We start from the raw sequence: 72,089 nt of genomic DNA, 5'->3' as shown, positions 1-72,089 counted from the left end.
TGTGGATGGGCTTCGTGAATTAATTCTTGAAGAGGCACATAGTTTCAGGTATTTTATTCATCCAGGTACCGCTAAAATGAATCAAGATTTGCGGCAACATTATTGGTGGAGGAGAATGAAAAAGGATATGGTTGCACATGTAGCTCGATGTCTGAATTGTCAGCAAGTTAAGTACGAGCATCAGAGACCTGGTGGTTTGTTTCAGAAGTTAGAAATTCCTGAGTGGAAGTTGTTGGGCTCCCACGGACTCAGAGAAAATTTGACGTAATTTGGGTCATTGTGGATAGGTTGACCAAGTCAGCCCATTTCATTCCAGTGGCAATTACCTATTCTTCAGAGAGGTTACCTGAAATTTACATTCGTGAGATTGTCCGCCTTCACGGTGTGCCCGTGTCTATTATTTCAGATCGAGGTACGCAGTTTACCTCACATTTCTGGAGGGCTGTACAGTGTGAGTTAGGCACGCGGGTAGAGTTGAGTACAACATTTCATCCACAGACAGACGGACAGTCAGAGCGCACTACTCTGATATTGGAAGATATGCTTCGCGCTTGTGTTATAGACTTTGGAGGTTCTTGGGATCATTTCTTACCACTTACAGAGTTTGTTTATAATAATAACTACCAGTCGAGCATTCACATGGCTCCATATGAGGCATTATATGGAAGGCGATGCCGATCGCCACTAGGTTAGTTTGAACCGGGAGAGGCTCGGTTGTTGGGTACCGATTTAGTACAGGATGCCTTGGATAAGGTCAAGATTATTCAGGATACTTTTTCTAACTCCGTTCGAGGACGAACGTTTGTTTTAGAGGTGGACAATGTGATGACCCAAAATGTAATCTTTAAATTTAATAAGTAATTATGTATTCTAAGACCTCAAAAAAATATCATTTATCATTCCTCCACTTGCGTGCGCAGTCCGTATATTTTTTCGAAAAGTTTTCATGTGAAAAATTAATTAAAATGTGAAATAGAGCTTTAAAATTCAAGTGAGTTGACTTTGGTCAATATTTTTAGCAAACGGACCCGGATCAGTTTTTTGACACTCCGATAGCTCCGTATCGTGATTTGGAACTTGGGGGTATGCCCGGAACTTAATTTGGAGGTCCCTAGCTCAAGTTATGACCATTTAACGAAACTAGCAATTTAAAGGCTAAATATTCCAAGTTTGACCGCGGGGCTGACTTTTTGATATCGGAGCTGGAATACGATTCTGGAAATTTGAACAGCTCCGTTATGTCACATATAACTTGTGTGCCAACTTTGAAGTCATTCCGGATTCATTTAATATGTTTTGGCACGAGATTTGCAAATTGAAAAGTTTAAAACTCAAAGTTTGAATTGGGGAGTGAATTGTAATTTCAGCATTATTTAACGTGATGCGAGACCCCGAGTAAGTCCGTATTATATTATTGGACTTGTTGAAATATTCGTACGGGGTCTCGAGTACCCCGAGAGTGAAACTGATCGAAATTGGAACAAGAATTGGACTTAAGCAAAATCTAAAATTTTGAGTTCTGGTGTAATCGCACCTGCGGAATTTTGACCGCAGGTGCGAGCTCGCAGAAGCGAGACTTCCATCGCAGATGCGGTCTTCGCAGGTGCGGCCCTTTTGCGCAGAAGCGGACGTCGCAGATGCGACATTTTTATCCGCAGATGCGGAACCTCGCCTGGCAGCCCCACTTCGCAAATGCGAGACCGCAGGTGCAAAAATATAGCCCGCAAATGCGAAAATACTGGGCAGAATACATAAAATCGAGTCTTAGCCATTTTTACTCATTTTTGAGTTTTAAGTCTCGAATTTGGGCGATTTCAAAGGAAATTTTCACGAATTTGAATTGGGTAAGTGTTCTTTAACCAAAAGTGATTATATTTCACAAATCCATGTCTATATTCATCATTTATCTCGGATTTAGATGGAAGAAATTGGAATTTTTGTAAAACTTTCCAAAAATGAAAAATTAAGATTTGAAGGTCCATTTGATATCAGAATTGGACAAATTTTATATGATTGAACTCGTATCGGAAAGGGTGTTCGGATTTCGTGAGTTTTTTCAGAATTTGAGACATGGGTCCCACTGCGAATATTTTAATGAATTTTAAATTTTTATTTAAAAAATTTATAAATTCATATGAAATTAATTCCTATGATTAGTATTGAATATATTGAATTGTTTGTGAATAGATTTGAAGCTTTCGGAGGCAAATTTAAAAGAAAAAGCTGTGGTTGAATAATTGATTAGAATTTGCAAAGCGAGGTACGTGTCGGGGTTAACCTTGACTTGAGGGAATAGAACCCTTAATTTGTTTGTTATGTGAATTGCATGTAAACGACGTATGCGCGAGGTAACGAGTGTCTGTACGTCATCAAATTAATTATTTGCCTGCTTACTTGAAAAATCATAAATTATTTTTAATCATAAATTAATTATTATATTAATTATTTCTCTCTTATTCTTTGCAAATATAAATTCTTGAATTCCTGCATTAATGGTTACATGCTATTTGATTTATGTGCATTAATTGTTATTTGACATTTAGCATAATAAATATTAAACTGCCTATTTGCTCCCTGATTTTCATAATAATTTACTATTTTTCATTGTTTGCTTCATAATTAAACCATAATTATTGTATGCTTGTTGTCTCGTAATTTTATATTAATTGTTACATTTATTGGGAGAATTTCTTCTATAAAAATTGGTAAATAAAAATGTTGGAGGAGCGGATTGCACGCCGCAAAATGATTGATTATAATGAATATATTGGAAGATCGGGTTGCACGCCGCAACAGACTTATTAAAAGTCAATATTGGAGGATCGGGTTGCACGCCGCAACAGACTTGATTAAAATAAATATGTTGGAGGAGCGGGTTGCACGCCGCAACAGAACTGAATGTGGATATATTGTAAGAGCGGGTTGCGCGCTGTAACTGAATTGATGGAAATGATAATTGGTTGTGACTGCTGAGTTGGCTTCAATTATTATAAATGAGTTACTTGATTTATTTCTATTATTGTTGTTGTATCTAATATTGCGTACAGGTAATGTAAGTGACCCGCCTTAGCCTCGTCACTACTTCGTCGAGGTTAGGCTCAGCACTTACCAGTACATGGGGTCGGTTGTACTGATACTACACTCTGCACTTCTTATGCAGAATTTGGAGTTGGTCCCAGCGGCGTGCCATAGTTTTGCTCGGATTTTAGCTACTCGGAGGAGACTTGAGGTATAACTGCATGGCGTCTGCAGTTCTGAAGTCCCCGTCTATTTCACTTTAGATGTGTGTTTATTTCCAGACAGCTTTACTTTATTCAGACCTTTATTTGTATTTATTCTAGAAGCTCGTACTCTTGTGACACCAATTCTGGGATGGTATTTAGACACCGTTGTTTGATGGATTATTTCACTATATTTCAAACTTTGCTTCCGCATTTGTTTCTTTGTTATTAATACATTTAAAAATTATTTTAAAATAAATAATATTATTCTAACGTTGGCTTGCCTAGCAAGTAAAATGTTAGGCGCCATCACAATCTGAAGGTGAGAATTTCGGATCGTGACAGTATATTTACCAAAAATAATAATTACACGGAGGAGGACATAGATATTAGACTCGTAAGTATTGTGAAGGTTGGATATATCCACCTTAGTAGTCATTTGTACATAATGTATCACTGTTGTCGATGGAATGAAACTCATCAAGGCAGCAATATACTATATACATATTAGGAACCAACAAAACAAGATCAAAGCAATCAGCTAACATCAGAAATGAACTTGTTCTTCATCTTCATGTGTCTGAAATTTGGAAGCCCATCAAATTCAAGCTTCATTGATCAGACATGAATATATCAATTACTTAATTATTGTTGAACCATAATTCAGAATAAAACGGATCAAAGCACATCCAAATATATTAAAACAGTTTTCAGCATATTAAAACAAACTAAATCAGTGAGCATGTCCTATAAGAACCTCCTCAATTAAATCATGCGAAAGAAAAAGAAACGAAAAAAAAAAAATCAATATGATTGAGGCAAGTGTTTGAATAAATAAAACAAGAATGAAAGGCACAAGGCATAAATAAATTATGTATTTATATCTGGGCCAAAACTATACGGAAAACTATTTTTTTATTAATAATTTTAAATAAACCAACGAAACCTTTTGTATATATACGGGTGAAACCGAGCTCATGATGCATCCTAACCTCCGACAAGATAAGCCAAGCTCGAGACATGGCAATAAGGGACCAGAATCGAGCCAAAGTCTGTTTATCTCGTCAGATCAGTTGACAGAGTCAGGAGAGATATTGATTATGAACCATGGTCAAACAGGGATCGATATCAGCCATACAATGAAGACCGAAGAGGTGGTGGATATGGGAGAAACCCCGTGAAAAGTGAAAGAAGAAGTGACCGAGATCAAAACAACTGGGGACTCATGAGAAAAAACAATTTCGATAGGTCCATCGGGCCGAAAGAAGCGCGAAGACTATCGGAGTACAGCTTTAACGTCGCCGTCACCGCTAACGTATCCGCCATTGGATGTATCAGAGACACCAAATGGCCTTGACCTTTATAGTCCGATCCAGGCCAAAGGAATCCTAACCTAACATGCAAATATCATGGCACTCACTATCACAGGACAGAAGATGGCCGATAATTGAGAGAGAAAGTAGCCCGGCTATTTAATAACGGGAATCTCCGAGAGATCCTGAGTGACTGAGCCAAGAAGCACTTTAGGAACAGAGATTCTGGTAAACAGACCGAACAGGAGGAACCTCAGCACGTCATCAACATGATCATCGGTGGGGTCGATATTCCCAGGGGGCCGATGCTGAAGCGCACTAAAGTATCTATCACAAGGGAAAAACGAACTCGGGATTATGGGCCTGAGGAAACCTTGTCCTTCAACGGCGAAGACGCTAATGGGATCGTTCAGCCACACAACGATGCACTGGTAATATTAGTACTTATAATTAAATCTCGAGTTAAACGTGTATTATTTGATCCAGGTAGCTCGGGCAACATTATCAGATCAAGGGTCGTGGAATAACTCGGCCTGCAAGATCAGATTGTGCCCCCGGTCCGAATCCTAAACGGATTCAAAATGGCATGTGAGACCACTAAAGGAGAGATAACATTAACAGTGAACACCCCCGGGACCGTTCAGGAAACAAAGTTCTATGTGATCGAAGGGACATGAGGTACCATGCTTTGTTCGGGAGACTATGGATTCACAACATGAGGGCGGTACCCTCGACTCTGCACTAGGTGTTGAAGTTCCTGACGACCGGGAGGAAAAAAAATTGTTTACGGAAAATAACGGGCCGCAAAAGAGATGTTCGCAGTTGACGAGGTGGTCCCGATATCCACACTTTCGACACCGAAGGAGCTGGGTCCAGTCATCAAGGGAGAAACCAAATAGCAACTACTGGCACCAACTATGTCCCTATCGAAGAAGCAGAAGATAGGTGAGGATGACGACTACGGGATTCCCAGGTCTTTCATAGCTCATGATGATTCCGACACTACCAAATCGACGATCGAGGAACTGGAGCAAGTCGTATTGATCACTTGCCTGATCGAAAGGTATACCTGGGCACGAGGTTGAATCCTGAGCTCAGGAAAAATCTCATTCAATTTCTTATAGCTAACGAAGATTGTTTCACTTGGTCCCACCTTTATATGACAGGGATCCCGCCGGAAATAACCACTCACAGGCTAAGTTTGGACCCAAAGTTTTACCCGGTCAAGCAGAAGAGGAGATCCCAGTCCGAGGTCAAACATGCTTTCATCAAGGACGAGGTATCTAAACTCCTCAAAATAGGATCCATCCAGGAGGTAAAATACCCGGACTGGCTACCAAACGTAGTAGTAGTCCCCCAAAAGAGGAACAAATTAAGAATGTGTATGGATTATAAAGATCTGAATAAAGCGTGTCCCAAGGACTCTTTCCCTTTGCCTAACGTCGATCGCATGATCAATGCGACGACCGTCCACGAGATCCTCAATTTTCTCGATGCCTATTCCGGGTACAATAAAATTCGGATGGACTCGGGTGATCAGGAAAAAACTTCCTTCATCACTAAGTACGACACCTACTGCTATAACGTGATGCCGTTTGGACTAAAAAACGCCGACGTCACTTACCAATGCCTAGTAAATCGGATGTTCGAAGAACAAATAGAAAAATCAATGGAGGTTTATATTGACGATATATTGGTTAAGTCCCTGCGAGCAGAGGACCATTTGAAATATTTGGAGGAAACCTTTAGCATATTGAAGAAATACAATATGAAGCTGAGTCTGGAGAAATTTGCATTTGGAGTCGGGTCTGGTAAATTCCTCGGATTTATGGTATCCAATAGGGGGATCAAGATCAACCCCGATAAGATCAAGTCCATCGAAGATATCACTATTGTGGACAATGTGAAGGTCGTGCAAAGGTTAACCGGATGTATAGCCGCCTTGGGACGATTTATCTCGAGGTCGTCCGACAAGAGCCACCATTTCTTCTCACTATTAAAGAAAAAGAATAACTTCTCATGGACCCTTGAGTGCCAACGGGCCTTGGAGGAGCTTAAGTGATATCTATCGAGCCTGCCGATGCTTCACACACTGAAGAAAGACGAATATCTATACCTATACTTGGCAGTATTAGAGATGGCAGTAAGTGGAGTCCTGGTCCGGGAGGAGAAAGGTACGCAATTTCCAATTTACTATGTTAGTAGGACTCTCGGCGAGGCCGAAACTAGGTACCCTCACCTAGAAAAGTTGGTTCTTGCTTTGCTAATTGCCTCTAGGAAGCTAAAACCGTACTTCCAATGTCACCCCATATGTGTCGTAATGATTTATCCACTGAGGAATGTAATGCATAAACCCGAGCTCTCAGGACGGTTGGCAAGATGGGCCGTGGAGATCAGTGGGTACCACATCGAATATCGGCCTCGGACTGCTATTAAGTCTCAAATTTTGGCAAACTTTGTGGTCGACTTTACACCGGCCCTAATACCCGAGGTTAAAAGAGAGTTGTTGTTGAACTCGGGGACGTCTTCGGGAATCTGGACCCTCTTTATGGACGACGCCTCAAACACAAAGAGGTCCGGACTTGGAATTATATTGAAACTGCCCGCAGGTAATATAGTTAGACAATCTATCAGAACTGTAAAATTAACTAATAATGAAGACGAGTATGAGGCCATGATTGCAGGTCTTGAACTGGCCAAAAGCTTGGGGGCAGAGGTGATCGAAGCTAAGTGTGATTCCCTCATCGTGGTGAACCAAGTTAATGGGACCTTCGAAGTCACAGCGAAACGAATGCAAAGGTACCTGGATAAACTACAGTTAACGTTACATCAGTTCAAATAATGGACTCTACAACACATTCCTTGGGATCAAAACATCGAGGCCGATGCCCTTTCTAACTTAGGGTCGACGATCGATGATGACGAGTTCAACTCGAGGGCGGTTGTGCAACTCATGAGATCGGTAGTGGAAGAAGGTCACGCCAAGATAAACTTAACAAGCCTGACTTGGGACTAGAGAAACAAATATATGGAATATTTAAAGATCGAAAAACTGCTGTCATGACATGAAATTTTCCACCGACGGGACCGTGATGGCGTCTAACATTTCACTTGCTAGGCAAGCCAATGTTAGAGAATCATTAAATCAATTTCTTATTCACATTCAGTAATTAACAATAATTAACTAAGATAAAATATAATAAGTGCAGAATATCATAAAACTGCATTAATCACTGTCACCCGGATCTGGAATCATAATTCACAAGCATTCTAGAATTTACTACAAGTAATAGTCTAAAAAAAAATACAACTGTCTGAATGAAAGAAAACAGTAGGGCATAAAAGATAGACAGGGACTTCAAGGTCTATGAACGCCGACAGATCTATCTTGAGTCTCTGGATAGTAGACCAATAAAAAAATCTCGATCAACCTGAGCCGGTATCAAAATCTGCACAGAAAGTACAGAGTGCAGCATCAGTACAACCGACCCCATGTACTAGTAAGTGTCGAGCCTAACCTCGACGAAGTAGCGACGAGGCTAAGGCAAGGCACCTACAAATCAACCTGTACAATTTAACAGTGTATATACAAATAATAGAAATGAAGAACTAAACAGGAATTGTCGGGAGGGGACCATACTGAGGGGAATACAAGATAAAGAACTACAACAAAATGATCACCGGGGCAGTCAATAAACCATGAATCAACAGGAATAGGGAATACAATAAGAAAAAATGTACGGCATCACCCTTCGTGCTTTTACTCTCAATCTCACCATAAAATTAATAGAAACGACACGGTATCACCCTTCGTGCATTAACTCTCATATCATGGCACGTCATCACCCTTCGTGCATTAATACTCACAATATGGCACGGCATCACCCTTCGTGCATTAACACTCGTAATATGACACGGCATCACCCTTCGTGCATTAACACTTACAATATGGCACAGCATCACCCTTCGTGCATTAACACTTACAATATGGCACAACATCACCCTTCATGCATTAACACTCTCCTTTACCATAATGCAATGCATAAATAACAACAAGGAGATAGAATAACAAGTGCAAACCTTACTTCAACATTTGGTTCCATAATATCAATCTTAACTTTGAAATAAAAACTCAATTATCACCAGAAAATCCGTAAACATGATAAGAACGATAAATTAAAAAATACTAGTATAACACGTAGCAACTAGGCATAGAAATGAGACAATATAAGAAAAAATAGAGAAACATGGAAAATAGGTAAATTGGCGGTGCATAAGCACTCGCCACCTCACATATACGCCACTCACATGAATTTCACATAGCAAGTAATCTAAGGTTTCTAATTCCGTCAAGTCAGGGTTAGACACGACACTTACCTCGCTCCAAAGGCCACTTAATTCTCAATCACAGCTTTTCCTTTGGGATTCACCTCCAAACCACTAGTGTCTATTAAAAATGACTCAATAATATCGACTACTGCAAAAGGAATCAATTATATTACATAAATTAAATTTTCCAAATTTTCCTCCAAAAACAAAAAGTCAAAAAATCGACCCCGAGCTCGCTTGGTCAAAACCCGAGGTTCGGACCAAAATCCATTTACCCATTCACCCTCGAGCCTGAATATGTAATTGGTTTTGGAATCCGACCTCAAATCGAGGTATAAATCCCCAAATTCTCGAAATCCCTAGTTTCTACCCTAACTCCTAATTCTACCATGAAAACTCTAGATTTTAGGTTGATAATTCAAGAAATGTAATGGGTAATTGAAAGAAAATGGTTTAGAATCACTTACTAACACTTTGGGGAAGAAATGACTCTTGAAAAATCGCCTCATACCATTTGGTTTTTGAGAAAAATGAACTTTTGGCTAAATCTCGTGTTTGGATTCTGTTAAGTGTTAAGTGATAAATCTCGTGTTTGGATTCACGAGAGCACTATCACGTTCGCGGAGAGTGTAGGCTGCCAAGACTTCGCATTCGCAAGAAAGTGCTCACGTTCGCGTAGGCTACCCTTTCCTGGTCTTCTCGTTGGCGAGACAGTGTTCACGTTCGCGATGAAGAAAAGGCTGACTCCCCCTCCCCAGTGCCTAACACTACGCGTTCGCGATGGGCTTGTCGCATTCGCGAAGGGTAACGCCCCCATCGCTTTGCGTTCGTGACCAAGCCTTCGCGTTCGCGATCAAGCCTTTGTATTCACGAAGAAGAAATCCCGGCCTCATCAGTTTACTCTTCGTGAACGCGAAGAAGGACATGCCAGAACCTAGACTCTGCAGAAAAAACCAGATTTTTCCAAAGTCCAAAACATCAAATGGTCTATCCGAAACTCACCCGAGCCCTCGGAGCTCCAAACCAAACATGCACACAAGTCTAAAAATATCATACGGACCTACTCGTGCGATCAAATCGCCAAAATAACACCTAGAACTCTAAATTTAGCACCAAATCAAATAAAATTCTCAAGAACACTTTAAAGTTCACATCTTCTCAAGTGGACGTCCGAATCACGTCAAATCAACTCCGTTTCTCACCAAATTTCACAGACAAGTCTTAAATATCATAATGAACCTGTACCAGGCTCTAAAACCAGAATACGGACCCGGCACTAACAATGCCAAACATCAATCAATTCTTAAAAATAATTAATTTTCATCAAAAATTCATAACTAGAGCTAGGGACCTCCAAATTCGATTCCGGGCATACGCCCAAGTCCCATAATTCGATACGGACCCACCAGGACCGTCAAAATATGAATCCATGCCCGTTTACCAATAATGTTGACCGAAATCAACAAAAATCAACTTTTAAGGCATAAATTCTCATTTTCATCAATTTTCAACATAAACACTTTCCGAAAACATGTACGGACTGCGCACTCAAATCGAGGAGGGTAAAAATGAGATTTTTAAGGCTTAAGAGTGCAGATTCAAGTTCTAAAACATAAGATGACCTTTTGGGTCATCACAACTGCCTTCAGACCCAAAAGAATCGAGGACTCTACGTATGAAGGCGACCCGGTTCAGCCTGTCGAAAGACGGTACATTGTTCCGGAGAACGTTCGATGGTCCACTCGTAATATGTCTAGGACCCGGAGACACCGACTATGTTCTGAGGGAAATCCACGAATGCACCTGTGAAAATCATTCGAGCGCTGAATCATTAGTTCAGAAAATAATCAGAGCCATCTACTATTGGATCAACATGGAAAAGGACGTGAAGGAGTTCGTACGAAAATGTGATGGGTGTCAAAGGCATGCTCTGATGATTCATCGGCCCGGGGAGCTACTACATTCGGTCTTCTCCCCCTGGCCGTTCATGAAATGGGGAATGGACATCGTCGACCCCCTTCCATGGGCACCCGATAAGGCTCAATTTATTTTGTTTATGACTGACTATTTTTTTAAATGGGTGGAAGCCCGGGCGTTTGAGAAATTCAGGGAGAAGGAAGTCATTAATTTCATCTAGGACCATATAATATGTCGGTATGGAATACTGGCCGAAATCGCGTGTGACAATGGAAAGCAGTTCATCGGTAGCAAAGTAAGCGAGTTTCTCGAAGATAATAAGATTAAAAGAATCCCGTCAACACCATATCTCCCTAGTGGGAATGGGCAAGCAGAGTCCACGAACAAAACCATGCTCCAAAACCTTAGAAAGAGATTGACCGAAGCCAAAGGAAAATGGAAAGAAATCTTGCCCGAAGTCCTTCGACAGTTCAATATTGGGGACTTAATATTGAGGAAGGTCACATTGAACACCCGAAACCCGAACGAAGGAAAGCTGGGACCAAACTGGGAAAGTCCGTATCAAATTATCGATATCACCGAAAAAGGGTCGTACAAACTCGGAGCAATGAACGGTGAACGACTACCGAACAACTAGAACGTAACTCACTTGAAACAATATTACTGTTAAGGTATGATCCCGTTTACTTCTTTTATTTATCTACATTTTGAACTAACGCTTGCATGTTGCCATCAAAGAACGATACAATCTTTTAGGCCTAAAAGCACGTGTTGCACTCTTTTTTTCTTGAACCGGGTTTGTCCCAAATGGGTTTTCTGACAAGGTTTTTAACGAGGCAACAGTAAATCATGCTAACTTAGAATCGAAGACTGGTTGTCAATAGTATTCGAGGCTTCTCTATGATCGACCTCGAACAACAGGGGCATCACCCGAGGATAAATGATTTTGGCAAGTAAAGAAACTTTATGCTGTAATAGTCTATGCTCGATTGATAGGATTCACTGTAAGGACCAAACGGTCGAATGAATTGTTCCCACATAGACCACCCGAGTCCGGACACAAAGCTTGAACACATATGTAACTTTGTATGTTACGCACAAAATTAAAAGGATGTTTCTACCTTGCGAATAAATATTTTACCCCTTGAAAATTTTTCTTTCTTACATTCAATCCCCCAAAGACATCGAGCCCAAGTTCCACCTAACTCGGGGAGACTATCGCTCAAGGAAGGTTCGCACAACCCGGGATAATAAAGTCCGAGACCCGTAACAAAAAATAAGGCCTTTAAAATTTCTAAACTGGTTCAAAAGGCTACCCTCGACAAATTATAATTTAAAAAGTTCTAAGTCTTTTGGAAAAATTTCCCGTCCTACCGAGCCCCCACGAATCGTAAACAAAATAATATCGAAAGAAAGGCATGTTTGAACCTTATGACAAGACCTAAATATTATATGCTAAGGTATTTCGATATCTTTGCAATCATAAAAAATAAAGCTAAAGGAAACAAGCTTAAAAACTGTCGAAGGGAAAAACGAGCCTATATATATATATATATATATATATATATATATATATATATATCTTTACAAAGGCCAAACGGCCTTGACAAAAAAAAGTACAAAAGTACAAAAATACAAAACAAATAAAAATATACAAGGCACTTAAACGGCCTGGTCTCCACCGGAACCTGCCTCGTCACTGGCACCATCATAGTCTTCTCTGCCCTCGAATCCATTTGAACCCTCAGAGTCTTCTTCATCCTCGGGATACACTAGTTTATTGGCCTCGGCTTTGAAATCCTTAGCACTTTCGACCTCGGCCGATAAATCAAAACCCCGAACATGAATTTCTTTGAAAGCCTCCCTTAAGGATTGCCACTTCACGTATTGGATGGTATCTTTCAGCCAGTCCTGGGATGCCTCTGCATCGGCCTTATACTGGGCTACCATCTTGTTGGAATCAGCTTTGTTCACTTCAATCACCTACTTGGCCGCATTAAGCTCCTTGGCAAGAGTCTCTCGATAGAAATGGCCAAGCTTAGCTGATATTGAAGCTTCTCAACTTTTTGGGACCGAGACTTATCCTTATCCTTCGTCGCTTGAAGCTGCACCTCCGCCAAGGCCAACTGCACCTGGGCAATCTCCTTTTTCGAGGCCAGTCGGTCCATCCTGCCTCTTCACTCTTTAGCCTCAACCTTGACTGCATCTATCTCGGCTCGGAGTTAGTCGATCCAATCAATATTTTGTTGGACTTGCGGGTTACGACCATTAGTCATCGTGTCTAGCTCATCGTTACTAACTTCAAAGATTTTTACCTATTCAACCAAGTCGGCGTGTTCTTTCTGAGCCACTTCAAATTCAGCTCGAAGGCTTTTAGCCTCTCCTTCACACTGCTCGCTGAGAAGTTTGTACGTATCTCTCTTTTCAGTAAGCCCTCTGACTTCGACTTCGAGCTGGTTCAACTCCTCCCGATACCGGATAAAAGTTTCATGGTAAAGCAGTGAGGACTACAAAAATGAAGAAGAATATTAGTATTATCAATGAATTAGTTCAAGTATAAGAGGAGGAATTGAAATCATCGAGAGTTGTTTACAGTTACCCGGTTTAGCGCATGTTGTGCTTCGTTGAACAGGCAGGACACGTCTACCTCGTTCATTTTGGCTTGGTCTTCCTAGATCACCAGGCACCGAAGGTAATTGGCCACCCCTACAGGGGCGGAAAGAACCCGGGCATCCTCTGGAATGAAGATGATGATGGATCACTTCCTGTCAGGATCCGCGCTCGGGGCAGGGAATCAGTTGATCAGTTTCGGACTCGAGGTAGTCCCTCTTGCTCCCAAAGACGGACTCTTTTTTTGGTACCTCTAAGTCACCCAATCCGGTGACGTCCTCCGTTGCAGTAGAATCCATGCCATCAAAAAAGCCACGAAAAGGGTCGTCTGCCCTATGGGCCATCTCGTTGATGAGTTCTTTCACTGTTTGGTCCTCATTGTACATAGACTCAGTAAACGAGGGTGACTCAGTGATGTCGATCACACCGAGTGCCTCCTTTGGGGAACTGCCCGCATCCAGGGAAGCCTCGGCCCCGGCCTCCTCGTCGACCTCTTTAGCTTGAGGGAGATCGGCCTTGCGGTTCTCTGGTTCTGAGGCCCCTGCCCTTCAAGCTGCGACGGCACACGGGCCACTAGAACATATGGTTCTTCTTCTTCTTCTTCTTCTTTTTTTTCTTCTTCTTCTTCTTCTTCTTCGAATTCTTCTTCTTCAGATTCGTCTCTTAGATGATAGAGCAAATCCAATGACGGTGCTCGAGCATTGGTGCGTTCTTTTGACTTGCACACCAACCTTCTTATTATTTTCTTTTTCTCTGAGCTCGGGGAACTCGGAGCCCTTTTTCTTTTTTTTTTCTTCTCTTCGGCCTGTTTTGGAGCAGGGGATTGGTAGGTAAGTCCTTACCACCGACCGGAGGCCTCAGTTCGACGTCCTTAGATAAGCCTGCAAAAAGAAGTAAAGAGAGTAATGGCTTAATATTAAAAGAGGAATCCTAATACTACCTACTCGGGAAAGAAGTCTCACCATGGGAACGAGCCTCCCAACGACCCTTCTAAAGATTACTCTACGAGCGCTCGGAATATGGAATCTGTGATACGATACCCTCGACCCACTCGTTGAGTCGAGGGACAACGTTCGGGACCCGAGCAACGGCTGGACTACCACAAAGCATCGGTAAGAAAAAGAGAAGTAAGTGTAAAATCGACATTCAAAAGTAAATCATACTTACGTGACGTATTCCACTTCTCGAGGAATGGCCTACACTCGGCTGGGATTAAGTCCGAAGTCCTCACTCGGACAAAACAGCCTTGCCAGCTCTGATCCCGGCCCTCATCAATAATTGAGAATGGGGCTTTATTGGCTCGACGCACTAACTTTATCAGTCCCCGCCGGAAGATTCAGGGACTGTATAAGTGAAGAAGATGGTCGATGGTGAACGAGCACCCATCGATTTTGTTCACGAAGAACTGGAGGAGGATTATGATCCTCTAGAGCAAAGGATGAATCTGATCGAGGCATACCTCATACCTCTTACAGAAATCTATGATGACCAGGTCCATCGGAACCAATATAAAGGGATAAGTGTAAATACTTAGGTATCCCTCGACATGGGTGGTAATGGCTTCATCGGTGTCAGGGATCACTATGTCCTTATCGGCCCAGTTGCAGTCTTTTCGGACCGTAGGGAGGACTTCTTCAGTGATCGAGTAGATGTATCTCGAGACCTCTTCACATCGGCCTTGTACGGAGGAAGGTTTTTCAACCTTGAAATCGACATTGACCGAGCATCCCCCAGGATGAATATTTTCAAAGGGGATTCAGGTATCGGTTCGTCGATGGCGGCTCGCGAAACGGTCTCCTCGACCTCAGTAGCCATCCGCGAAGTAGAAGGGGTTTCTTTCTGGGGAACGATTTTTGAAGTCTTTGCCATTTCTTTAAAAAAATTGAGTAAAATCTGAGAAAGGTGTAGAAAGAAAGGAAGTTACGTAAGGATTACGATATCGATATTCTATATCATTTGCTACTCATAGAGTTTGCTTATAACAAAAACTTTCATGCTAGTATTCAAATGGCACCATTTGAGGCATTATATGGTATGGGATGTAGATCTCCCATTGTGTGGTTTGAGATAGGGGGAAATGGATTTGATTGGACCAAACCTCGTGCATCAGGCTATGAAAAAAGTTAAGATCATTAAGGAGCGGTTGAAGACTGCTTCAGAGTCATCAGAAGTCCTATTCGGATGTTCGTCGTAGGGATTTGGAGTTCAAAGAAAATGATTGGGTATTCTTGATAATTTCCCCCATGAAAGGCGTGATGCGATTTGGTAAGAAAGGGAAATTGAGTCCAAGGTATGTCGGGCCGTACAAAATCATCCAAAGGATCGGTCAGGTGGCGTACAAGCTTGAGCTACCACCCGAGATGTCATTAGTGCACCCGGTATTCCATGTGTCTATGTTGAAGAAGGTAGTTGGAGATCCGTCAGCTATTGTGTCGGTTGAGACCATTGAGGTTAATGAAGAATTGTCATATGAAGAAATTTCAGTTGCCATTCTTGATAGACAAGTCTGAAGGTTGAGAAGTAAAGAAATTGCCTCCGTGAAAGTGTTATGGTGAAACCAACAGGTTGAAGAGGCCACTTGGGAGGCCGAGGAAGAGATGAAGAAGAAGTATCCTTACTTGTTCGAATAGCTGTGTAATTCTTTTTATGAACATGTCACCTATGAATTTTGTATCACTTGTTCAGTTAATGTAAAGGTGTTCCTTTTGATTATATGTTGTTTACATGAGGCCACATTTGGTATTGTTAAGAGTTATGTTAGATTGTTGGATTGTGTACATGTTTTTAGGATGTGATTATGGGGCTCTCTAACAGGTGGATATGCCTAGTTACAAGGGAAACTCTAGCGAAATTTTTGGGAATTTAGGGAGTTAGTCAAATTTCGGGCTGATGGTGTGTAGTATGAAAACTGAGTTGTATAAGATGCTAATAGTAAATCTTGACCCTCATTCGAGGACGAGTGATCTTAAGTGGGGGGAGGATGTAAGGCCCCGTGAAAATATTTCCTAAAAATTGGGATTTTGTGATGTCGGGGCTAGCGTAGAGGTTAATAATAGTAGAAATTATTTGCGTCGAGCTTGCGAGTTGCGGTTCAGACTTTTTGATTTGAACAGTGCCTGGGGAGTTGAAGGAAAATGTTGGGCAGAAGTGGGCATTTCTGCGGCCCGTTATGCGATCGCAGAACCACTCTGCGGACCGCAGAATGGCCGCAGAGTGGAGCAGTCTTTTGGGCCATTTTTAATCTCATTTTTGCGGCCCATTATGTGACCGCATAACCATTTCGCGGGCCGTACTCTTTTCGCATATCCCGCTTTGGGATTTTTCGAAGGGAGGTTTTGCGGTGTACTATGCGACCGCAGAACCTTTCTGCGGTGTATTATGCGACCGCAGAATAGGTCTGCGGGCCGCATAGTGACCGCAAACCTGGTCAGTCCCTTTTCAGTTTTGGCACCCAAATTTCGCGATCATTTCGCGGACCGCATAATCATTATGCGGTTGCATATGCGACCGTAGAACCTGTTCCGTAGCTTTATTTTTTGGGGTTTTTAAACCCGACTCTATTCCGTTAAAACACATCCCATAGACCATTTTGAGCATATTTTTGATATCTTTAGAGTGAGAGAGAGAGTCCTATAGGGAGAAAGTGATCTTCATCAAAAAAATTCTCTTCAATTCTTGCTTAAACCTTTGAAGATTAGCAAGAGAAGTACCTTAGGTCTTCATCCCAAGAGGTAAGAATCTATGCCCTAACTCTTAATTTCAAAAATTTACAAAAAATAGGGTATTTAGGGAGACAATTATTGGGTATGAGGGTTGTTGTCTTGCATGCTTGTATTCTTAAGGTATGTGGGAATGTTGTGAGCTAAAAATGATAGAGAATGGGTTGGGGAATGATGGAATCTTCCGCAAAGGGCCTTAAAACATTGATGCTCACGTAGTATTTGATAATATGCTCAAATGAGCTAGAATCATGACCATCTCCCTAATTTTAGTTCAACTTGTTGTATTTTTAAAATAGATTGAAGTTGCTAAAAATTCCGAAATATTTTTAAAGTTTAAGGAAGCTCAATTGAGGTATGTTGGTTAAACCCCTTTTTTCTTAGAATCGAACCCCACGGTGTTCATGTAATTAGTGTAAGTTCTTGATCATTATTGAATTGGCTATTCCTAATGTGGTTGTGTTGAATGATGTATGTTCAATATTTATTCTAAATGTTCCATCATGTCATCTTGCCATTCGAGGATGTGTTCAAAATGTGGAATATGTGTTAAAAATGTTAAGACTTCATATCAAGATCGAAAATAAAGGTTGTTATGCCAAATTGTATGAAAAGCCTCTATGTACCTAAGATTCCCAAATTGCTCATATGTGAATTTAATATCTTGAATGAGAAGCCTTATTATTGTTGACAATGATAATGATATTTGAATATGGAAAAGGGAACTGGAACTATGAAATACGGCCAAGTGCCAAGAATGACTTTGTAATCGTAATCACTAGTGCCAATGAATTGAAAAGACATGAAAGAAGTGTGATGTGAAATGATTGACTGAAAAAGGTAACGTCTTGGGTGAGACGGCCTAGCCGATCGGACCGTGATCGGACGCCATGCCGCACACATGGTGGTGACTGTGCTGAAAAATGATAATTGAAATTGTTGTTATGGTTGATGTCTCAAGTAAGACAACCTAGTCGATCAGGTCGTGATCAGACTCCGTGTAAGAATACAGTGATATTTTGAATTGTGGAATATCGGCACAAAAGATCACCCAACCTAATAACATGGAAATTGACTTGAAAACTTATGTGATCCTTAACTTGATGTTTTGATGTTATTTGAAGCTCGTATTGAATTCTTGATTGTATCCTTTGTATTATTATTCATTCTATTGAGATAGTGTTTAGTTTTACATACTAGCACTATTCGACGGTACTAACGTCCCTTTTGCTGGGGGCGCTGCATCTTTAAATAGATATATGTGGTTCTATAGCAGGCAGTGTTGATCAGCGATAACAGTACACCTTCCTCCTAGTAGACTTGGTGAGCCCCACCTCATTCCGGGGTCATGTGTCTTTTGTACATTTTGTTATTACTTTTTGAGGTATAGCCGGGGCTTTGTTGCCGGCACTATCATAACTCTCTTTTATATCTCTTAGAGGCTCCGTAGATACTATGTGGGTTGTACATGGGTGCTAAAAAAGTCAAACAGATTATGTTGTGCTTTGATTTCTTGTTCCACTTTAGACTATAAAAAGGTATGTATTTTGAGATATTAAAGATGAAGAAACTAATAGAAAGGTTGTGGTATTATATGCATATGATCTTCCTACTGACTAATTAATGAAATCATGCCTTCTCTTGACCACGAGTGAGTTGGGTAGAAAGTGTCTAACAGGCTTTCTCGACCGGGTTCACTCGGTTGAGCGCCGGTCGCGCTCCCCGAGGTTGGGCGTGACATATTTATAGTATTTCAGCGGCGTTTAGCATCCAAGGGACGGCCGACCGGCGGCTGACATGCATTTAATGCCATTAAGACTTGACTGACGAGATCTTTCAGTTGTTTTGTCGTTTCTGTCACGATGCATCGAAGCAAGAATTGGATGCTCATGTTGTTTCTCGTCGTTTACTCTCTGAAAAACGAGGGGACTATCTGTATACGGGTGAAACCGAGCTCATGATACATCCTAGCCTCCGACAAGATAAGCCAAACTCGAGACATGACAAAAAGGGACCGGAATCGAGCCAAAGTCCCACCGGGCTAGAGCCCGGGGCATACCGCCTGCCTTCGAGAATATCGAGGCCATGATCCCGGAATTAGTTCTAGTCTCGAGTGACTTCGAAGAGCATTGTCAGGCAATCTAGCATAGCCAACAAAAGGCTGAAATATCCGGGACCGACCGAATATTACTGCGGGGATCTCGGCGCGTATCGATAAGGAGCCGGCATTCAGCGGATCAGAAGATTTTTTACCTTTTATAGAGTTGTACCTAAAATAGGACTCCCCTACTATACAAATGGGGTTTAATACTTTGTTTGACACATTGTAACACGTACTCAAAAGCAATATATTATTATTTTTTCTGTCTTTAAGCTCTTGTTCTTCTGTTTATCGACACCGGTCGTGGTGAGCCCGGCTCGAGGGCAATTATTCCATCAAGGCTGAATTATCCAACTCGTGTGGTTTGAATTTATCTTATCTTTATTTACCAAATAACAACTTAATTTATCGCTTTGTGTCAAGTTAATCCGCGTATCCTTAAAATTACTTACAAATTTAATTGTTATCTGATTTTGAGGGTAAACACTTTTTATAGCATCGATTTACACCACTCACCAGTTAGCACAACGTAAACATTGTAAATATATTCTTACTTCTTAACATAAAACAAAAATAAAATTATAATAAGAACTTGGTGGTACCAAGCAATATGATCTGCTGTGCAAAATTATACCAATTGCCCAGAATAAAAGAAAATTAACCGAAATATAACTTTCGGAAAAAAAGAAGTTAAATTTCAGTTATGGCAGAGGCTGGTTGTGGTTAAAGTTGCGCTAAAGACCCGTTCTAACAAATGACACCCGAAACCGCCACATGCTCTCCCTCCTTAACTCTCCCGCCCTCTTTGCTTTACTTCCATTAATTTCATTCTCATTCTCAGATCTCTCATTCTTATTTTCTGACAATTTAATTTGATTCATATATAGCTTGTAATAATCAAAGATCATAATTAGGTATTAACGATCAAAAAAGCATATCAATTATGGATGAAGAATACGACGTGATTGTTCTTGGCACTGGCCTCAAAGAATGCATCCTCAGCGGCCTTCTCTCCGTTGACGGCCTCAAAGTACGTACATTACTTTACTACTATATTCTTTCCCATCTTCTTTAATTTCAATCATTTCATTTCCTTCTTAATTTGTACAACTACTTTCTAAAATCATCTTATTACATGTATAAGACTTTTTGAAATTAAAGAATTTTCTTAATGTCTTATACAGAGTAGTAGTAATATAGTAAAAAGTGCTCCTACTGTCTTTATTAATATTGATTCCTTATGAATACTTAGGCATTGTTAATTACAAAAAAAAGAAAAAGGAAAAAAGAAGAGATCATCAGATTACATCCACATGGAAACACAGAGGTGGCTAGCTTTTCTTGATAACGGAACTGTTTATGATAAAGATTGAATCTTTTTCCTTAGAGGATTTCTTTTTTTTCTCTTTCCCTCCTTTATACATTAAAATTCTTAACATTGGCAACTCTGTTTACTGGATTTGGTAGAAAATTTATGATGTCTACTAATCTTTAGATCATCAATCTCATGATTATGTATTCTAGTTCAGATATTTATCCATGCATCTTCGTTTGCTTTCTAAAATTGAACAATAACTTTAAGTCTAACCTCTGACTGTCTCCAGGTTCTACACATGGATAAAAATGACTATTATGGAGGAGAGTCAAGCTCACTTAATCTAATCCAGGTAACATCTTTACTAATAATGCGGAACCTAAATACGCACAAACAATTTTGGATAGCTCATCACTACTCTTCTGACTCCTGAGAGGTCTAACGGCATGTTTGGCCAAACTTCTCCAAGGCCAAAATCAAGCACTTTTTTTAATAAAACAAAAAAAGAGTTTTTTTAAAAAGTTAAATTGTTTGGCCAAACATTTAGTGAAAAAAAAGTGATTTTGCGTAGAAGCAGAAGCAGTTCTGGAAAAGCAGAAAAAAGTAGCTTCTCTCCATAATCATTTTATTGAAAAGTACTTTTGAGAAAAATACACTTAGGCCATCTCCTCCAAAATGGAGTAAAGTTACTCCAACAATTACTCCATTTTTAAGAATATTTCATTTTATAGTCTTCTCTCTCTTCAATATTATATTATTATCTTTTATTTTCTTATTTCTATTAAAGAAATTCCATCTTTTTTTTTTTTTTACATATTCATCACATATAATTTAATATAAAATTATTTTATACCATAAAATTTTAAATAATATAATTTGTAAGCAAATATTATAGATTATATATATTAACGGATAATTCAAATAATAGTGAAATCATTGAGATACAAGATAATTAAATACATATTACATTATGGTAAAAAATCAGATTAAATATTACATAAATATTCAACTTCCACCTCTAGTATTCTCCCATAAATGATCTATTAATGCATTACGAAGTATAAAATGAGCATATTTGTCCTTAATTCTTTTGTGTCGAGCTAAAAATTGCTCAAATCGGCGATTTTCATCTACTAGAATTTCTACTATTGGAGGTGGACATTACCAATCATCTTGAATTGGTGCATTAAGATCACGCTCATCCTCGATTTTATTTAATATATTTTTAATTTTCACTTTTCAATTTAGCAACATCTAATATTTTATATTCGTACCTTTCAATTTTAGCAACATCTAATATTTTATATTTGCACCATTTATTTTTTGAGATGATTATATATTGTTTGTACAATTATAACTTATAATAAAATTAACTTACAATTTTACATAAAAATAATAAATGCACGAAAATTAATTTATCTAAATTATACGCCAAAGTTAAGATGTAAAATTAATATTATAAAGATATTACATAAACATAATTAGGTATATATAAAGAGATAAATTAAAAGAGTTAAATAATAATAATAAAAATAAAGTAAGGATGAATAGTAACGAAGGAGATGAATAGTGTCACTCCATCCCCGTTTTGGGGGGGCAAAAATGGGGAGCATTTGAGCCATATTTTGGCAAAAAAAGACGGGTTGGAGATGCCCTTAGAAGCACTTTTTTATAGCCTGGTCAAACACTAATTGCTGCTCAGAAGTATTTTTCAAATTAATTAGCCAAACACAAACTGCTCCCATTTGACTAAAGTACATTTGAGAAATAAAAAACATTTATCAGTATAAGCTTATTTTAGAACGTTCGCCAAAGAGGTATAACACTTACCCGAAAACGAGGCGTAAATGGAAGTCTGGCATGAGTTAGTGCTAATTTCATCTTTACACTTGCAGCTAATCTCAGCATAACATATCATGTTATTTTGTGTAGCTTTGGAAACGATTTAGGGGAAATGATAAGCCACCAGAAGAGTTAGGTACGAGTAAGGAATACAATGTTGACATGATTCCCAAGGTAAGATAGTTCACAAGTTCTTATATTAATTTTGATTTTTTATCTTTCGTTATCTATATTGTCCATTTTGCCACTCACTCAATTTCTTGACTTCTGATTCTTGTTTCTTCCCTTTTATGGATAAGTTAAAAGGATTGAGGCATCTTTATGTTGGTATCGAAACAAATAATATTCACATAATTGTAGGTTCTGTTTGATAATCATTGTTTACACAACCAGCTTAAGCTAATATGCCTGCAAGTAATAGAAGTCTCACATCTGTCAATAGAAGATCATGGGCTTTAAAATTACAGCCAGTTCAAAGAAAATTTTGGCTTTAAGATGAGGAAAATGCAATTAATGAAACAAATACTCAAAACCTGAGACAGCAACTATTTCATTTTATATATAGACTCATGCCAACTGATCATACAAGTTGGCAAGAGCATTCAGATGTTTATGTGATCTAATTTACCACATTATGAAAATTGCTAATATTGCAGTAGTTATGATATGTAAGAAATTATCTACAGATAATTAAAGGTATAACTCAACACTTTTCTAGAATATTTTTGATTAATAATGACATGAAACAGACAAGTAGATTCAACAGCATGCTCCTTATTTTAAAGGAAATTGAAACCAGATACACTGGTGCAATTAAAGAGTAGGCTCTTCTTTAGGTAAGTTCATAAAACATCTTAACTTCCTATTGATGACAGATTATGTTCATGAAAGGGCCAGGAAATTATAGAAATAAAGATGTTGGGCTTGAAAGAGTTCTTTTATTATCATGACAACTGTTGCGACCAAACACACTCACGCAAGTATACGCGGTCGTCAAGTAATAAAGTGACTAAAAGTCGGATGTCGAACCCACGAGGACTTATGATTAACTATTAACTAAATTAGCCTATCTTAATTATCTAAACAAGAATTAAATCTAAAAATATTTTATTCAAACTAATTAAATAAGAAAAATATAAATAATAAACTTTGAACAGAGAAAGAGCAGATTTTTATGATATCAATGTAATGAAAACGATCTAGGGTTATGGGCTATCTAACAATCCTATTGTATTCTTCAATTGAATTGACCGACTAATTTATCTAGCTTATTGGTTGACAGGGTTAATATTGCTCATAAGAATCTGTCGAGTTCTTACTCGCCTATTCAAGCTAACCTAACGCCTATATGTCTATGGAGTTAGAATCAACAAGAACGCATTTATAATTCCTGTAAATCAACCAAGCAAGGCAATTAGGTATATGTCTATCCTAACCACGAATCCGTTCCCCGATGCCCGAGTTCAAGAACTTGCCCTACTCAATCCTATATGCAATATAGAATTCCCACTTTCGAGTTCAATTCTAGATTCGTAGATAATATTCAATTGGTGATCAAGCAATTAAATAATTAAGTGCAAGATTGAATAAATAAACTAATATGATAAATCAAGAAGTCAAAATCAATATCCGAATAACAATAGTCATGAAAGAACCACAACCCTAGAACGTGAAGTTTAGCTCCACATAGACATGGTAGCCAAACAACAAATCATATAAAGAAACATAAAAATTACTAAGTTTGGTAGGAGAAAGATGAAACTTGATGAATTCCGGCCTCCACAGCTTTTTCGTGGCTTTTTCCCTCTTCCCAATATGTTCGATAACCTAAAGGAGGCGTTTTTGGCTTATATATTGCGTACAAAAGTCGTGGGCCAAAGCTCTCCTATTCCTAGTCCAAATCGGCTTCAGGGATTGATGCTAAGGTGGATGCGACGCATCCACCTCGTCCTCCATTTCAATTTTGCCTGCGAAGGTGGATGCGACGCATCCACCTTGTCCTCTATTTCTCAGCTTTGCATGCGAGGGTGAATGCGACGCATCCACCCCTAGTTCCTCCATCTCAGCTTTGCCCAGGTGCGGATGCTATGGCGGATGCTATGGGCTGACTTCACTGCTAAGGGTGCGCGAACTGATCTTTTTCTAGATGGATGCGACGCATCCAATCTCTCTTCCTCTACCTAGAGCACCTTTTCTTCATATTTTTGCACTCCAAACACCCTAATTCACCACACACAACTCAATTAGTCATAAAACCAATAATTAAACCATGTTGGGCATTTTAAAGATCAAATAACATCAAGAAGCGGTTAAAACATGGGTAAAGTAACATCAACACATATCGAAATATGCCAAACATCACTACCCCACACTTAAACCTTTGTTCGTCCTCGAACAAACCATCCTATAGTAGACAAAACAAAATTAAGCTCTTATCATTCAAAGCACACTGCACCTATGACCGTGGTTATTTGCAACAATTAGGCTCTAGGCTATGCATCACATACTTCCCTTTTCTTATGCCCTTCTTTAAAAATATTCGAACAAAGACAACATGCTCACAACAATCCTAACCTCAAAAACCGACTCAATGTCACTATGTACTCATGGCTTGAACACCCAACATCATAGAGAAGTCTAATAACGTTACCTATCCCTCGTGAAACCATGTGCCCTCACAACAAGAACAATAGAGCGAGTTCAATCCACACATTCGAATCTCATGATCAAATATATTTTAATGACTCACATATATCAAAGAAAATCGCTCACTCTCACAAAGAAGTCACATGCATGAAATTAGTACCATAGGCTTGCCCTTAATGTAAATCTCTACTAATGTAAGCTCGCTCGATCTAAAATCAATTAGGACTTTTTCATGGTTGTAATGTGGGCTAAGGGACGGGTAGGATATATTTAAGGAATAGTGACTCACCCTCCTAAGCACTTTAATACATCACAAAATTACTTTAAGCGCAAATTCTTCAACACCACTTCAATTTCACAAACAATATCACCCCCAAAACAGTCCCTTTTTCTTTAAGCACTACTTTAATTCATACCCACTAGCAAGAACAAGATAACAATTTATTCATTTTTTTTTTTTTTCTCTTTCAATTTCCGCTAGTGGTGTATTATTTTACAAAATAAGTGCACTCTTCTTTCTTTCATTGGTTCCACTCAAAAGTCACCCCACACTTAGTCCCTTCTTGCTTCTTTTAGCGCTCATCTAACAATTAAAGTGCTTTAAGAGGTAAAAGGATCAAAACAATGTCAATTAAGAATAAAAAGGGTATAGGCTTGTAATGTGGGTACCAAATAAAAAGTCTACGGGCTCAAAAGGGTTAACTAGGGATAGATTTTATTTGTGATAAGCGATAAGCTCAAAAAGATCAAAGAAAGCCTAAAATCATTTTTCAAACCGAGCATCACCTAAAATTTCGCTTCAACTCACATACCGGGCAAGTTCTAGACACAAGTACAATACATGGACTACACAAAAACCTCACCACACATGGCACATGACTCATTAAGGACGGTTACATTCCGACTCTCAAGTAATGCAAGTATTCACGGAGCCACGAGATATTAAGCATTAAGCGCAAAGTGAACACAAGTCAAGAAAATGAGAAATAAGCGCCACAAAACATGCTATCCATTTTAACAAGGCATCATCAATAATTTCAAATCATACAGAAGATACTACACATGCGAAAGTATAAATATGTTACTATCAAACAAGTCAAGGGCGCCTAGGTTCATCATTCTTGCTCCTTTTATTCCCTAAATTCCTAATCTACTCGGAAAGAAAAAAACTACCCGGTTCAAACTACATCCCATGGAAAAGAACCGAGGCACAAAGAAAAACCACAGGGGATTATTACTACCTAAAGAAAGCTAAAAGATATATTTTGGATTTTTGTTTAGACTTTAATCCCTCAAGAAAACTGTCTAGGAGATCAATCGTCGGGAAAAGTCCAATTTTTCTAATTTTTCATTTTTTTTTTTCCTTCACAAAAGCTACTACACTTAAGAATGAGTACTACAACTAAGCTAAAATAGCACAGAAACTTATCCAAACGATCTCCTCACCCCACACTTAAAATTTTGCAATGTCCTCAATGCACATTATAAATAATAAGAGGGTAAACGAGACTCCCTGGTAGGCCAAAGGCCGAAGCAATAGCGGCTCACGAGGTACTCAGACTTCCCCCAGGCATCGTCCTTTGTGTGGGCACCCCACACTTAGTCCTCACCATCAAGCTCGCTTTTGCACTCTTCTAATGGCTTTGCTTCCTATGCTCATAATCCTACAAAACAAAAATAAATACTACAAAATAATAAAAATAAAATAAAATAAAAAGTAAACAAAAATAAAAGAAAGCAGTAACGCTGGGTTGCCTCCCAACAAGCGCCTGATTTAACGTAGCGGCACGACGTGAACCACTTTTTGCCTCCACCTCGAACTTATGAATTGAGCCCCTAACATGGCATCCAGTTTGCGGCTATGCTCCAGTGGTGGGGCTACAAAGATAACCAGGCCAAGTAATAAATTTTTCACTCTACACTTCTCGGCCTTTAGATGAGGAATGTATTTTTTGCTTTTTGGCATGACAAATTCAAAAATATAGGCATCATGTTCCTCTTCCATTGACTCCTCCAAAGGCTTAGATGACTCGATTTCCATGTCATCATCCAAATACAATGTCGAAAAATGTTTAGAATGAGGACCAACACGCCCCAACTTTAGAATTGTATTACTATTTATATCCTCATATGTGCACACATTAGAGTCTTCAAATATAACATTATCTGCTACCTCGCATGGCTCTAGTGTACTTTTCTCAACATGGGCATCATCAACAGAAATATGCTCGAATGATTGGCTCTCCACTTTTAGCTCCTCAATTTGGCGTATAAGCTCCTTTTCAGCTTCTGACAACTCATTACTATTTTGTTGGGCGATAGACGCAACAACCTTTGCATTTAATTTATCTTGCAAGTCGTGAATAGTAGTGACAAATTTATAGATCCCTTGTCCCAGTTTAGATCTTCCCTCTATAAAGTGTCTCATCCCATCAGTAAGTTCCTCATGTTGAGCTTCATATATTTCTAACTTTTCAGCCTGTTCTGCCAGCCAAGTTTGGCTCAAAATCTCCTCTTTTTCAAAAATTTTCTCTTGCTGGTACTCGCTCTCTTCATTCAATTCTTCCATATTGGCCTTCATTCTTGTGATTGCTGCCCTCATTCTTTTCATATCTTTTTTGAGTTCATCCTGTTGCTCTGCTACTTGCCTCAGAATATCCCTAATATATGCATCAGGCTCCATATCCTGCACTTCATTGCCCCTATCAAACTCAGAAATATCATTAGAAAGATCATAATAAGGGCTCAGAGAAGGATGAACAAAATTAGGACAACCATCCCAATGGCCATCTTGACCACCACACATATTACAAATATTCCACTCAAAGGATTGAGATTGTGCGCACAACTCGCTCCTGGGAACATTCTGACAATTTTTCCACCAGTGGGGTCCTCCACAATATGGACAAGGATCATCAAAATAAGAATAACCATCATTCGAACAATTTTTATTCCAAGATGCCATGCTAAAATAAATAAAAAATACTAACTAAAATAAAATAATAAAAAAAACATGAATAGATAAAAAAATTGTCTAATCTAGAAAAATAGCAAATTTCTAAGTCCCCGGCAACGGCGCCAAAAACTTGTTGCGACCAAACACACTCACGCAAGTATACGCGGTCGTCAAGTAATAAAGTGACTAAAAGTCGGATGTCGAACCCACGAGGACTTATGATTAACTATTAACTAAATTAGCCTATCTTAATTATCTAAACAAGAATTAAATCTAAAAATATTTTATTCTAACTAATTAAATAAGAAAAATATAAATAATAAACTTTGAACAGAGAAAGAGCAGATTTTTATGATATCAATGTAATGAAAACGATCTAGGGTTATGGGCTATCTAACAATCCTATTGTATTCTTCAATTGAATTGACCGACTAATTTATCTAGCTTATTGGTTGACAGGGTTAATATTGCTCATAAGAATCTGTCGAGTTCTTACTCGCCTATTCAAGCTAACCTAACGCCTATATGTCTATGGAGTTAGAATCAACAAGAACGCATTTATAATTCCTGTAAATCAACCAAGCAAGGCAATTAGGTATATGTCTATCCTAACCACGAATCCGTTCCCCGATGCCCGAGTTCAAGAACTTGCCCTACTCAATCCTATATGCAATATAGAATTCCCACTTTCGAGTTCAATTCTAGATTCGTAGATAATATTCAATTGGTGATCAAGCAATTAAATAATTAAGTGCAAGATTGAATAAATAAACTAATATGATAAATCAAGAAGTCAAAATCAATATCCGAATAACAATAGTCATGAAAGAACCACAACCCTAGAACGTGAAGTTTAGCTCCACATAGACATAGTAGCCAAACAACAAATCATATAAAGAAACATAAAAATTACTAAGTTTGGTAGGAGAAAGATGAAACTTGATGAATTCCGGCCTCCACAGCTTTTTCGTGGCTTTTTCCTCTTCCCAATATGTTCGATAACCTAAAGGAGGCGTTTTTGGCTTATATATTGCGTACAAAAGTCGTGGGCCAAAGCTCTCCTATTCCTAGTCCAAATCGGCTTCAGGGATTGATGCTAAGGTGGATGCGACGCATCCACCTCGTCCTCCATTTCAATTTTGCCTGCGAAGGTGGATGCGACGCATCCACCTTGTCCTCTATTTCTCAGCTTTGCATGCGAGGGTGAATGCGACGCATCCACCCCTAGTTCCTCCATCTCAGCTTTGCCCAGGTGCGGATGCTATGGCGGATGCTATGGGCTGACTTCACTGCTAAGGGTGCGCGAACTGATCTTTTTCTAGATGGATGCGACGCATCCAATCTCTCTTCCTCTACCTAGAGCACCTTTTCTTCATATTTTTGCACTCCAAACACCCTAATTCACCACACACAACTCAATTAGTCATAAAACCAATAATTAAACCATGTTGGGCATTTTAAAGATCAAATAACATCAAGAAGCGGTTAAAACATGGGTAAAGTAACATCAACACATATCGAAATATGCCAAACATCAACAACTTCCAAACTGTATTTGGTTGAGTTTGATTATTGGCCTCTATTATTTGATTTATATCAAATACTTTACAAATATGGATTTAGAGCTTTTCCTGATGTATTGTAGTTTGCAATGGCAAATGGAACTTTGGTTCGTGTGCTCATCCACACCGATGTTACCAAGTATTTGAACTTCAAGGCTGTAGATGGTAGTTTTGTGTACAACAAAGGGAAGGTATGTTTGTTAAAGCACTATGAGGTGTAACTTCCGTTCCGGTTTTTGTTGGTAGAAAACTTCTTATTCTTACTTAACTTTCTTGTGAAACTGCTATCTTTAGATCTACAAAGTTCCAGCAACTGATGTTGAAGCCCTGAAATCCCCATTGATGGGGCTCTTCGAAAAGCGCCGAGCTCGGAAGTTTTTTCTTTATGTGCAAGATTTTGAAGAGACCGATCCTAAAACTCATGAAGGGATGGATTTGAACAAAATCACTGCAAAAGAATTCATTGCGTAAATTTTCTTTCCTCATGTTTTTTTGATTGCCTTGCTTAAACATATTGGTGAAGGCTGCATCCCCAGTAATAAACAGTTTCTTCCACTCTTTGGTAAGTTGTTCTTGGCAAATATTGTTTATGCAGGAAATATGAACTTGAAGCTGATACCATTGACTTTATTGGACATGCCTTGGCACTCTATACAGATGATAACTATTTGAACCAGCCAGCTATGGATTTCGTAAAGAGAGTAAAGGTGTCAAATTAAGTTTGACTTGATCAGCTTAGTATTTCAGAAAGTATATAAAATTGTTTTGATGAAGATATTATCACTAGCTTATTTTGCTTCTGACGCCATTTAAAACTTCACATTTTACATGACAGTGTAAATGTCTGGTTTGTGATTGCTGATGAGCTAGGTGTGACTTATTCTAGTTATTAAATCTGATTGAAAGCACGGTATAGGTATGCTTTATTCCATGACCATGAGAGAAAAAAGAAGAAATTAAGGAAGTTACAACTTTACCATGTTTTATACATATGGAGTGTAGAGCCTCATACAAATTTTATTCATGTGATGAGAGAAAACCCACATACTTAAATTGTTTATATATTACTGTCTTCTTATGTCCACCACCAAGTCTCTTCGGTTCAAGACTCTAGGTTAGGTATTAATTGTAACCCTCCTCTGGTTGTAAATATCATATCCTTTTTACTAGACTAGATGAGGTAAATCTTTTACTCTTTCAGATAACTGCAAGGACCTAATCAATATCGTCTTGCCTACTGAAAATGCATTTTAAATGATTAGAGATTTGATTTCGGCATCAAGACATCAGGCTTTTTTCTGTTTCTCTTTTGTGTTTCTTCTCTCTTGCCATGGATTGAAGACCTTTGCAAAGTAAAATAGAGTGTTGATATAATCCTATCATCTAAGATGTGTCCTAAACTATTATTACTTTATGAGTTGTTGACTGATAGTCATATGGTAGATCTTCCGTAAAATGTTCTAATGAATGCATTATCACAATCAAGATATAAATGAAATGCCAAATGCTAGAAATATGCTGTGATGATAATTCCACTTCCTTTCATATGAATAGAACTATTTTTGCAACTCATACGAAAACCAAATTGTTTAATTACATAAGGTAAGATATGCCTTCTTCTTTTTGAGATAAAATAAGCTTGACACTTAGATGAACAGTGCTTGAACAAGGATTACTTTTTCCTTGTTCCTCTTTCTTTTTGATTATGAGAGGATTATTTGTTACTATCGAAATTCTTTGTTTAAAGAATTACTTAATGACTACTTCGTCTCTTGGTTTTTAAAGCTATATGCAGAGTCTTTAGCACGCTTTCAAGCAGGATCCCCCTATATTTATCCAATGTATGGACTGGGAGAATTACCGCAGGTTTGTCTCCTTGGATATCTCTTGTCAGTCATATTTGAGCAAATCTAAGTTTTTTTCTGTATCTGATTGGTGCACATGTTTTCAGGCGTTTGCACGTCTGAGTGCAGTTTATGGTGGAACTTACATGCTTAACAAGCCACAGTGTAAGGTAATCATCAAAACCATCTGTAGCTCATCTGGATGCTTAACTATCACCATATAAGGTAAGTTTCACAAATGTTTTAGCACCAGAATGTGACCTAACATCTACACCTCTTCTCTCCTGATTGGAAAAAACAATTCTGAAACGAGATTCAGGATCACAAATCTTAAGTATGGCATATTATTTTATAAGGAAAGCTGAGACGATCATGCACTCAGCTGGCTGCTCTATGTCAAATGCTGAGGAATTCTACATGGCTTACATACTCATTGAATTAAATTTGAAGTTTATGTGAACACTCGGGTTCTGGGATTGCAGGTAGAGTTTGATGAAAATGGAAAAGTAGTCGGTGTGACTTCTGAAGGAGAAACTGCTAAATGCAAGAAAGTTGTTTGTGATCCCTCCTATTTACCTGATAAGGTACAATTAACAAATTCGGAAAAACTAATATGTCCAGGCTTTCTGCACTGTCGATTCATGTCTTGAAAATTTGCTTAATCATCTGCTGAGCAGAAAAAGGATCAGATTGGTTATTTCGATTGACAATTTATTTATACCAATACATAATGCAGGTTCAGAAGGTTGGAAAAGTTGCTCGTGCAATTTGTATAATGAGCCATCCAATCCCTGACACTAATGATTCTCATTCAGCCCAGGTCATTTTACCACAGAAGCAACTTGGTCGCAAATCAGACATGTATGTTTTCTAGGCTTCCAGATAGTCTACTGAATTATCATTTCCTATTTTGTGGTGTACTATAGCGGGATGTCTCTGATAATGCAAGCTTCCTGATTCTAAAGATAAAGAGTACAGAGCATCCTAACTTTGACCTTGCTTATATATGCCACTGACTAGTAATTAAGTCCTCTTTTTTATAAACAATTGTTGAGAAGTGACTGCCACTGTTTATTAAGTCCTAGACTTCGTTACATGTTCACTATACCTTTTCTTCTGTTTGGAGAACTTGAAAAGTAATTCACAGCTACTTATTCAACATGCCGGTTACAGGTACCTGTTCTGTTGTTCCTACTCCCACAATGTCGCTCCAAAAGGGAAATATATTGCCTTTGTTTCGACAGAAGCTGAAACTGATGACCCCCAGACAGAACTGAAGCCTGGGGTAGACATACTTGGGCCTGTAGATGAGATATTTTATGAAACTTATGACCAATTCGTACCTTCACACGACTCTGCTGCTGATAATTGTTTCATATCTAAAGTAAGTTCCAATATTAGTTGCTAGTTTCTATTCTATTTCATACAACTATTTCTTCTGAAATATAGAAAGACATATGACTGTGTTATTACTTATTAGTACAACAAGCTTTTGTTTCTCTCGAGGAATTAGATGATATTTTATGTATATGTTTTCGAATGGTATAGAAGCATCACTGAAAGCGAAGGGGCACTTTGATTTTCTTTCTCTGACTTACTGGACCTTGCCCCACATTATGTGAAATTACTGCCACTCAAGGGAACCGTTCATAATCTAGTAATACCACTTAGGCGGAAAATTAATTGTAATAGTAATGTCTTAGAAGCTTAGGCACGCCTTCTCTTGCATAGAGAGTTAAAGTCCAAAAACTCTATGATAGACTTCTTTCCTGCCACTCCAATGTCTCTATATACTTTAGTCTGCAGTTCATAGTGGAAATTTGTTTTCTGATCTGATTACTATGTATTATCCTTTCTTGCAGAGCTATGATTCAACGACACACTTTGAGTCTACGGTAATGGATGTGCTAGACATGTACAGCAAGATAACGGGAAAGGTAAGACTCTAGTTTGAATTTGGTTATCTGGTGACTTTTCAGTTGACAAATGCAGCAGTTACATAGCACATATATCAAGACTCAAGTGTTTTCACGCATACTTGAGTCTGACATAAGGTTGACAATGTTGCCTTCAACTAAATAAATGTTGGAGGCAGTACTTAACGCACACACATTGTATATCCATGCATCATCAAAAGATACTGTTAAACTCAAGTCTTCGTCTATCAACAACCAAGCACACTTTTGTTCGAATATGGAAGCAACCTATCAAAAGTTTCTGGTGAAAAAAGGGGTTCTAATTAAACTTATTATCTTCTACTGTTTGACAAATATATCTTCTTTCTTTTGACATTGCGTGAATGGTTGTATGTGTAATGAACTTATTGACATTTCTACGCCATATTAGTTGTTTATTCATGCATTTTTCTTTTGTTTAGGTTGTTGACTTGTCAGTGGACCTGAGTGCTGCAAGTGCTACTGCTGAAGAATAAGCTTATTGTATCCACATCATTATGCTGCAAGTATAAGTCAGTAGAAGTCAATTCTGTCTTACATTCAGTAAAACTACCTAGTTGATTCCTAAAATGGGCTGTTGGAGGGAAGCACTTACTCAACTTTTGGAAAGGTTTAGAATAGTTTCTACAAATCCTTTCCATTATTAGTTTATGCTTACTGTTGTACTGATTCATTTTTAACGTTGTAAGGATTTAATAATTTTCCTATGGTCAAGGATGATGGCGGAACTTGGAATTTCTATTTTGACTCTCGAAATTCAATCACCGCCACATAAATTGGAACGGGGAGTATAAAATTGAAGGTAATAAAGGATGTCCACGGCCAACACCTTCAAAGGTGTTTTGTGGAATTATGTACTTTAAGAACCACAATCCACTTTAAAATATGTGTAGTTCTTTCTACCCCTATTCTATGTTACTCTTAATATGTAGTATTTTTTTTAATGACATCCGAGCCAGTTTGCACCCAACTCCTAACATCTTTGTGTAATTCATAGTAACACCCACCACCAAATGTTGCCCCTGATTTGCCTACCAAATGACCACTCTAATCATTGGCTTACATGTAAGCCCCTCCACCTCCAACTTAAATAGAATTTTGAGTCATTCAAGGAATTTTGAAGAACCATTCTTGATCTCGGTGATAGAAAGTACGAAAAATAAAAATGTGTTTCGTTTCACTGTATGCAACTGTATTTAATTAGAATCGAGTTACAAAATTGGAATCTTTTGCAACTTTTTCAAATGTAAACTTATAAGTATCATTTAAATTGGGACAAAAGAAAAGCAAAATCTTTGGCGTGGAAAGTGGGCAAAGGTACCGTTGAGGCTGCGCAAAAGTTACGATCGTCCACAATGACCAAGAGGAATAGCCGAAAGAAGAAGACGAGTAGCAGTAACAGCCAAAGCACTAGCAATCACAAATTCTCCATTTTCGAGTTTAACCCTGAGGATGAGCGCGTTGAGAAACACTCCAAAAAGTTATTGCAAGCATTTAAACTTCAAAAACCTAAGAAAATCCATTCCCCGATTGATAAGTACACCTTTCTCGGTTTCTGTACGTTTCTGCAAAACCCTAATTTTTGTTTCCAGCGTACAATCTTTGATTGAACATAATGTAGTTATTTTACTTTGCTGCTCTTTTATTATACTAGTGCAAAACATTGTTTTATTTCAAATTGATCTTGACACTCGAAACATGAAGTATTGGAATAGGAAGAAAAAAGACGTAATGGAACCATAATACATCTGATGCTTTTGGTTTATCATTCTACCGCAGGAAGTAAAATTGCAACTTCTGAGTTTTGTCTAATTTAAGAAGAGGGGGAAAATATAAAAGTTGAAAGATAACAATACGATTGTAAAAAAAAGGAATAAAAGTGATGAACATAGGGATGAAGGTAATGGACGAAGACTGAGAATGTACTCCGGTTGAGCATGTACCTTGCACTACTACATGGGGGGTGACGGACACATTGACCGGAAGTATCAACAACGAGAATAAGTTGATGCATATATCTAGGAATTGAGAAACAGAAGTTTTGTCGTATAACTTATTCTTGCAGTTTCTTCTTATCAGATTTTGCTCAAAGTATACAATAATAGTGTTTATGGATTCAATTAAGTTGATACATCTCCATGAAACATATATAATGCTTTTGCATTCATCCTACTTGGTTTAACTAAAGGAAGCCATCTTCTTAAAATTGTACATGCTTTTGGTTTTGAATTTATTGAAGATGAATGACATTTCTATAAGATATGTGAAAATATTTGGCTTAACTAGGTGACATCTATTTCTGTTTGCAGATTCCTTTCGGTATTTTTTTTCATTGCTAACTTTTGCCCTGTTTTTGTCCAGCAGGCTTTTAGTTTTACTTTTTTTTCTTTTAAACTATAGAAGTGCTGATATTCTATTTAACAAATTTTCCTTAGTTGAAGGAAGAACAAGGAGTTCAGAAAATGATTCAGTGAATGAAATCCTACACATTGATGATAGTGATGATATTGCAGAAAAGAAGACATTGGAGTCAGGTGCCACTGTGGCATCTAGCTTTTCAAGTTTGAAGCCTTCAACGGATTATTCTCTTGGTCATCTTGAGTCAAAATGTGACACTTCTGGGGCCAAATCCCATTTAACAAGAGCGAAAATACCTGGATGCTCTGTCACTGATGGCAAAAGTTTTAGGGGAAGACTTTTTGCTGATGTACCCATCTTTCTCAATTTCTCATGTTTCAAACTTTACATACTTCTAACGAATGCTTTATGACTATACCATCCTAAACTTCTGCAGAATGAGCCAGTTATTCTAGATTCAGATGATGCTACTGAAATCGAATCATCCAAGCCAGCCTGTTATCTGCCAGAAAATAAGGGTTTGTTTAAATTATATCATTTCATATTTTCAACGGTTGCTCATATAAAGCCACTTATTTGCTTATGAAGATGTTCTATTTTAATCATTTTAGGTTCAGGAAACCAGCAAGAGTTGATGCAAAGTCCTAATCTATGTGATAAAGTGAGCATGCCTCTTGTAGTCTTTGCTGTAATTAAATAACTTTGTTCTTCAGAAGTAAAATGATATTACTTCTTGTATCAGATAGAGCAAACCTCTGTGCTTTGTTTGCTCCATCATAACTTTGAGCATCTAAAAGTAATTTTTCTAAATGATGGTTCATTGACTATAAATCCTTTTTCCAGCTGATGTGTTGTTCACAATTTCTTTGGTGTAGCTGCTAACCTTTAGGCTTACTGTACTTTAATAATAATAATAATAATAATATAATGATAATAATAGTAATAATAATAATAATAATAATAATAATAATAATAATAATAATAATAATAATAATAATAATAATAATAATAATAATAACTGCCCTTGGAAATGCAAAATCGAGCAATTAAAGCAACAACTTTTTCCAATACAAAGATAACTTTTCTCTCCAGACCAGCTTTGCTTAGTTAGTGGTGTAGAGGCAGAAAACCTAACCTTTCTAAGTTCTGTTTTGTCCTTCCTGTTTAGTTTTAGGTTCCAAAATTAAGCCACCTTATAGTGATTGCTCCCACATAAGCTGTACAGTTGAGATAAAATGCTAGCTTCTTCTGTAACTCCTACACAAGTCGGTTTCATGAACTATTAGTGGTGATATCATAGCTGGCAGCGTACTCAACTTGCTAGTCCAAGATGCAGCTTCTCTGCGTTTCTTCTTTCATTCAGCAATATTTCATGGCTGAACTTCCATATTGACTGCAAAGCGGCATGCATAAGGATCTGTGCACGTCATTAATCATAAAATATATAAGAAAGCTAATAGGTTTTGTTAAAAAATCATGGATAAATCAAAAGTAAAAAATTTTCATATGAAAACAGTATATATGTAGGACGTATGTTCCACGGAAACGAGGGTGGTTATCTGATATGAGTGAGGATCTAGAAGTCGGATTTGCTGTCACCTAAATCTTAGGATTCGGGGATACAGATAGGATTGCAGGTATAGGTGCTGGATGCTGCCAATAAATATATACCAAGTACGTATCAATACATTCAACATTTTGTTCCATAAGTATATCTCCAATGATATCAAAATTTCTGATACTTTGTGTGTGTGCAAGTGCGCGCGCTCGTATCGTTTTGCTGATGGTTTAACAATAATAATCTCCGCACAAAGTCCTGCTTAAAATAATGGAATGCTTGGTTGGTTGCATAAGAATAAAATAATTCTTGCATAACAATGCATCGTTTGGTTGGTGATGATTATAAATAATACCCGCATTAAGTTATGCGCGATAACATGCGGAATAAGAATACTTGTATTAGCAATGCAGGTATTAAATATCTAAAAACAAAAATGCCCTTTAGTGTAAGTAGTTCATGCATAAAAATCTCTTTATTATTAATCATCACATAAACAATCCCTACATAACTAATATGTGAACCAAATGACCCCCAAATGTATTGACCAAATCCAGTGGGCATGACACCCACACCGAAATCGTGTTGAATCCACATGGCTGCAATAGGGGTTTTTGGAGGATCCATGTGCCATAATGTAGGACAAGCTTGAGTTTAACTAGTAAATGAACTGTGAAGTAAATCATATGATACATCAATCACACACATAGACGATTAAAAATTATTGGTCATGTGCTTCAAGCTGTATATCGATAAATACAACACACACCATTCCTCTATCAGAACTGTAATTATGGCCAATTTTGGCTAATGGAGTCCATCTCACATAAGTATAAGCATCTTTGCAAAGTGTAGACTTTGTTGGCAATATTCTTTGGGTCCCAAAGAATATTGCCAACAAAGTCTACACTTTGCAAAGAATATTGCCAACAAAGTCTACACTTTGCAAAGATACTTATGCTTATGTGAGATGGACTCCATTAGCCAAAATATTGGCCATAATTACAAATCTGGTATCAGAGCTGGATTTAACTGGGTTAGTTTCAGGTAAAGTCTATTTTCCACCGTCCTCTTCGTATATAAGGTTTTCAATTTTTCCCACATGCCTTGGCTGTGGTTTCTACAGAAACTTCACGTAAAATCTCATTTGAGAGATTTAAAATGATACCTGATTTTGCCTTTTTATTTATGATGGAAAACTCCTCGTCCGTCATTTTATCCGGCTTCTTCTCCTTTCCTTGCAACGCCAAGTCTAAGCCATCCTGAATTAGGATAACTTCCATCTTTACTTGCCACATTCCGAAGTTTGCACTTCGGTCAAATTTCTCAACATAGGTCTTTGTTAGAGTCATTTTGACTATTGAAACTAACCCGGTTAGATCCGGCTCTGATGCCAGATTTGTAATTATGGCCAATATTTTGGCTAATGGAGTCCATTTCACATAAGCATAAGTATCTTTGCAAAGTGTAGACTTTGTTGGCAATATTCTTTGGGACCCAAAAATATTGCATTGTGTGGTGGACGTCATTTGCACAAGTTGTATCTCTTCTTTTACACCTAAGAGGCCAAGACTTTTTTGCCTATAAAAGGGAAGACCATTAGTTCATTTTAGACACACGTCTTCATTTCTTATTTCTTCCTTTCCTCCTTTATTAAGAGTGTTTTGTATAAGAGTTAAGTGTTGGGAAGCACTTCTGTGAACCCTTTATTTGGAGTGATCTTGTGAGGTTATTCTCTTAGGCTATTTGGGATTAATTAGAGTATTTACTCTAATTTTTTACTCTCTTTTGTACTCTTATTCGTATAGTGAAATTGCTCCTCTCCGCTTGTGGACGTAGGTCACTTTGACCGAACCATGTTAAATTCGTGTCTTCTTTATATGCTTTAATTGCCATTGTTATCAACTTCCATTGTCTTTGTTATTGTCATTATACCGTTGTTTGGCTAAATTCCGCACTACCCGGGTTCCCGATCCTAACAAGAACTTTTTCTCCGCCCATGATATTGTTCAGGCCTCATAATGTGATTGAGCTCAATTAAATAAGGTAGGATATGATGTTTGTTCTATTCTAGATATGTGTTAAGTTACACTGATGTTGGAATATAAAATACTGCTGATGTTGTATCACTCTGGTGCTTTTTCCTTTACTGCCACTCATAAAGTGATGAAGGGGGTAGGCGAGAGCTGGTGAAGAAGAAAGAAAAGAAGAGTTGAGCATGGATTTTCCCCGATTGGTGGTCAATCCTTTTAGAAAGTTAATTGAACACAAATGATGATGAAAGTTACAATTGGAATTTTCTTCAAAGCTTGCAGAAAACTATTGTTTATACTTCACTTTTCTTTTTGCTATCCTTTGCAGAAAATTTCGGTGATTGTTAAACCTGATCGTGTCGAGTATGGAGATACGTGTTCTACAAGCTCCATTTTGACCTTTTCATGCAGTTCCATAAAGCTTGAGGGCTCCTCCAAATGGATGAACTTACCATTTACATATGAATGGACACACTGTGATATTCTCACTATTAACTCCATGTGGTACAAAATTGTGAGTTATAGTGCGTGTGCGCCCTTTATTTTTGTTTCCCCCTCCCACCCCCCCCCACCCCCCCACCCCAAAAAAAAAAAAAAAAGAAAAGAGGGGGGGGGGGGGGTAAGTGAAGCTTGCTAACATGTGAGTTTACTTTGTTGCTAATGTTAGGTTAAAACTGCCCTTGTGGAATTGCATCTCAAATCCAATGAAAATTCAGGTTTGTGCATTTCAATAGAATACTTTCCCACGTAACGGTTGATGTTGTTAGATAAATGATTTCCTTCTTTTAAATTACAATTCCCAACATTTGAGATTAATTTCATGGTCTCAAGCTGCAACTGAAAAAAGCTAAGTCATGCTCTCCTACTGGGTTGTTCTAAAGAACCTCCTTCATGCTCTAAAGGAAACACGTTCTTTGTCTTTAGGGTAGATTAATTGTTAGAATTAGGTTGGAGAAGAGAATGCTAGATTTTTCAAATTCAAAATTCATATCTGTTGGTCATATATGTACTGGAGATTCTGTTGCATGTAACTGTGTGATGGGTCAAGTTTTTGGCTTTTGGAGGGATATGAGACTTGGAGTTGGAAACTGAAAAACGTAGATTTTTTTCTGTGTAATTTATTAGGAGAGAATATTGGTAGTTTTTTAAAGCTGTGATTCTACAAGTGATTGATCTTTGTTTCCATGAATACCTCTAAATTTACAGGTGCTGTTGTGTTAAAGTTTGCTTTGTTCCACCCTGATTGGTCTGAAACACAAGAAGCAATTAAGATGCTGGATGTGAGATACAAAGATAAATGGAATGACATTACATCGTAAGATTCTTCATTGAACAATGTATTTGATGGTTCATCTCTTATTTTTAGATGTCCTTTGGGATCTTGCTTTCGTTTTTGGCAGTGGAAAATGAAGTGTACTTTTTGTTCCTTTATCTGTATTTATTGTCTACAGCCTCTCCTCCCCTCAGGCACATCTGTGAGATACTTCTTTCGTTGTTTTCTGGATTTGGCTGGCTAAGCTCAATGTGAGACCAGTGTTTCTGTGTATAATGATTATGCTCTTCCTTTTATGAAGAAAGTAGGTTTTCTTCTTTGATGGACTGTGGGAGCAGAAGAGTTTTTTTCCCCACTAGAATTTGTGAGATAATTTGTTTGAAAAAGTTCTCTAGATTTATTCTCTTGGCCTTGTAGGACACACTTGCTGTACCAATTGACTGTCTCAGTTGGCGGAGATGTGAGTGAAACTACTAAACACCAATGGATGATGAAGATCAATTTGTTATTGGTTTTACCTTCAGTAGCTTTTAGAACAAAGGGCAGCCCGGTGCACTAAGCTCCCGCTATGCGCGGGGTCCGGGGAAGGGCTGGACCACAAGGGTCTATTGTGCGCAGCCTTACCCTGCATTTATGCAAGAGGTTGTTTCCACGGGTTGAACCGTGACCTCCTGGTCACATGGCAACAACTTTACCAATTACGCCAAAGCAACTTTACCTTGAGTAGCTTTTAGAATCTTACTGTTAATTCCCTTTCCTCACTTTGATGGAACTTTTAATATCATCATTAGTTCATTACAATGCCTCCTTTGGCAGACTTGATTGCACGAGGAGCTACAGTCCATTTTTTGGGCAGAAAAGCAATTCAGTTTCAAAGCATTATCATCCCAAGTAAGAGATACTTTTCCTTGTCGCCTTTCAATGTACATCTGATTTGCCGAGTTGACTAAGGTCTAATTTTGGTTGGCCACGAAAGAATGAACAGCTTTTGTTTCAATTTGCTAGTGGTGATTTAAACAGTTACTGATGTCTGACAGTATGCACACTTATATTTCTATATATTAAACTGGTCCCGGGAACCAGAGGAGTTCCTTATGTCTTTCTCTTTGACTTATGAATTATTATAAAAGGTTTTTTTGTGGTGACATTTCTCTTTTGTTGCCAAAAGATTGACGCAGTTATGAGGTGTAGAGCCAGGAACAATGACTAGTAATTAGCTAATTTGTCATATAAAGGGTTCATGTAGTTTGAAAGTTATAGTTTAAGATATATATTCCTCAAACTCAATTTTTACAGTAATCTAATTAAAAAAAAAGATAGTTGACTGTTGACCTTTGGATTGGGTAAAGATCACTGATTAACGCCTTAAGATTTGTCGTACGCATGCCTCCAACTTCTGTGTATCTGAAGTAACTTCACATCGTTTGATTCTTGTATCTTCTTTCATTATCTAATGTTCCAGAGATAACTTTGAAGAAGTTATTTATCCAGAAGGGGATCCAGATGCAGTTTCCATAAGTAAGAGAGATGTTGATCTATTACAGCCTAAGAATTTCATCAATGATACCATCATCGACTTTTACATTATGTGAGTTTATATGTACCTGTTTCAATTGGTACTGCCCAGCTAATTTGGTTTGGAATTAAATTTAGCTAATTTTTTGGTTCCTTTTTCTTTCTTTCTGGATCTTGGTTATTCATTTATGTGAACTTAGTTATTCCTGTAGGTATAAATATTGGCATGTGGTTCGTTATCAACATCTGGAAGTAGGATCTACTTTTGTTAACCACAAATAAAAGGAAACATTTAGTGGCTGTGTGACTCTTAGGTTAAATGTTTCTTCATTTTGTTTCAGCTTTTTAATCAGGACAGGTCAAAGTTGATGGAATCCTAATGATTTCATTGCATAGTAGTTGCATCTGAACCAGATTTGGTTATTGCTGTCAGAATCCCTTCCTCCCTCCCGATTATAAATATTTGTTAACATGCATCAACTACCTTCATTTGCAGTATATAGGCTCCATGGTAAATGAATATCAGGCCCTCTGTGTAATCCCAGTTCATGCTGTTCACAGCATACAGGAGTTTCTTTTAAGGCTCAATACACAGATAAAGTTCAATCCTTAAAGTTTGATAGTTAGCTTGTTTTAACACCTAAGCATGTTGTAGAGTACCAGGGCCTGAGAACAAATTAACCCTGACAATACTAGGGTAGTTATTTATGGAAAAAACCGTATGTTACTTTTATAATTTTATTACCTTATATGTGTCTCGATCGTTATCCAAGGGTATAGTATTTCAAAACTCCTATCGGTTGGTTTCCTTATTTTCTATAGATTATACCATCTCCAGATGTTGCTCAAGTGTTGTGTAAACTAAACGTTTATATATATAGATATATGGATATAGAGACAGTTTGTTCGAACGTTTCACATATGAAAGTAAACTGGAGATCTGCCCAGAATATTTTCTTCTGGTCTATGACTGTACTGTTTTGCATTATTGCTCTGAAAGTGACATACAAAAATCCATCTAAAAAATGACATTCAAAAGCGTAAAACCACAAATTTCAACATTTCAAGCTGATGAAACAGATGTTTCATTCATTTATTCTGAAGTTCTGTACTTGTTGTCTCCTGCTTGACACCGTGAAAGAAGGAAAACTCGATTGATGAAATGAATTGCAGGTATCTTAGGAACAAAATCAATCCAGAGGAGAAAGATAGGTTCCATTTTTTCAATAGCTTTTTCTTCAGAAAGCTTGCTGATCTGGACAAAGATCCTACTAGAGCTTGTGAAGGTAGAGCTGCTTTCCAGCGAGTTCGTAGATGGACTACAAAAGTTAATTTTTTTGGAAAGGATTTCATTTTTATTCCGGTCAACTTCAGGTTAGAAGCTGTTATAGAGCCATCTTATATGTTAAAACTTTTATGGTACAGCTCTCCACTATGATTTTTTTTCTTGTGACAGTCTCCACTGGAGTTTGATAGTCATCTGTCACCCTGGCGAGGTTGTTACCTTTAGAGGTATATCAGATGACTTATATGTTTCTGTTTCTAGTTATTATGACTCTTCATAACTGGAGGTAAGTTTTTAGGAGAGGAAGAAATGGAGAAATCATCTAGGGTACCATGTATCTTGCACATGGACTCAATCAGAGGGAGCCACAAAGGCCTGAAGAATCTTTTACAAAGGTATAATCCGTTTGAGTTGCTTTGACTCACAAGGTTGAGTAGTTATTGATTGAGTCACAATCATGTAAAATAAATTAACTCTGTTCGTATATTATATGAGGTACATTGTACCAATAGTATAGTGATAGCATTTGGTCATTCACCATGCAAGTGAGCATATTGCAAACAATGATATATATGAGATCTCTTTACAAGGTAGTGTGTCTGTATTAGTGAAATTCGTTTAGGATTTCACTATGAAAGACTAAGATTGTTTCTTGATTATAATGGAAAGAGAGAATGTTTCATGTCTTGTAAGTGCAGTTACTTATTGGAAGAGTGGAAAGAGAGGCACAAGGAAGTAGCAGAGGATGTTGCAAGGAAGTTCTCGAATCTGCCCTTTTTCAGTCTCAAGGTATCACTCCATTCCCACCTCTCTATCGTGCATTGAAAATGCTTTTTCCTTCAATAAGACGTATTCCTTTAATCGACAAAAGGAGAAGTTTCGGTTATTGTCAACAAAAGCAATGGTTATCTTTTCTAAAATCTATTTATTGCACATATAGAATGAACACTGATTATATGCTGTTTATATGTTAATAATTACAGTTATATTATCATCTTCAACCTCTAAAGATGCACTGTTTGTCTCATAATTTTAGATTCTGTTAAATTTATTTGACTCTCTAATAAATCACTATTTTGGGAAAGTAAAAATTTATTAGTTGCAACCTGCTTACTAGTTATGAAACTCCTTCACTTATTAACATCAAGCTTAATATTTTAATCATTCATGAGTCCATTTTTTGTAGGACCTTTTTAAAAAAAAAATGTTAACAGTTGTATATATAGCAACATCAAGAGAGTGCTGCAAGCCGTATTTACAATGCCAAAAGGCCAAAAACAAAATTATGCCCTTTTTCTTCTTACAAAGATTTTTTTGTCGGACTTGTTATAGAAGTAATATAAATATATGTTATATTATTTGGGAGTTTAACTTTTCAATAGAATAGAAAGTATATTATAATTTTGTTTCTGATAATTAATAATCTGTAGAGGTTTTCTTAAAAAAAGAATTATTCATTGTGATATATTAAGTAGATATGGGTAGAAGGTAAATGAGATGTTTTTTCTCTTGGAGTAGCTAGCTGTGATAGCTAAGCTTGATTTGTAATTTCATTACTTGGTGATTAATATAATGTTTAGTTACCAAAAAGAAGTAGATTGGCTGTAACTATAAACATAGAGTGAACTTGGTCTCATAAAATTTATTGTTTTGTGATGTGACAATATGACAAATGGAGATAGAGAAGCTTGTTTTAATCATATTGGTGGCTTTAGAAGAGCGAATAGGTAATATTTGAAAAGAATGGTTTCTAGGAATAGTTAATGTTCTAAATATTAATTTCAAAAGTATCTAGAGTTTTGATGTTAAAGGAGTGTCAAGCATTTCTGGAAGTCTCAAAAATGAAATAGCATAAATTGAGACAAAGGAAACTTCTAAGCTGTTACGATTTTCGTAAAGGTTTATTACATAAACTTGCCTTTGAGGTTGTCATTGTTACACTCTCCCCTCACCTGTGGTCTTAGAAACCACTATTGTTTTATGTTTTGCGTAATGAAACTCATTGTTTTTGTATGATTTTGCTAACATGTCTAACTCTATTGCTTGGAAATAATGCAACTTTATTTTATCATAAATAAGCTTTGAAAGCTATTTTTTGAAAATAAAATAAAAATAAAAATAGTTCATGTAAATCTTGAGCAATTAAAGGATGCATATATTAAAAAATGGCCTTTTCATGGGTGCCTTTCTATTTATGTTAAAGTGGTTATCAATTAACTACCAAAAGACTCTGTTTATTAGATGTTTTTGATTACTGTAAATTATTTCTTTTGAATGTAGTGCAAAGTCATCAATTCATGCAGAAATTCTTTTTTATTGAATCATGTGAACTTAGCTAAAACCAGAACATAGTGAAACAAAAGGGTCTATACAGTTGATACCAGCTAGTTGGATTAAAGGTTAGTTGATACACTTACATTCGATTCAATTGGGGATAAGTGTGAGATCTAGACCATCTTCTTATAGGAACCTCCAATTTGCCTTGTTAGATTGTACTCCATTGGTTGAGGGAGTGGATTGTTTTCTCCTAGATCAAACCTCATCTCATGAGCTAGCTTTAAGGCTTGAACTAGACCCAAATCCCAATATTCATTTTCTTAACATGGTATTAGAGCCAAACCTAATCTTATTCTCGGTTCACTTAATATTAGTCCCCTATGTTATATTGTCTACAGTACACGGTCTTGAGCATGTCAAGTTTGTTAGAGCGTCCCACGTTTGCTGAGGGAGTAGGTTGTTGTCTTCTTATATTGTTTTGACAATCCTAACCTCATGGGCTAGCTTTTAGGATTAAACCCAATGTCCATTTTCTTAACGGTCTCGAACAATAAATTGTGTACTAATATTGCAAAGACATAGGTCTGAATACATCATAGGGATCCTTATTTTGAGGGTCTATTGGAAACAGCCTCTCTACCTTCATTAGGTAGGGGTAAGGTCTGCGTACAGGTGGGAGATGGAAGGAGAATCAGCTTTTGGAATCACAGGTGGTGTGAAGAGGCTACTCTGAGGGTCTCTTTCCCCCACGTCTTCAGAGTTTCAAACCAGAAGGAATTGATGGTCCAACAGATTCGCAAGGAGCATGAAGGGGATAGTATGAGACCTCTCTTTTTGAAGGAACATGCAAGATTGGGAGATTGCGGAGCTCGAAAATTTATTGGCACTGCTATACGGGCAAGACATGCCCCATCCATCTTGCGATTCTTGGAGATGGGGGTTGCGTGGCGATGACTTGTTCATCGTAAAGTCCTTTTACTAGAGTATGTTGGTGAGAGAGGAGGCTACTTTTCCATACTCATCGATCTGGATTCCTAAGGTGCCCACGAAGGTGTGCTTCTTTGCATAGCTAGCAGCGAGGGGAGTGATCTTGACAGCTGAAAGTCTGAGAGGAATTACACATGTTAGTTGGTGCTACATGTGTAAAAGCTCAGGGGAAGAAGTTGATCATCTTATGTTGCATTGCCCTGTGTCCTGGGACTTGTGGAGGGCAATCCTGAATCTTTTGGTGTTCAATGGGTGATGCCAAACACTGTAAAGGAAATGCTATATAGCTGGGCCAGTTTCCGTAGAAGAAGCAAGCAAAAGGCGTGGAAGTTCGCCCCGTTAGCTCTCCTGTGGTTAGTCTGGGGAGAGAAAAATAGGAGAGTTTTTGAGGAGATTGAGTCTCCGTTTTCACAGCTTAAGAATAGTCTTTTATCTTTGATCGCTTTTTGGTGCACACATATAGCCCCTACTTGTGTAGAAGATTGGGCGTCATTTGTAGAGAATCATGTTCTGATGTAAATTCTCTACTTTTTTGTATACTTCTTGTATGCGGGAGTTTTTTCTCCCTTTTGATTAATACAATTTACCTTATCAAAAAAAAAAAGGTCTGCGTACAGATTACCCTCCCCAGATCCCACCCGTTGGGAATATACTGGGTATGTTGTTGTTTGACAGCGTAGAGATACAAAGGATTCATATAGAGGACTAGGTTGGGATTAAGGCATATTTGTTACTCAAAATTCATATTTAGAATAGGGGAGGTTTTTGTAATAGTCAAAACCACAGGTTAGAAGTGCGATGGAAAGAACTTTTAATTCTTCGACTGGACATGTAAATTTATTTTGGGACATGGGAAGAAGTGAGTTCTCTAAAACTCTTGAGATTATGAGAGACTATCAACTTGTAAGATGCTAATTGCGACAAAAAGCACCCTGATTTGCTGTTGAGTCCATCTATTCAAGGCTTGGTGGATGGGATTACCTTGGCTACCTGTGCTTGTGGGGGGTGGACAGACTATCCCCTGGATCAGTTGAGGTGTGTGCAAGCTAGCCCGGCCACCAAGTATAACACACTTCCCCTCCAAAAAAAAAAAAAGAAAAAAAACTAGACCAATTTCCTTAAGTGGAATAATTCTTTTGTATTCAGTATAAATATCTTGTTTTCAGTACAATGTACCTGATAGTACTTTATATTACTTTATCCTTGATTTAACTACTCTTTATAAGTCACCTACTTAGCCATTTAATTATTTTTTGAATCATATTCAACATCTCCAACGTAATCATCTGCCTGCACTTTTTTCTTTAATCTCCACTGTAAGCACTTGGGCCTTATAAAGTGCAGCTGATGGAGGAAAATACAATTGGTTTTTTAAATCTTCATCTGTTACATTTAAGAATTGTGATTTTTCAAATTTCAAATCCTCATGCCTGCTGAATGCTCTACAGTTTTACAGATTGATTTTGTCTTTATGCACTATTTGAGAAAAATAAACTCAATCTTTGGTCTATGTGATGTAGGCTTGTACTATTGGATAAGCAATCATCTCTTTCTTCTACTACGATATGCCCCATTACATTTTCACTGCTTTTTGGATTGAACTGCAGTTCATCCAGCAAAGTCCGTTAGTTGAGAACTTTGCATTCTCCTGACATATTTTTGTTTACTAATCTAGCATTTTTCTGCTTTTTTCAATTGCATGCTAGAGCACCAAGCTCTTGCACTACTTATAAGTTATACCATATAAAGTTAAGCATTTATCACTAGAATACTTGTAAATTTGGGGTTTGTGTGGTATCTTGGACAGTTTTATTGACCCTTTTGGTTAGAACTGGAATCTACTCTGCTCTAATTCTCCAACTGACCTTGCCTCCTCAAATTATACAAAAAGGGGGAAAAGGAAAAAGAAAAAGATTAAGGCAAGCATACACTTAAATAAACGAAAGGGAGAAGAAAGAATCCCACTACTTTTAAAGGACAATTCAATTGTGTAAATTGAGTCGGCACCTGACTAAGGCAAGCATACACTTAAATAAACCAAAGGGAGAAGAAAGAATCCCACTACTTTTAGAGGACAATTCAATTGAGTACAGTGAGTCGGCACCTGTGAAAAATGATGTACTACAGGAAGAGTTACAACTTTTAATGTTACTCAGTGACCACATTCTTTTGCAAATGGGTTTTTATCAAATGTCTACTGTAAATTTTTCTGCAGTATCGATTCTTTTTCCTATTTGGTCTCTTTCATAGACTTGGGGTTAATTTTGGTGATTGCAACATGCATGCATACTGCTTGAAACATACTTTTTGAAACTAAAAATTGCAGTAAACAATCATAACAAATATTTTGTTACTGTCTTTTATAGTAAAACATCTTCTTACACCCCCACACCTTTATTTTTTGCTTCCAGCTGCCACAGCAGGAAAACTCATTTGATTGTGGCCTTTTTCTGCTACATTATGTGGAACTTTTTCTGGAGCAGGCTCCGGTCAACTTCAACCTCTCCAAAATAACTGCATCGTCCAAATTTGTAAGCTGTTTCGTCCTTGTTATATCCTTTTGAATTGAACCGGGGGTTATCATTTTATATATGTTGGGGGGGGCGTTAGCTGATGGATATCTTGGACTTTAGAGAAGCTTTTGCACTTCATCCATCGCCATCTCTCATTAAGTCGACAAGGTCATTTTGTTTATGAGTGCTTGCTTTTCTGGGTTTTCTGCTATTATTCCTCATGCATTGAATTCTTTTCTCAAATACTTCTCAAAATTTTCTATTGTGACTAATTCGTTTATCTTTTGTTCCTAGAGCTGCTCCAGGTTTTGATTAATTGGTACTAGTCAGTCTTATTAATAGATTGAGAATACCTTTCTTTTCTGGTATGCATGCTGATTAAAGGGGAATGTATACAATTTTCTTGAGGCTTGGGTAGTACAAGGGGTAGAATGAGAGGAAGTGCTTGAGGATATAGGAATTTGGAATTTGACAAATAGTGCATCTTAGTATTTACCTACATGATAAGGTAAAAGTTGAAAAAGCATTCTCCCATGTTTGCCTACATGCTCTTCTGGATGCACTTTACACATTCACTATTTATGACCCATTTACAGTGAGGAAAAAAAATCTTTTTCGGGACTGAAACAATGGAGACGGAGAGAAGGAGGAGTGAAACCTAGCTTTGAGGTGGTTGAGATTCGAGGGGAAAGAAGAAGAAATGGTAATATTCTACAGAGGACTCAGGACAGAGAAATTCACTTATGGAGAAGTTGGAACCAGACTAGCAAACAAGGCTTCACATTGAGCTGCCAAAAGTGATGCAATGTGGATAAAATTTGGTGCTTTGCAATTTTAGTTGATACTGCTGAACCGCATCATGCAGCTTTAATTATACGAACTTACATATCTGCATTTTGGCATTTTTCTATAGGATCAAATTGTGTTTGGAGTAATAAAGCTCCAGAAAAAATCTTAGGGTAATCTTAATATACCTGTCCTGTAGTTTAGTGAAATTACATAAAGGGGAGCCTACAAGTTATGATGATCCATTGTGCTTGTCTTTCTCCCCATTATCTAGAACTTTTTTTATTCTTCTATTTATTGTTGTGTCATTTGCTTTACTTGAGGCCTAATGCTACAGACATGCAGGGTGTTGCATTATGTGGCTACAAGATGCCTCTTTTCTCGAGTTATCATCTGTTAACATGTTGCCTCTCTCACATCTCTGTGAATCATTATTTCATTAGGTTTCATGTTCATAGTTAAAGTTGAATACGTATTAATCCGGGAAGATTCTACTGTAGTGGCAAAGGGGTTCAAAAATTGTTTACCTATAAAATAAGTTGAAGACATATTAATCATGGCTCTATTGTAAATCGTGTCTTTCATTCCATTTTTAGATTTTGACTGTCCTGCGGAGCTGAGCGACTTAAATTCAGAGTCATTGGTAAACTTGTCTGACTGGACTAGGAATAAGTATCCTGAAGTTGACCTATTTCTTCACAAACTTATATCTTAAAAGATGCAATGTTTGAGATCATATAATGAGCATCTGCTCAATGTTACTTGCATTTTGCTATATGTAATCATGTTGTTATGATATCGGTGAATTATTGCATGATTTTACTGAACTCTGTGGGGATCTAACATTAGCTTGATGTGAAGACTACAATAATATTATTGGGATGGGAAACCATTTTGACAGTTACATATGTGATTGACTGCTGCTGGGTTTATGCTATTGTTTCTTGTGTTGAATAGTTATTCATGTCCTACTGGCACTTTTGGTAATATTCCATTTTTCAGCTTGCTGGAGATTGGTTCTCAACTGAAGATGTTGATTGCAAACGTGAACATATTAAACGATTGATTTGTGAAATTACAAAAATTAGAGTTCAGAAGGTTTCTTCAGCTGATTGTGATGACAACTATTCTTTACATTGCTTAGAAGAGGAAAATACTTGTATGAATGTTCCTCAGGAAACTTGCAATGCCAGAGAAGCATGTCCTGGTGGTGACTTGAGCTCACATGAGGCTGAACTTCTTACTATGTCTCCTGTAGCCAACCTTATTAGGGGTTTGAAGAGTGCTGCAGTATCAGAAGTGGTTTCTAGAGATTTGTTGCAAGCACCAGATTCTGCAAAGCCACTTACTTATGACAATGATGGGCAAAAGGCACTACTGGATCCATTTAGGAATGTCATGTCACCAATAGAGGTAATCAATCTTTATCATTCTGATGCTTAAGTTTGCTCGACTTTTTATGACAACCAATATTCTGGATGGAAGTCCTTCACAAAATAGTTGCATGGATAGTCGTCAGCTCCCCTTTTGTGGGATTGCTTGTTTTCCAGGGAAATATCTGTGAAAAGGGTTTGAACGACAAAACTAAGAAAGTGGCAAGGACATTAATTTATAGAACCTCATTGTTTGCAGATGTTGGTTATCTTACCATTCTCTTTGGATGTTGAGCGATGAAGGTTGGTGTGGTGCAGGAAAAGGAGCCTTTGCAACTACTACTTTGGCAAAGCAATCAATTTTTTGTTTCAACACTGACGTTCATTTTTTTTTTATTTTTTATTTTTTAGCCTGAAGTTATCACATTCTTGACAATGTTCCTGTCTCTTATCCAGTTTATATTCGCATCCGAGCACATCTCCAGTGGTTAACTTAGTTGTCTTGTTTCTTATTATTTTTTAAAAGGAAGAGGCAATTGGGGAGCAAATGTCTATCTCACCAGCCATCAAAGCAGGGAGCCAGCCCATTGAACTTTTTGCAGCACCACATGCTTCCAGCAGTTCTAAAGCAGAAACCATGTTTCCTGGAAGAGCTAGTCCTCTTAGCAAAAAGATAACTCCAGGTAGTCAAAGTTATGGATGTCGATCTCCAAATTCACTAGATGATGAAGAACTTAAGGCTGAAGTAGAGGAGGTTTCCGCTCCTGATGCAGACTCACCAATTTCGACAGAGGAACTTGCAGGCTATATTGTTTTGGACTCTCAGGAGGAAGATGAAAACCATGATCCGAATGGTCTGGAAAATAACCTACCCACTACAGCCACTATTTCTGCTTCGTGCCACAAGGAGGTTAACTCCACTGATATCTATGATTATAAAGTAAATGAAAAGATATTGTCTTTAGAATTAGTAGAGCAGGCTGCAAAGAAGCCAAGGCCCGTGCCTGAAGTTTTGGAGGTGTCCAGTTCTGGAACAGGGAACGACGAAACTGTGCCTTCTTCAACATCATGTGAAGAAGTTGCAAGCTTATATATCCAGGATTCAGAGGTGGTAAACTCCGCGAATTGTAGTGAAATAGATAATTTAGGACCAGCAACAGGATCCAGGATCAAGCATGTTGCAGGGCAGATGAGGTATTTGTTTCGCCGTCGACGAAGAGGCGGATAGACCTGCCCGGAGACTTAAATATGCATAATTGACTTGCATGCACAGCGTTTTTGGTGGTTATGGATTTCGAAGGAAGTAGGTACAACTGTAAATACACCTACTGTCTCAACGATGAATCTTGCCACCTTTCCCCTTTGGCCACCTTTTTGTCCAGAACTATCCATGCGGAGGAAATACGTGTATATATATATAGACATTTTATGGTTGAATATTGGGTGTTTCTGTTTTCTTTTTCTTTCAAAAGTGCCGTTTATACATTAACAATGCAGTGCATTCATTACATACAGTAGTTTTTGAAAGTCCAACTCGAGCTACCTTCAGTAGTTCAAATAAATTGAAGTTTTTAGATATTAGTAAAGTCTTATTTTAAAATATTCTACCAATAAATATCTTAAGCTTTACCCGGTAATTGTCTAGCTCCTTAAAATTTAGAAGACCCAAAAAATGATGATGAAACTTCTTGCCAATTGTCGTAGTTGTGTGTAAATTTATTCCAAAGCTTTCTCTGCGGGTGAGTGAGATCGCTGTGTTTGGTAAACTTCTCAGTAGTTTACTAAATGGACCTCTTTGGCCATCCAATTTTCTGCGACGTCCCGATAAATATTCAACAGCATCTCCTACTTTTACTTTCTGGAGATCATTTTGTTGCTTTTTTTTTAAAAACCATAATGAGATACTCTCTCCGTTTTTAATTGGTAAAAACTTAGTGTTTACATATGGCCAATAACCAAAAAGACACATGTTGATTTATTTAATTATAACTATTAGTACTTAATCATTGTTAATTGTAATGTGTTTGGCACATGATCTTAAATAATTAATATAAAAAATGATAAATCTCTTGTTATTCTTCATCATGTTCTTAACCTAGCATCAAGTAGATCGACAAATACTCTCAATTGAAAATTTCTTTGACACTAACCGTATCGCAAAGGTCATCACTGGCCATTTTGGCCATGGAACTTTTTTTCTGCCGACGATATCAAAGTTTTCCCCTGTTTCAACGATACAAAGAGTTTATTTAGATCTTGCCAGTTCTCCCTTTTGCTATTATCTCTTTTTATTGCGCTAACCTTCCCCGGCTCACCCATTTTTTGGGAGTAGAATTACAGCTTCATATCATAGATGACCACCATTACTTAGTGTAAATTATCTATCTTAATGTCACGACCCAAACCGATGGGCCGCGACGGGCACCCGGTACCTTACTCAACCGAGTACCAACATAACGTATCTTTCTTATTACATCATCATAGGTAAGTGGGCCAAAAGGGGCGTCATGAGATAAACTTAGTAAATATGAGGGAATACCCGACATTAAACGACCCAACCTGATACAGAAACTCATACCTGTGACATACGGGCCTCTAAGGCCAATGTGATCCATTATATACTAAAAACATAGGCCGACAAGGCCATACAAGTATCCGTATACATGACATCTGTCTACAAGCCTCTAAGAGTACATACTTATCATAAAGGTCGGGACAGGGCCCCGCCATACTAAACAATACACGTCTAAATCATACTGACCAAACAAGCAACTCTAGAGCAAATAGAGTGCACCAACATCTTCCGCTGAGCTGATAGCCTACTTGGAGGACTCTCGATCTGTCTATCGGGACCTGCGGGCATGAAACGCAGCGTCCCCAGGCAAAAGGGACGTCAGTACAAATAATGTACCGAGTATGTAAGGAATAAAAATTACTAAGTAATAGACATGAAAGAAACATAGAGTAAAAGACTCAACATGTAAGTCTGAACAACTCTGTGAATCATTAATATTCATAATGTCATGCATATGCGTATAAATGTTATACCATGCATAGGTATATGCGTTCATAACATCATCAAGCCTCTAAGGGCATACCATCATATCATCTCGGCCATTATGGGCAAATCATCAACGTATACTAGCTGATCAGGTGGTGGTGCGTATATAACATCGTAACCTTTTCTCATATTCCATATACATATATATACGCATATATAACGCCATCTGGTCATGGGTCAATGTAAATGGATGCAATGCATGAGAAGTGCGTTAATAAAATCTCTCGGAATGTCATAAGACCATTTTGCCTCTGATTAATGTCATGAAATAAATTTTATCAACTTACGTATTTTTTGAGACCCATGAACAGACGATAGAATAATAAGACATATGGGGAATCAATAACATAGGAACCTCTAGTATTTCTATAAATAGAATCATTTATGGAAGTTGTGCATTTGCTCGTTTCGTTTGTATCGTATTGATCATGCCAAAAGAAAGAAGGGATAGCCTTAACATACCTGAGTCGATTCTCTTGACAATCCCTCTAACACACGTCAATTGTGGCAAAACACGTGATGGCAAGATCGGAGTAGGAAAAAATTCGTATAATAATCTTGAGAAAGATTGCACCGTACTCCTTTAAAATTGCAAAATCTCACGTTGCTTAAGATGCTATGAAACCTTTGTTTGAATTATTGAAGATCCGTACCTTAGAGTCATTAATTGTAGAATATCAAGTTGCTTAAAATTGCACCGTACACATAATTGGATCTTGTATGATTTTCGTTGAAGCAATTTCACGTTTCCATCACTTGTAAGAGTTTGCTGGAGCACTTCACTTTGCTATGAAGATTGAAATGTGTCTCTCTTTGAATCTTTAAGATGTCTTTTACCTTAGTGGGTGTGGGCCCCACTAAGGTGATGAGTTAGCCACCAAAGATCCTCCAATTGCCACTTATTTTAATGAATATGAGCCATTAGTTGGGCTTTAAAATCAAGACCCCTTGGCCGCCATATTAGGAGACTAATCAACCTTATCCAAATATGATTAATTAATTAGTTAATCTCTCACTAAAATCAATAATTACCTAATTATCCACATAATCAAGAATTATCTCAACTAACTTAAAATACTACTCACTTTTAACACACTTTGCACACCTTACTATTATGGTCATGTGGTACCTTGTATGGTACTAGTCCATAAATATCGGGTATTATAGCTCGGACCGTATTTCATCCCAAAATGTCAAACTTCAACGAAACTTATTTCTTCGATTCGCTTACCCTCTCATCTTCACGAATTTACTTATCACTTATTTTGAAATAGCATAAATGCTTATAACCTCAAAATAATCTCAATCCCGTGCTTGCGTCGATTAACTTGCGATGAAACTTTAACGTACGACAATGCGTGATGTAATATCTCATTTTTAAGCTTTCATCAATTTACTTATGACGTACTTTTACGTACGAAAATATGGGGTATAATATCATTCTCCCCTTTGGAACATGCGTCCTCGAATGTTGACTGATGCACTTATCATTTTCATAACTTATGTCTTCCGAATACTTTAGTACTTTCCTTGCCATCTAGGAAACTATTCTGTGAATAATTTCAAAGGCCAGGGCATTCCCACCTGTAGGTCTCTTTCTCATACCACGGCCTGTGGTCGAAATTCTTCCAATCTTGTAACTCTTGCTACCTTCTGTCATGAGCCTGTACGACTTTTTCCTTATATATGCGCCTATGCGACTCTTCCCTCCAGCTGTTAGCCAATCTCTAGGCCTTACTTTATAAACATATACAGATCTTGACAAGATGTCCCTCTGGGCATCTATAGGTATACTGAAGTTCTTCGCTCGGTACTTTGTTGAACTCACGAATATTGTTATACCTTATTTCATAGACCCGATTATCCATCCGTATGACTTTACTGCATCAAGGTAGGTCATACTATACCATAACTCTTACTTCGATTTATCGTTACTGAGGTCTGCTACCAAACTCCAGGTTACTTTTGTTGCTTATCCTATATGTATAAATCTAAGTCCTTTAATGCTTCTTCATCACTGTTTATTTTAAGAGTGATGGCCTATTCTCATCTCATACTTTGTAACTTTTATCCATCTATTATTGATTCACCTCAATATTGATCTATAATCTACCATTAATAACTTGACCTTTTATGTAATCACTAGGGCTCATGTCTCATCGGGGAACATCTGAAGTGATTTTCCTGATCCACCTGGGGGCGATACGATACTATGCTTCCATAACCGTACTTCATAGCATCTCGATGTGATTTAGCTTACATGGATATTTTTAATCCTGTACAATTTATGAAATCATTACTCAATCGAAGGCCCAAATGTCATCCTTCATCTATCACAATTACATCCTCATTCTCCTACCAGGGCAACATTCTATTTCTTCTAAATACTACTAGTCTTAGACTCATTTGAGTTTATTCAGGTTATACTGAGCTTTCTATAACTTAAAGAACCCATCAGCTCTCTTGTTTTCATGGGCTTAATCCCGAGGACTTATCGATTCTCATCACCTTCTCACTTCGCCCTTTTTTATCCTTATTCCTGTCTTCCTAAAACCTTGTCGCTTACCATACTTTAGCTTACGACCTACACATATCTATTTATACTACTCACAACCTTCCTTCAACTTGCTTGCACCATAGATTTTCTTATGTTATTCTGAAACATCAAGCGAGACGTCACATTGCTGCTATCATTCCTGGATACTGAATCCTCGTGCTTCTAGTCGTTTATCCGAAGTATGGACCATTCACAACCTTCTGCATTTGAGTATCTCGTACGTTGTCTACCTTTACCTTACTTACCTTAAAGTCTCGCATCATATCTTTCCACATATGTATCATTCACATCCATAATTTGAATCTCTATTATAATACTTGCACCTCTGGTGCATACACAATCCGGTGGGAGCTTCATACTGACTTCTTATGAGGCTGGTACTCTTCTAACTGGTTTTCTCGTATAGCCGTTATAGAATATGGTTGTTGTACTATCTCTCTTGTACATCTGATATTAAGAGTGCTTCTGCAATGATCTCAATCACGATTTCTATAATTTTTTGGGTCCAATAATTAGACTTCTGATTTACTTAGTTGATGTTACTCTTTTAGTTTCCTCTTCCCTCTGATCAGCATGTATGTAGGCTTAAGCTATCTTCTATCTGCAGCTCCTGGTATTAGTTATTACTTTAGCCTTTCATGGGCGCTATGAAATATCCATGATACAATCTTCTAACAATTCAATCCTTTGTCTATGACATGGACTCAATTCTTTCTTTTAACTATCTTTGTAGTACTTATATCTAGCTGTATTATTTTAGAGTGAACCATCTGGGTGTCTCACAAGGAGATCTATTACCACATTTGCAATATCTTTCGGAAATGTCAACTAACACAAACAATCCATTCACTATTTTGGGTTACTCTAACCCCAGCCGGATCCTGATATCCCGTCTTTCTCTTAAACTACACCTGTCAGCCCCCATAGGGCATAACTAAAATGGGTGTGATCAATTGTATATATCTCCGTTACTGTTGAAAGTAACTCAGAATGCTTATATTTCTCTGCGTGAATTATAAATACTGATAATCTTCATTAACTGGGCATCTCATACCCTTCTCCACCTTGCTTCTTTTACTTGTTGAAACTTGTATCTACCTTCTGAATCTCTCATTGTTTTTCACCATATGGGTAGATATTCTTGCCTTAAGGCTCCTTATCAAGAAGCTTACATGTAAGCTACACACATGTTATGCTAAAGACCTCACATTTATCCATCATAAGAATGACGAAATCGAGTTTCTCTGACTCAATTCTTCCACAGCTACATTCAATTTCTTACCAACTGTCTTTCTGGATGTAGGCATCGTCGTATTATCAATAAGATAGAGTTTAGGAAATTGAGTTCTTACAACTAAGCTCTACCACACGATCTAGAGTAAGAAGAAAGAGTGATAGTCCTAAATGCCCTGTAGCCTCCTGCTTATAAGTGTGGTGCACAACACACCCATAAACAAGACTCTACTAAACACGGCTTGTAGACTCCCTAGGACAAAACTGCTATGATACCACTTTTGTCATGACCCAAACCGATAGGCCGCGACGGGCACCCTGTACCTTACTCAACCGAGTACCAACATAACATATCTTTCTTATTACATCATCATAGGTAAGTGGGCCAGAAGGGCCTTCATGAGATAAACAGAGTAAACATGAGGGAATACCCGGCATAGAACGACCCAACCTGATACAGAAACTCATACCTATGACATACGGGCCTCTAAGGCCAATGTGATCCATTATATACTTAAAACATAGGCCGACTGTCACGACCCAAACCGATGGACTGTGACGGGCACCCGGTACCTTACTCAATCGAGTACCAACATAACATATCTTTTCGTATCATACTATCATAGATAACTGAGTCGGAGAGGCTGCCGTGAGATTAGTAGAATACAACATGAAATACCAACTTATACTTAAGACATACTGGCCTACAAGGCCAAAATAAGCACTCTTACACTGAACATAGGCCGACTAGGCCATACAATCTTTCATATACATGACATCTGTCTACAAGCCTCTAAGAGTACATAAATATCATAAAGGTCGGGACAGAGCCCCGCCATACCAATCAACACATGTTCTAATCATACTAACCAAATAGCAACTCCGAAGCAAATGGAGCGCACCAACACCTTCTGCTGAGCTGATAGCCTACTTGGAGGACTCTTATCATGTCTAACGGGACCTGCGAGCATGAAATACAGCGTCCCCAGGCAAAAAGGGACGTCGGTACAAATAATGTACCGAGTATGTAAAGAATAAAAATCAGTAAATAATAGACATGAGAGAAACGTGGAGTAAAAGACTCAACAAGTCTGAATAGCTCTATGAATCATTTAATATTATAATGGCATGCATATGCGTATAACTGTCATACCATGCATAGATATATGCGTTCATAATATCATCAAGCCTCTGAGGGCATCCCATCATATCATCTCGGCCACTGTGGGCAAATCATCAACGCATACCAGCTGATCAGGTGCGTATATAACGCCGTAACCTTTTTCCCATATATGCGTATATAACGCCTTCTGGTCATGGGTCAATGTACATGTATAAATGCATGAAATGCATAAGAAATACGTTAATAAGATTTCTCGAATATCATAAAATCAATACGCCTTTCGGACAAACTTTATCAAATACGTATTTTTCTGAGACCCATGAATAGAGGATATAATAATAATTCACATAGGGAATCAAGAATATAGACACCCCTAGTATTTCTATGAATAGAGTCATTTATGAAAGTTGCGTATTTTGCTCGTTTTGTTTGTATCATTTGGATCATGCCAAAAAGAAAGAATGGATAGCCTTAACATACCTAGACCTATCCTCTTGGCGATCCCTCTAACACATTTCTTTTGCGAAAATACGTAACGACGGATCGAAGTAGGGAAAAATTCGTATGGTGTTCTTGAGAAAAATTGTACCGAACTCTCTTAGAATTGCAAATCCCGTTGCTATTACATTACGTAGTCTCGTATGAATTTTGTTGAAGCAATTTGCCATAGCAGATCCGTATGATATCTTTTTCAAATAAATTTGATCAAAATCTTTCATGACCTTTGTTGAAGTGAATTACGTTGCCAAGATGCTTAAGAAATTTTTGCTTGAATTCTTGAACTCTTTCTTGAATTCTTGCTTGAATTCTTGTTGAAGCAGAATGTTACTAAGTTGCCTATTTTTAATATAAGCACTCACGTTGCTAAAGAAGTTCACCTTGCCGATGCCTTTCACATAGATGTAATACATCTTTAGTTTGAATTTAGAGATGGATTTTAAGTCTTGGTGGTGTGGGCCCCACCTTTCAAGACTTGGTGTCACATATCTTCTTTAAAATGTGCCACCTTTACACTTAATTCAAGAGTCATTATATGGCATAGTGGGCTGCCACGTTTGGGAGCTCAATCAAAATTATCTTGTAGACAAAGTGAATTAGAGAAGTATTAAATCCTTAGGTATGGACCCCACTTTGATTTTGCTTGACGCTTTTTCTTAAGAGATGAACAATTGATAACGTTGATATTGCAAAGTTTATCCTTGCTGAAACTTTTCATTATTATCTTGTAGACAAAGTGAATTAGAGAAGTATTAAATCCTTAGGTATGGATCCCACTTTGATAAGATGACTAAGCCAAGAGCTCCTCCAAAATGTGCCACATTGTCTTGTGAGTTAAAGACTCATTATCATGGCCTCTTTGGCCAACCACGTTGGGGGTGTTTAAATTTATCAAGTTTATCCAAAATAATTCATCCCTTTCCTTAATTAGTTTATTAATCCCCCATTAATTTAATAATTAACTAATTGTCTACATATTTAAGAATTATCTTAAATTACTTAAAATATTACTCATTTTTAGCACACCTTATACACCTCACTATCATGGTCATGTGGTGCCTTGTATGACACTAGTCCATAATTATCGGGTATTATAGCTTAGACTGTATTTTGTCCCAAAATGTCAAATTTTGACGAAATTTATTTTCTTTGATTTGCTTTCCCTCTCACCTTCACGAATTTACTCATCACTTGTTTGAAATAGTGTAATACTTATAATCCCAAAATAATCTCATTCCCGAACTTACGTCGATTAACTTACGACGAAACTTTAACGTACGAAAATGCGAGATGTAACATCTCATTTCCAAGCTTCCATCAATTTATTTATGGCGTACTTTGACGTACGAAAATATGGGGTGTAATACCGACAAGGCCATACAAGTATCCATATACATGGCATCTGTCTACAAGCCTTTAAGAGTACATACTTATCATAAAGGTCGGGACAGGGCTTCGCCATACCAAACAATACACGTCTAAATCATACTGACCAAACAAGCAATTCCAGAGCAAATGGAGCGCACCAACATCTTCCGCTAAGCTGATAGCCTAATTGGAGGACTCTCGATCTGTCTATCGGGATCTGCGGGCATAAAACGCAGTGTCCCAGGCAAAAGGGACGTCAGTACAAATAATGTACTGAGTATGTAAGGAATAAAAATCAGTAAGTAATAGACATGAGAGAAACATGGAGTAAAAGACTCAACATGTAAGTTTGAACAACTCTGTGAATCATTAATATTCATAATGTCATGCGTATACGTATAAATGTCATACCATGCATATGTATATGCGTTCATAACATCATCAAGCCTCTGAGGGCATCCCATCATATCATCTCGACCACTGTGGGCAAATCATCAACGTATACCAGCTGATCAGGTGGTGGTGCGTATATAACGTCGTAACCTTTTCCCATATCCCATATACATATATATATATATACGCATATATAACGCCATCTGGTCATGGGTTAATGTAAATGAATGCAATGCATGAGAAGTGCGTTAATAAAATCTCTCGGAATGTCATAAGACCATTATGCCTTTGATTAATGTCATGAAATAAATTTTATCAATTTACGTATTTTTTAAGACCCATGAACAGACAATAGAATAATAAGACATATGAGGAATTAATAACATAGGAACCTCTAGTATTTCTATGAATAGAATCATTTATGGAAGTTGTGCATTTGCTCGTTTCGTTTGTATCATATTGATCATGCCAAAAGAAAGAAGGGATAGCCTTAACATACCTAAGTCGATTCTCTTGACAATCCCTCTAACACACGTCAATTGCGGCAAAACACGTGATGGTAAGATCAGAGTAGGAAAAAATCCGTATAATAATCTTGAGAAAGATTGCACCGTACTCCCTTAAAATTGCAAAATCTCACGTTGCTTAATATGCTATGAAACCTTTGTTTGAATTATTGAAGATCCGTACCTTAGAGTCATTAATTGTAGAAGATCACGTTGCTTAAAATTGCACCGTATCCATAATTGGATCTTGTATGACTTTTGTTGAAGCAATTTCACGTTGCCATCACTTGTAAGAGTTTGCTGGAGCACTTTACTTTGCTATGAAGATTGAAATGTGTCTCTCTTTGAATCTTTAAGATGTCTTTTATACCTTAGTGGGTGTGGGCCCCACTAAGGTGATGAGTTAGCCACAAAAGATCCTCCGATTGCCACCTATTTTAATGACTATGAGTCATTACTTGGGCTTTAAAATCAAGACCCCTTGGCTGCTACATTAGGAGATTAATCAGCCTTATCCAAATATGCTTAATTAATTAGTTAATCTCCCACTAAAATTAATAATTACCCAATTATTTACATAATCAAGAATTATCTCAACTTACTTAAAATACTACACACTTTTAACACACTTTGCATACCTTACTATTATGGTCATGTGGTACATTGTATTGTACTAGTCCGTAAATACCGGGTATTATAGCTCGGACCATATTTTATTAAATAGAGTACCCACTCCTAGATTAAATAATCTATGCCCCTTTCGTGGGTTATTTCATACTAATCCAGATTACTTAGTCTTACGTGTTTTTGGTTGCTTATGCTTTCCATGGCTTCAGCCTTACACGAAGGACAAACTCTCTCCACGATCTAAGCCTTATGTATTTCTGGGATATAGTAAGCTGCACAAGGGGTACAAATGCTTTGATATAGCCTGATCAAAATTTTTTGTTTCCCGTTATGTAATTTTTGATGAGTCCAACTTTCCATTTGCTTCACAGGATGTTGTGGTGCCTACTTCATCAACCAATGGAACTTGAACCCCATTAGTTGTCAATGTACCACTTCACTAGCCCATACCACCTTCACCAGCTTCACCTTCGAAGCAATCCAACACCTTGGTGAGTCATTCTTTACCAACCTCATCTACATGCCCAACACATTTGCCTGATGTTACTGCTCCAGATGGACACTCTACATTGGCTGCTCGTTCCTCTCCTGTTGGTATCCCTTTGTGTGCTGATTCTCCACAGGATATTCCTCTTGATACACTGCCTTGTCATCATGGTACCTCGTCTTCCATAGTTAAACCTGTACACCATATGGTTACTTGAGCTAAAACAGGCTCGTTAAAACCTAAACAGACTTTTTCCTTAATGTCAACTACTTTACCTTCCACTGAGTTCTCTTGCTACTCACATACTGCCAAAGATTCAAATTAGCGTAGAGCCATGACTGATGAATATAATGTATTAATTCAAAATGGGACTTGGCAGCTTGTCCCACCTTTTCCTTTACAAAATGTCATTGGATGCCGTTGGGTCTATAAAACAAAGCTGAAGCCGGATGGTTCACTCGATCGCTAAGCGAGGATTGTTGCTAAAGTCTATCATCAACATCCTGAAGTTGATTATATTGATACGTTCAGTCCAGTTGTTAAGCCTGCAACTATCTGATTGCTCCTTTCCCTAGCTGTGACTTATCGTTGGTATGCTACTCAGTTGGATATCTCCAATGCTTTTCTTCATGGTCATCTAGATGAGGTGATTTATATGTCCCAACCTCCGGGCTTTGTTGATCCGATACGACCAGACCATGTTTGCCTGTTAAAGCGCTCTCTTTATGGCCTAAAACATGCTCCTAGAATGTGGAATCAATGTTTAACTGATGCCTTGACTTCCTTTGGTTTCTTAGGTTCCAAAACTGATAGCTCTCTGTATTAGAAGTCTACTATTGGACAGAAAATTTTCGGCCTCATCTATGTGGATGATATCCTAGCCTTGGGCTCTAATCTACTCTTGTTATGACACTAGTTGCCCAATTACATAATCGTTTTGCAGTGAAAGACTTGGACAGACCTTCATATTTCTTGTGAATTGAGGCACACTAGGTGAAGGATGGTCTTCATTTGTCTCAAGGTAAATATGTTGCTGACCTTCTCAAACGAGCTCAAACGGACTCCTGAAGTAGCTTGTCTACACCAACTTCTGCTACAAACAAACTCTCAACTACAAATGGTGCTCATTTTTTTGATGTTACATTATACCACAGTGTTGTTGGGTATAATATCTAACCTTTACGCGTCCGGACATAACTTATGCGGTGAACAAGGTGTCTCAATTCATACATAATCCTTTGGACTCATATTGGGTTCAATTCATGCATAATCCTTTGGACTCATATTGGATTGTTGTTAAACACATTCTATGGTATATTATGGCGACACCATCATATGGTTTATTTTTTGCTTTACATTCCTCGTCCTTACTACACGGTTATACAAACTCAGACTGGGGAGGTGATGTTACTGATCGAAAGTCGACTACTGGATTTGCTTTGTTCTTAGGCTCTCACCTTGTTTCATGGGCTTCACGTAAATAAAAAGTTGTTTCTAGGTCGAGTACAGAGGCCGAGTATCGAGCCTTAGCTATTGCTACGATCAGAAATTACATGGGTTGAACATCTCCTTCGAAAAATCGGTTGCTTTTTCTCTACAGTTCCAACACTGTGGTGTGACAATCTTAGTGCTACGTACTTAACAGTGAATCCTATTTTTCACTCACGGACGAAGCATATGGAGATTGATTTTTATTTTGTCCATGATAGAGTTCGTGCAAAGTCTTTACAAGTTCGATATGTGAGCTCGCATGATCAAATAGCTGATTTCGTTGCTAAGGAATTACAAGTTACAGTGCTACAAGATCTGCTCAACGTGAGGGGGAATGTAAAGGATGACTCCTAATCATACTTAAACTCTAGGATGGAAGTTTATTGAAAACAGAATTCTATAGGGTTAGAAGTCTTATGTACTTTGGGATGTATTGTATATATACATGATGTAAATCATTGTTTTGATTATTGAATAACATAGCCTTTCACTTTCTAGATAGACCACTTCTTAAATCCAAAGTCTCATCATTAGAAACAAATTCTATTTCAGCCATTAGGACCGAAGGAACAAATGATTCCAACCACTACAAAAAATCAAAGTAAACTAGTTATTAAAAATGTCCAGCCAACATTGTATCGATAAATAAATATGGATTCAAGAATTTTCTTTTTCCTTAGGCTATTTCAATGTTAGAACAATGATAATATACTATTAGAAAATCTATATGAAACTTGCTTAGAAGCATTTTAACACACTTCTTGAAAATAGTTAAGTCTCTACTACGAGTATACGGAAGAATTCAAGGGCAAAACTATTTATTAGAACAGTAGGTATCTAGGTTTTAAAGCTTATCGAGCCCTTTTTAAATGTATTAATTCCCCAATGCCAATAAGAATTGGCAATAAACCTTACATAATACAATAAAGCTTCAAAAATATGCTATTATCATCATTTCCTGAAGATTTTCTTTCAAAACTTCTCTTAAAAGTAAATTTAATATTCCATTGAAAATCACTGGAAAGAAGAGGCGATCGAGAAAGTATATTAAAACCTGGGCGAGGAAGTTAATTGGTTTGTATAGTACCTGATCAAACAATTAATAAGCATGTCTATTCTTTAAATGGCACCTTTTTAGACATGGTACATCTGATTTAAAAACTGCATATTTGTAGTTCCTCGTTATAAGGCCGGCCTTTGAAGGAAGGACGGAATATCTTTCTCAACTAGTCTAATATTGATAAGTAGCATTCACGTGCATGTTCTTCTATTCTTGAATCTAGGATTTCACCTCCGATAAATATCTCTTAATAAATATTTTCTTCAATTGAAAATTTGCTTAAGATTTCCAAAGAAAACCCAGCCCCTGCTGCTCAACTCAAAAATTAATCTGCCATCTTTCCTATATTCACATGTTTGTGTCAAGAACGACTATCTATTCGTAGATAATAGTACGTGTATATATGGACTGGTAACTCCTTAAATTTCTACAAGACCCACAAAGGATGATGAAATTTCTTGTTAACTGTCGTGTAAATTCATTGCAAGGTTAATTTCCAACATTTTTACCCCTGTCAATCCACAGAATAAAAACTCTATATTAAAAAAATGAACTATTTAAGAGGTCCATCCAACTAATTTCCTGGGCGTCCCAACAGGGTCAGATGTTAGATTTAAGTGGTTTACTGTAGTATGAATTTGAAATTATTATTTCAATTAAAGGAGATAATTTGGGGCCAATTTTAGATGAAGTGTTCTTGAGGACATAGCAATTTTAGTTCTTGTTTTTTCTTTTTACCTATAAAGCTGGTTATAAACGTTTCAGAGATAGCTTTTGCAAGAGATTTGTCTCATTTTCATTGAATGTTGTCAGAATCGAATAATATTTGCTCTTATCTTGTCATGGTTACCCATTAAAAACATGTTTTTACCTGATAAAATAAATAAAATATACGTTGATGATTTATGTGAGATTTGTGGTGGAGAAACAGAAACGCAAACGCAAAAAACGAGTCTTCTTGTGCTTTATCAGATCAATTAATAAAAGCTACAGTCTAGTGATATCAATGCTCTCTTTTTCCTAATCCCTTAATGTAATAGATTTTATTTTTATCTTTCTGAAAGAAAATAAAAACATTTCCTAATTGTACTTTAATTTGAGACCAATAGAGTACTAGTACAAATTAATCTGCATTTTCTTAATGATGTTCCATATTCACCAAGTACTCAGATTTCAAAATGGAATTCAAGACTTAATTGTGAAGTCAGTCATCAATTATTTGTTCATATAATTCACGTGAAACATTAGTATTTAGTGCAAAGATACAAATAGGTCTTCTTCCTTGAGATATGCTCTCTTTTCTTAGTTGATGGTAAAACATCAAATCAAAACTGTTCATGCCTTTTCCCTAAAAAGATTTACATTTGGTAGTTAGCCACGAAAGATTTAGCAAATCTTAGTTATTGGAGTATTTGAGTCATCGATATATTTTGCTAATCAGACTTTAATTTCAGACGCAAACTAAATCATAATTGTGCTTGTGGAGTGGTCCCCACAAATCCCTGGGGGGGGGGGGGGGGGGGGGGGGGAATGAACATAACACGTCCATATATAAATAAGATGTTTTAGAGACATTGAACTGAATATATCAATGGAGGCAATGTTATTCACCAACGTAGGGATACTACTGCCCATGGCTAACTACAGAAGACCTCCACCTAATACCTGTTTTCCCTCTTTTACCCCTGGAAAATCATCAACAATATCCTGCCTTTCTAAAGCTGAACCACCACTTAATCACTCTACTATTTCCACTAATCAGTCATCATTTTCAGATCTTAATCCCATTAGGCGTTCAGGGAATTACGAACCTACCACATGGGATTCTGAATATATTCAGTCCATACACAATGATTATGTGGTAATTACATTTGTTTAGCACGTCTTTGTTCTTGTTATTAAAAGAATCAGCATATATGAATATCGTCGTATCACTCAGATAAATTAATGTGATTTGTAACCTTTGCGTAGGGAGAGAAGTATATCAAACGGTTTAACAAACTGAAGAAGGAAATGAAGGAGAAGATGATGATAATGATTAATGAGGGATCAGAAGAATTAGATAAGTTGGAGCTAATTGATAATTTACAAAGGCTTGGAGTAAGTTACCACTTCAACGATGAAATCATGCAAATTTTGAGTAGCATACACCTTAATGCATCCACAGGAGATTCATTATACGCCACAGCTCTGAAATTTAGACTCTTGAGACAACATGGTTTTCATGTCTCTCAAGGTGCTGTTTTTGCCAACTAATTTTAAATTTCCTTATTCTTCTTTTTATATATGTTCTGATATTTTGTCATTTTTATGCATGTTTTGACCACCATTTAATTTTTTATTTTCGTATTTTAGATATATTGAACGATTTCAAGGATGAGCATGGTCACCTCAAAGAGAGTCTCTGTGTAGATACAGAAAGATTGTTACAATTATATGAAGCTTCATTTCTCTCTACCGAAACTGAAAGCACTTTTCTAGAGTGCGCCAATATATTTGCAATGTCACAGCTACAGAATTTTCTGAACAATCAATTATATGAGGAAGACAATGTGACAGTCGCATTAGTGCGCCATGCCCTGGAACTTCCTTTGCATTGGATGATGTTGAGAGTTGAGACAAAGTGGTACATAAACATTTATGAGAGAATGTCGAATGCTAATGCTCTTCTGCTCGAGCTTGCTAAGTTAGACTTCAACATTGTTCAAGCAACACACCAAGAAGATTTAAGAAATCTATCAAGGTGAGAGATCGATCGAGTATTGATAATATAAAAGTTTTTTACATGACTATCAGGTCATTTGATAAGTTATAATTAACTACCCATATAATAAGTAAAATTACTAACTTAACGAACAAGACAAATAACTTTTTACAATATGTCAAACACATTGATAGTGTAAAAATTTTATTATATAGGTACGGTCTGTGAATATAAGTTAAATCCGAGAGAGAAAAATATATATCCAGAGTATCTACTGACGCAATAATTTTCATGTAAATTAAGGTGGTGGAAGAACTCATGCCTTGCAGAAAAATTGCCATTTACAAGGGATAGAATAGTTGAAGCTTTCTTATGGATAGCGGGGATGATGTTTGAACCTCAAAAGAACCAGCTGTGCCGAACACTGTTGACGAGGGTCACTGCTATGGCTACAGTTATAGATGATATTTATGATGTCTATGGCACTCTTGATGAGTTGGAACTTTTCACTTGTGCTGTTGAAAGGTCAGAAATTAGTCACTATGTCTGTAAATTTTGTGCATGTAGATTTATCAATTTGTTTTCATTGGGAAATTACTTCCTTCTTTAATTATCATCATGAGAGAAGTAATTATCTTTTTACGAAGATATATAAAGCTTAACTCTATGTAATATATATATATATATATATATATATATATATATATATATATAACCAGTATAAACATGATGAAGAGTTAATCTTGAATACTCTTGTTAGATATATTTTGAATTTCATGCTTAACACTAACCGCTACTCGATTTATATAATTGCATGTCCCAAATAATGAATAAATTAAATGAGGAGTATTTACCTTTTAATTTCATGAAAGGACTATTTATAGCTTTTCTGCTTTGAATTCACGCATGTTCATCAATTCTCTAAATATATTTTCACTCTTTACTTAATAAGATATATGTACGCTTCTCTTAGTTGTTGCACCTTTATAATTAGTTTTGTTAATGGCCTTCCTCGTTTGATTTTTTAACATTCAGAATGGAGCTAAAAGCGATTGACCATCTTCCAGACTATATGAAAGTATGCTACCTTGCACTCTTCAACACTGTCACTGAAATTGCATATGAAGTTCTCAAAGAGCAAGGAATCAACATCATACCCTACCTTCAAAAACCAGTAAATATATACTTTGTTCTATTTTGAATCTTTTCTCCTCGTGTATTTTAATTTATTAATTCTTAATTCATTGTTTTCCCACTTACCATTAATCTGCTTATTTTTATTAATAATTAGTGGGGAGATTTGTGCAAAGCTTACTTACAAGAAGCAAGATGGTACTACGAAGGGTATATACCAACTCTGGAAGAATACATGGATAATGCATGGATTACAGTTGGAAGTCTTGTTATAGTATTCAATGCATTCTTCTTTGTTACGAATCCAATTACCAAAGAGGCGCTGAAATATTTAAGCAAGTACCCTGACATTATTCGTTGGTCTGCTACAATTATTCGTCTTGCCGATGATTTAGCGACAACATCGGTACGATTTTATTTAACCCTTATTTATGGTATCCATAAAATTTATGTGCTCTTCATAATATGATTCAACAGTAGATACATACAACTCATGTATTTTAAAATCATGTACTTGAACCTCTTGCATAACCAAAATTTAATACATATCCAAAATGCGAAGAAATTTAATATAAAAAATCCTGTATATGAAATGTATAATTTTTCACAAAAATTTGTGATTGCAAATGACAAGTTTTATAGTACTGTTGTCAAATACAAAATAAGGATCTATTTGAACGTATTGAGAATTAAGTTTGTATTCTAAATTCACATTTTCTTGCGTGTATGGTAAAAACAAGTACACTGAAATTACGGCTATATAAAATACACAGAGTCAAGTTACTCCTTCGAAATAAAACTTAGATTTCTTTAGATTTTAATTTATATACACTTAAAGAATTCGTCGATTATAGGTCAAGTGTAATTTTACTTGTTATTGGCAAATTTGCCTTATTTTTCAAAGCATCCAACTGATTATTAGCAATTATGTGCATTTACTTTTTAAATAACCTATTAGTGTATTTTTTTAATAAAAATAAACTGTTAAAACACGGGAGTTAAACTCTTTTCCGTTTGATATCAAAGTAACTAAAATTCCATGCAAAGCTCAAATTCACTGGACTTCAAAATATTATGCGTGGTATATTATAGATAGTATATATTTTCCTCTTACTTCAGGATGAAATGAAAAGAGGAGATGTTGCCAAGTCAATTCAATGTTACATGAATGAGAAGGGTGTTTCTGAAGAAGATGCAAAAAAACACATCAGTTCTTTGATAAAAGAAACATGGAAACTGATCAACACGGCTCAACGGGAAAATTCAATATTTTCTGAAGCATTCATTAGATGTGCAGTAAATATTGCAAGAACGGGACAGAGCATTTACCAGTATGGAGATGGGCATGGAATTCAAAATTATATGATTAAAAATCGCAATTCCGAATTATTTTTTGAGCCCATCAGAATTTCAATTCCATAAAGGCCTCCCATCTTTAGTACTTCGATGCCTAAAAGTGCTTCTCATAATGTTTGGTTTTTACTTGTATGCTTGACATGTCTTATACTAAATACTTTAGATTTTATATGTTTCTTATCAAGAAAAGTTTGTTGTAAAGTAGATTTTATAAATTTCTTATCACCCCATCCACATTCCACCGCGTAAGATTAATTCCTTCTTTCTTTTATTAGTTATTAACTAATTTTTCTATACGTGTGTTGTCGAGTCACTGTGTGTTGTCGAGTCACGTACTAGTGTGTATATGATTTTGGATTATTTAAAAATTATTAAATAAATAATTATACATAAAAAAAAATACATATTTTTATGAATAATCAATATGGATCATCGCATAGTGACTTATTAATCGAAGTCAAGATGCATATTAGATATGAAAATGAACAATCAAAGTTTAATTAGATACATGTCCTTTTTTGCTTATTTTGTTTTTTGAAATGCACAAACATGTGATGAAACGTGTTACCTAACACTACTAGAAATTCGGCCAAAATCGACCGCGGCCAACCGACTGACTTCGGTCGATCAAAAAACTGACCGAAAAACCGACCAAAGTTGGTCGGTTTTCCAAAATATTTTATTTTTAAATTTTTTTTACGAAACCGACTAACTTCAGTCAGTTTGTTTTGGCGCAAAAATCCGGAAAACTATTTTAGAATCCCCGAAATTTATTTTTTAAGAAACTGACCGAAATCGGTCGGTTTTTCATATAAAATAAATTAAAACTAATATTCAAAAAACCGACCGAAATCGATCAGTCAGTCAGTTTAAGAAACCGACCGACTTCGGTCGGTAATTTTATATTTTTAATAAAACTGACCGAAATCGGTTGGTTATTTTCGCGCGAAAATGAAATGAAGGAGTACAAATAAATTAAAAGGAAGTCTTAAACCAAAATGTATCAATAGTCTAGTGGTAGAATAGTATGATGCCACAGTACAAACCTTGGTTCGAGTCCCAAACGGTATATTTTTTAATTGCATAATTAAAAATACCGACCGACTTCGGTCGGTTTTTTCGGCAGATTTTTTCTTTTTTGGTCGTTTATGAAAATTAATTTACCGACCGAAATCGGTCGGAAATTGCGACCGACTTTGGTTG

The 72,089-nt window shown here is 37.2% G+C and overlaps 3 protein-coding genes and 1 long non-coding RNA gene across 6 annotated transcripts; 3 read left to right on the top strand and 1 right to left on the bottom strand.

Moving 5' to 3' along the window:
- Positions 1–20,026: 20,026 nt before the first annotated feature.
- Positions 20,027–34,069, top strand: LOC104090537 (guanosine nucleotide diphosphate dissociation inhibitor At5g09550). Its single transcript, XM_009595656.4, has 13 exons — positions 20,027–20,240; positions 20,815–20,877; positions 22,458–22,541; positions 29,615–29,722; positions 29,826–29,998; positions 30,127–30,238; positions 31,317–31,397; positions 31,483–31,545; positions 31,858–31,959; positions 32,112–32,236; positions 32,549–32,759; positions 33,238–33,312; positions 33,753–34,069. The coding sequence occupies exons 1-13, from the start codon at positions 20,154–20,156 to the stop codon at positions 33,804–33,806; spliced, it is 1,338 nt and encodes a 445-aa protein (XP_009593951.1). The 5' UTR covers positions 20,027–20,153; the 3' UTR covers positions 33,807–34,069.
- A 144-nt stretch (positions 34,070–34,213) lies between these two features.
- On the top strand, positions 34,214–52,744 carry LOC104090538 (probable ubiquitin-like-specific protease 2B). 3 transcript variants are annotated; one of them, XM_070177500.1, is made up of 16 exons: positions 34,214–34,887; positions 35,766–36,037; positions 36,125–36,206; positions 36,300–36,349; positions 39,608–39,793; positions 39,947–39,995; positions 40,486–40,594; positions 41,369–41,443; positions 42,015–42,140; positions 43,241–43,441; positions 43,524–43,579; positions 43,651–43,747; positions 44,051–44,141; positions 49,028–49,147; positions 50,918–51,328; positions 51,815–52,744. In XM_070177500.1, the coding sequence occupies exons 1-16, from the start codon at positions 34,686–34,688 to the stop codon at positions 52,514–52,516; spliced, it is 2,829 nt and encodes a 942-aa protein (XP_070033601.1). In that variant the 5' UTR covers positions 34,214–34,685; the 3' UTR covers positions 52,517–52,744. The 3 variants fall into 3 exon arrangements, with proteins under 3 accessions (XP_070033601.1, XP_070033605.1, XP_070033604.1); XM_070177504.1 differs by lacking the exon at positions 51,815–52,744 and adding an exon at positions 51,548–51,683; XM_070177503.1 differs by lacking the exon at positions 49,028–49,147.
- Positions 51,059–51,697, bottom strand: LOC138893347 (uncharacterized). The gene is made up of 2 exons (XR_011408700.1): positions 51,564–51,697; positions 51,059–51,473 (listed from the first exon to the last, which is right to left on the bottom strand). It is a non-coding gene; the product is annotated as an uncharacterized lncRNA (long non-coding RNA).
- A 14,546-nt stretch (positions 52,745–67,290) lies between the features above and the next one.
- Positions 67,291–70,985, top strand: LOC104090536 ((-)-camphene/tricyclene synthase, chloroplastic-like). The gene is made up of 7 exons (XM_009595655.4): positions 67,291–67,553; positions 67,664–67,928; positions 68,048–68,435; positions 68,700–68,921; positions 69,432–69,570; positions 69,688–69,936; positions 70,650–70,985. The coding sequence occupies exons 1-7, from the start codon at positions 67,293–67,295 to the stop codon at positions 70,950–70,952; spliced, it is 1,827 nt and encodes a 608-aa protein (XP_009593950.1). The 5' UTR covers positions 67,291–67,292; the 3' UTR covers positions 70,953–70,985.
- The last annotated feature ends 1,104 nt before the right edge of the window (positions 70,986–72,089 follow it).

This window comes from Nicotiana tomentosiformis, chromosome 1 (assembly GCF_000390325.3).
Source record: "Nicotiana tomentosiformis chromosome 1, ASM39032v3, whole genome shotgun sequence".
NCBI lineage: Eukaryota > Viridiplantae > Streptophyta > Magnoliopsida > Solanales > Solanaceae > Nicotiana > Nicotiana tomentosiformis.
The sequence above is the reverse complement of the archived record's forward strand: the minus strand, read 5'-3'. Positions and strand labels throughout refer to the sequence as shown.

Excerpts from the sequence above, each read along its gene's own strand:
- LOC104090537 (XM_009595656.4), top strand. The coding sequence starts at position 20,154 with ATGGATGAAGAATACGACGTGATTGTTCTTGGCACTGGCCTCAAAGAA. Across the intron at positions 31,546-31,857 it reads TTAACAAGCCACAGTGTAAG|GTAGAGTTTGATGAAAATGG; the intron begins GTAATCATCAAA and ends CTGGGATTGCAG. Across the intron at positions 32,237-32,548 it reads CTTGGTCGCAAATCAGACAT|GTACCTGTTCTGTTGTTCCT; the intron begins GTATGTTTTCTA and ends TGCCGGTTACAG.
- LOC104090538 (XM_070177500.1), top strand. The coding sequence starts at position 34,686 with ATGACCAAGAGGAATAGCCGAAAGAAGAAGACGAGTAGCAGTAACAGC. Across the intron at positions 36,207-36,299 it reads TTATCTGCCAGAAAATAAGG|GTTCAGGAAACCAGCAAGAG; the intron begins GTTTGTTTAAAT and ends TAATCATTTTAG. Across the intron at positions 43,442-43,523 it reads TTTATTCCGGTCAACTTCAG|TCTCCACTGGAGTTTGATAG; the intron begins GTTAGAAGCTGT and ends TTCTTGTGACAG.
- LOC104090536 (XM_009595655.4), top strand. The coding sequence starts at position 67,293 with ATGTTATTCACCAACGTAGGGATACTACTGCCCATGGCTAACTACAGA. Across the intron at positions 68,436-68,699 it reads GATTTAAGAAATCTATCAAG|GTGGTGGAAGAACTCATGCC; the intron begins GTGAGAGATCGA and ends ATGTAAATTAAG. Across the intron at positions 69,571-69,687 it reads TACCCTACCTTCAAAAACCA|TGGGGAGATTTGTGCAAAGC; the intron begins GTAAATATATAC and ends ATTAATAATTAG.